General features: G+C 51.0%; 2 protein-coding genes across 2 annotated transcripts; both read left to right on the forward strand.

Moving 5' to 3' along the window:
- Positions 1 to 7787: 7787 nt before the first annotated feature.
- Positions 7788 to 14873, forward strand: DYNLRB1 (dynein light chain roadblock-type 1). Its single transcript, XM_074843289.1, has 4 exons — positions 7788 to 7844; positions 10704 to 10779; positions 13079 to 13246; positions 14371 to 14873. Exons 1-4 carry the CDS (start codon positions 7842 to 7844, stop codon positions 14412 to 14414), a joined length of 291 nt encoding a protein of 96 aa, XP_074699390.1. The 5' UTR covers positions 7788 to 7841; the 3' UTR covers positions 14415 to 14873.
- A 4818-nt stretch (positions 14874 to 19691) lies between these two features.
- MAP1LC3A (microtubule associated protein 1 light chain 3 alpha) lies at positions 19692 to 39120 on the forward strand. The gene is made up of 4 exons (XM_074842908.1): positions 19692 to 19837; positions 30166 to 30221; positions 37283 to 37389; positions 37877 to 39120. The coding sequence occupies exons 1-4, from the start codon at positions 19798 to 19800 to the stop codon at positions 38037 to 38039; spliced, it is 366 nt and encodes a 121-aa protein (XP_074699009.1). The 5' UTR covers positions 19692 to 19797; the 3' UTR covers positions 38040 to 39120.
- The last annotated feature ends 12689 nt before the right edge of the window (positions 39121 to 51809 follow it).

A 51809-nucleotide genomic window follows, 5' to 3' on the forward strand; every position in this document is an offset into this window, starting at 1 on the left:
CAGTAGTGCACAAATTACAGGGTTTGTTGGAGAAATCTTCTGTTTTCTCTGAGCAGAAACTAGTTCCTGCTGGATTCGAAGGACCAGTGAGGTTATCTGCTGTCGCAGTAGAGACGGACACGACAAACATCAGATTGTGCAAAATGGCTACTTTATTGTTCTAACAAGCCTTTTTATATCCTTCTTCAAAGTATGTGTTCGTACAGGATCGGTTTACTTAGTAACTAACAGTTCATGATTGGGTAATAGTTTCCCTGCTGAGTCGTCAGGACAGTTCCTCTTATCTTTGTCTTGCAGTTCCTTAATCTTGTTTCCATGGCTCTTCTCAGGACTTTCCGGCCCCTCATGGATACACTGGAATTTCGTCAAGGCTAAATTCTTCTTCAGTCAGGCTGGTGGCAGACCTGCTGCCTCCCCCGACAATTCCCCCCTTTTGTATTTGTGCTAAAATATTGCGAGAGCAGTCTTCTGCAGGGCCCTTTGCAGAAGACTGACAAGACAGGGCAACATTAAAAGCACGGTCACAGTTATCAAGATCACGACCCCCACAGTCTTGACCAGAGATATCAACCATCCAGAAAGTCCCCAACCTTTAAACATCCTTGTTAGCCAGTCTAATCCATCATCTTCTGTTAAACGCTTGACACCATCCTTTAGCTGCTGTATGCTTTTGAAAATAGATTCTGAGTGGTCAGACAAATTCATGCAACACATTCCATCAAAATCTTCACATCCATGTCCTTGCGCTAAAAGCAAAAAGTCAATAGCAGCTCTATTTTGTAGTGTAGCGTGTCTGACACTACCAACATCAGTTAAAAGACCACTAAGGGCTAATGAGGTAGCATTAGTTTGTTTGCTAAGCCAACACCCTAATTTTGTTAGTTTTTTCAATGCAGAGTTACCCAGACGTTCTGTTTGGGTTGTGGAACTACCCATCCTTCACCCTGATGCAGGTTCCAGCACAGGCCGAACACACCGAGCAGGAACCCAGCGAGGGCCGGCATCTGTGGAGGCACAAGCATAGCCCCTGCCCCAGGTTAATAGCTCACATGGTCCACTCCACTGGCCAGTAATTAGATCTCTAACGTGCACTTTGACGCCCTTTTGCAAATCCTGTTTTGAAAAAAGAGGAGAGAAATGCTGAAAAAGAGGAGGCAGAGAGGAATTATCCCCATAATGGAGAAAGTTGAGAACGGCTTTATCCAAACATGCCCGTGGTGGTTCCCCAATCATTCCCCCTTTTTGTTTTTGAAGCTGCCGCTTCAACGTGCCATGTGCATGCTCAACAATTGCTTGTCCTGTTGGGGAATGGGGAATCCCTGTAACATGAGCAACACCCCACAAATTAAAAAATGTTTGAACTTTCTGTGAGACATATGCGGGGCCATTGTCCGTTTTAATTTGGCGTGGCACCCCAAGCATAGAAAAAGCCTTTTGGAAATGTCAAATTACATCTTTTCCTGTTTCTCCATTATGTGCTGTTGCTACTCAGGTATGAGAATAAATATCAGTAGAAACATGAACATATTTCTGTTGGCCAAGTTCATTTATATCAGTTTGCCAACATATATCTCAGTTTGCCAAATCTGTAAAGCCTGCATACCTCTGGGATTAGCACCAAAATACACTGGTGTGTATTGGCAATCAGGGCAGGCAGCTACAATGGAACAAGCTTCAGTATGAGACAAGCTGAACTGCCGTCGTAAAGCTCGAAATCCTTGGTGAGAAAAATTGATGTGATAATACAGCTTGTTGCTTTATGTTAGGAACAGTACTCAGAGCCATAGCAGAAGCAAGAGCATCCGCTCTGGCATTACCTTCTGTATAAAATCCTGGTAAAGTCGTATGACTACGGATGTGCGTGATAAAATAAGGTTCTGTTCGTAGTTGAATACTTTTCCAGAGTTCTAAAAGTACATCAAATAATAATTGATTGTCTGACATGGTCAAAACCACTTTGTCTAGTCAAGAAACTAAGTTAGCTACATACGCTGAGTCAGTTACAATATTTACAGGAGTAGAAAAAATAGAAAAAAACACAGCCATTGCACACAGCTCTGCTACTTGTGGAGAACCATTTTGATATACTCCTTTGTTGTTCCAGTTGTTGTTTTCATCCCATACTACTGCTGCTTTACCTGTTTTTCCTGAGCCATCTGTAAAAACAGTAAGGCCGTTCACTGGTTCTGGTTGGCTTAAATATTTCTGACCAAATGGTACTTCTCGAGCAAATTTCAGCAGGGGGTGTGATGGCAGGTGATATGAAATCTGTCCCTGAAAGCCTGCCATGGCTGCTTGCAGCTCGTAATTCACCAGACACCATTCAAAATACCAATTTTGAACAGGTAAAACAATCGTAGCTGGGTCACGCCCTGTTAGTTCTGTACATCGTTTCCTGCCTTTTATGATTACATCAGCAATAAGCTCAAACAGTCCAGGAGGAGTTTTTTGTGGTCGGAATGACGGAAACATCCATTCCAAAATATGTAATGGGTCATCCCACTCAGGATTCCACTGCACTGAAGCACCAAGTGGCACAGTTCTGTCAGGTAGTACAAAGAGTTGTACCAACTGAGACAGATCTATTCGAGAAACAAATTTTTCGTGTATAGATCATTCCACCATGTGAATTAGACTTAATGCTTCCTTATTTAATATTCTGGGTTCTGCTGGATCATTGGAATTTCTTAATAATTCCAATAAAGGTTGCAATTGCGATTGGTCAGTCCGAGATAGGGCCTAATCCAATTCAGGGATCCCATTAATTTCTGTACATCATTAAGGGTTTTAATTTCAAGGTTAAGTTTCACAGGTTGAGACATTACCTGCTTACCTGTAACTGTCATTCCCAGATATTTCCAGGGTTCTACCTTTTGTACCTTTTCAGGGGCAACAACCAATCCGTATTGTTGTCATGAATCTCTGGCCAAATTCTCCATGTCGTTCAACTGCTCCTTGCTGTGTGATGCTAACAGGATGTCATCCATGTAATAGTAACAGTAGCTAGTAGGGAATTTTTCCCTTACAGGTGACAAAGCTTGTGCCACAAACCATTGACAAATTGTTGGCGAGTTTTTCATGCCCTGGGGCAGAACTCTCCATTGATATCTTTTTGTGGGTTCTGCATGATTGACAGAGGGCACAGAGAATGCAAATTTTTCTCTGTCTTGAGAGGCTAATGGTATTGTAAAAAAACAGTCCTTAACATCCATGACAGTGATTTCCCAGTCTTGAGGGATCATGGCAGGTGAAGGCATGCCTGGTTGCAGAGCCCCCATCGTGGCCATGACAGCATTGACCTGCCGCAGGTCATGCAAAAATCGCCATTTTCCTGATTTCGTTTTTATCACAAACACTGGAGTATTCCATGGGCTCTGAGAGGGTTCAGTGTGTCCAGCAGCTAGTTGTTCCGTCACCAATTCTTTCAGGGTCTTTAATTTTTCGATTGGCAGGGGCCACTGATCCACCCACACAGGGTTATTTGTTAACCAGGTTAATGCAAGTGTGGGTTGTTCAACACCCTGCAACACAGTGGCCCCCATCAAAAATCCGTAGTGATTTTTATGCCCCACTGGGATAAACAATCACGTCCCCACAAAGTTAAAGCTGTTACTGTAATGTAAGGTCGTACCGTGGCTCTCTGCCCCTCAGGATTCACGATCGTGACCGGAAGAGCAGAGAGCTCACAATGAGACATTCCTTCCAAACCCACAATCCCTGTGTCTGCCGCCACTGTGGGCCAGTTAAGTGGCCAGTTGGTGCAACAGACAGTAGTTACGTCTGCTCCAGTGTCCAGAAGTCCACGAACTTCAGCAGAGGGAGGATGACTGTCTCGGTTGTAGATGGTGCATTTCATGGACGGATGATGCATCTCTGCGGGCTGTGACCAAAAGGCCACCGGTGATCCAGTCGATCCGAAGTTGCCATCCCCACGGAGGCACCGCTCTGCTTTCGGGACACAACTCAGAAAGGGTATAAGTTGAGTAATGCGAGTGCCTTTTGGAATGGTTACTGGTGGGTAAGGAGTAGAAATCATAGCACAAATTTGTCCAGTAAAATCGGCATCAATAATTCCCACATGCACAATTAATCCGTTCAAAGTGCTGCTAGATCTCCCCATTAATAAAGCACTCGACCCTTGCCCTATAGGTCCTTTCGCATCAAGCGGCACTTTAACAATGTCTTTTGTTAAAAGTGTTACTGTGTCGGCGGTGGATACATCCATCCCTGCGGAGCCGGCGGTTTCGGCTGTGAGCTGCTCACAGAGGGGTGGTGAGGAGCCCCTGACGGGCGGGAGGGATTTTGTATCTCTTGGGCTCTTTTTCCCGTTTCCCTGGTGTCCACTGGCATGAAATTTAGACCGACACCGTGGAGCGAAATGACCGCGTTTCCCACAACGGTTGCAGGTTATTCCTGCAGAGCTGTTTGCTCTGCTTTTTGAGGACTTATTAACAGGGCAGCTGGCTTTAATGTGGCCTGTCTGGTTACATCTAAAACATCTTTGTGGCTTATCTTTTAGCGCTGTAGCAAGGGCAGTAACCATATGTTCCACTGTCCCAACCTTAGAACACGCGGCCACCATGTCGGGAATAGAAGGATCTCCTGGTAAAGCCTGTATTATTTTTTGACAGTCCTCATTAGCATTATCTTTTGCTAACTGTTTGCACATCATTTGTCTTAACACCTCATCTTCTACCTGTTTTTCCAATGAGGCAGATATTTTTTCTACAAACTGTAAAAAGGGCTCTCTGGGGCCTTGGCGGATAGCAATGTATTTTTGCTTCGGAGCTGCCATTTCCATGGTTCGCTTTAATGCCGTAATTCCTATATGTTGTGCCTGCTCGAGAACAATCGGAGGCCATGTAGCTTGCAGTTGAGGGTTACTAAACGGCCCCTCACCAAGCAAAGCATCCTCTCCAAGGCCTAGCCTCGGGTCATCCTGTGGCAGTCGTAAATTATTCTGTGCAGCTGCGCGTGCCATCTGCCTCCAAGTAGATTGAAACACTTGTAACTGCACGGGCTGAAACAGCACTTGTGCGAGATGTGTAATGTCATATGGACAGAGCAGATCTGTGCTGATTATTCGAATAAGTTGCATCACCTCAGGAGAATTGATTCCAAATTTCTGTGCTTTATTCTGCAAATCCTGCACCACTTTCCAGCCGATTGGGTTGTGCTCATCGTGCTGGTTTGTGCCTGCAGCAGCTTTGTAAACAGGGAATGCACCAGGAGCCTCTGCTGCTCTATCTACAGGCTTTGGACATGCCGGGGTTGGAGAGTACGGGCTGAGGCGTTCAACCAGATCCCAGTTGCCAGCTTCGGCAGCATACTTCCTAACTCCCTCCCAAAACCGATCAGGGGATCTCGGCACTACAGTTATTGTGGATGGAGGGAGAGTCCATGGCTGGGCTTTTTTCACTATGGGTTTATCTGCAAGATGCAGAGTTCGCATAGCGGCAGTTAAAGCTTCTTCTCCCTCACTTTCATTTTCACTCTCACTTTCCGGCTCTGTGTTATTCGCCGGATTCGCTGTATTTTCCTCCTCGGGGGGGGGGGGCCGATGGAGTCACCCCTTCTGCTGCTGCACTGCTAGGTGGGGGGGGACCCTCATTGCCCCGTAAAATATTTAATGGCGGAGGAGGAGGAGGTGGGCGAGGGCGTGATCTCCTTTTGCCCGTGAGGGGTTTCCTGCCTGCTACTGCCGACGCTGCGGCATCGGCTTCATTTGCCCCTTGGCCACAATCTTTCCCCTTCCTTACATTTTCTGGCTTCTCATCTTTCTTTTGCTCATCATTCGCCTCACATTCTGCTTTCCATTCCTTCAGGGTCTCGCTTAATAGACGCCATGTGGTCGCCAACTCACATGCCTCTTTCTGTCCTTTAGAGACCTCATCCCATAGTTTCCATCCTACTGCTTGCCATGCGCTCACACTGAATGCAGTAACTGTGGTGGCTTCAAAGCCTTGCATCTTACTCCATAGCAAAATCTTTTCCAGGCTTTGCTCTGTGGTTTTAACCCCTTTTCTTTTCAATAGGGCTTTCCAGGTAGACAAAATCGTCTCCTCTTCCTTTGTTAATTGCTGCCCCATAATTACAGTCCCGTTCAGGGTGGCTCACCTTTTTAGGTGTTGAAGTTCAGGTCCGGACCAAGCAGATTCCCTCTGCTCTCAGCTTCACCGGGCTCTGTCTCCGCAGCTCTGCCCACCGCCGCTATACTTCTCCGCAGCTCTCCCCGCCGCAGAGTGTGTCGCCTTTAAATGATCGCTTCACCCGATCACGTCGGGGTCACCGTTTGTCACAGTAGAGACAGACACAACAAACATCAGATTGTGCAAAATGGCTACTTTATTGTTCTAACAAGCCTTTTTATATCCTTCTTCAAAGTATGTGTTCGTACAGGATCGGTTTACTTAGTAACTAACAGTTCATGATTGGGTAATAGTTTCCCTGCTGAGTCGTCAGGACAGTTCCTCTTATCTTTGTCTTGCAGTTCCTTAATCTTGTTTCCATGGCTCTTCTCGGGACTTTCCAGCCCCTCATGGATACACTGGAACTTGGTCAAGGCTAAATTCTTCTTCAGTCAGGCTGGTGGCAGACCTGCTGCCTCCCCCGACAATCTGCTATGTCAAATCCTGGTTTTCAGAGTATCTTAGAAAAAAAAAAAAAAAAAAGAAAAATACTTCATGAGGTCATGTTTCTCCTTCTTATCCAACAAATACCTGCTTTCCATAGCTGTTGGGAGGTATTAGCTTAATGTCAGTTTTCTGCTTGCAGGGTCGTAATGCTGAAAGAAGCAGGGAATGGATTCCAGATGAAGGGGGGGAAAGTACCAAATACTATCATTGTGTATGTATGATACCAGCTGGGGTTACGTTTGATGCAGTTCTCGAGCCTGTTAGTTTTGCCTTCAGAGTGTCGGACGCCCCGATCCTTTCCAATGGCGAGCTGAGCGTTTACCCTTTTCATCCTGACAGGGGCAGAAGCCACCGATCCCCGCAGCAGCTACGTTCCGAGGGTTTTTGCTGTCCCCTCTCTTTTACAGAATCACAGAATCATCTGGGTTGGAAAGGACCTTGAAGATCACCTAGTCCAACCGTTAACGTAGCACTGACAGATCCCAACTCCACCAGATCCCTCAGCGCTGGGTCAACCCGACTCTTCAACCCCTCCAGGGATGGGGACTCCCCCCCTGCCCTGGGCAGCCCATTCCAACGCCCAACAACCCCTTCTGCAAAGAAATCCTTCCTAAGAGCCAGTCTGACCCTGCCCTGGCGCAGCTTGAGGCCGTTCCCTCTTGTCCTGGCGCTTGTTCCTTGGGTCAAGAGACTCATCCCCCCTCTCTGCACCCTCCTTTCAGGGAGTTGTAGAGGGCCATGAGGTCTCTCTCCCCTCAGCCTCCTCTTCTCCAGACTAAGCCATTTAGGGGTGCACGAAGCCTGCAAGGTGTCAGTGGGGCCTGGACTGACCTTCCCGCTCTGCCCCGCGCCTCCCCTTGTCTTGGGGGGCTTCAGCGGCCGCTGAGGAGGTGGCGGGATGTCACTGCTCCCCGCCCCGTTCACTTTATTTGAGGGATAAAGTTGTGAGGGTTTGCACTGAAGGTGTTTACACGAGATGAACGACCCGACGGGGCCCAAGGGCCGGGTCTCCACGCCGCCGCCGGGCCCTGAGGCCATGGCGGTGGGGGGGGGGGGGCGGTGTGTTACCACGGAAACGCCGCTGCCGCCGCCGGCCAAGTGCTTCCGGGGCGGGGCGGGGCAGGTCCCGCCCCCTCCCCGCCGATTGGCGGAGCGGGCGGCGCACGCGCGCGGTGCCGTGACGCGGCGCAGAGGCAGCGGCTCGAAATGGTGGGTGAGGCGGCGGCGGGCGTGGGGCCCTGCCCGGCCGGCGGCACCGGGGCCTTGTCTGCACCGGGGCGGGGGCGGCGCGTCCCCTCCGGCGCTGCCCCGCGGCTAGGCGGGTCCGGGCAGGCGGGCGGGCGGACGAGCCCTGTGCCGCGGGGGGGAAGCGCCGCCGCTCTTGCCCGGCCCTCGGGGGCGCCCCGGCGGGGGGAACCGCCCGGCCCGCAGCAGGCGCAGGACGAGGCGGAGGGGCCCGGCCCTGGGACCTCCTCGGTCATAGGGGCCGCCCCGCCCGCGCCCCGGTGCCATGCACCGAGTAAAAGCGAGACCCAGTTGTGGGCGGCTGTTCCATCTCTCTCCGGTTTCTCTTCATCCCCCCGGTTTGGCCTGGGTTCGGTTTCTGCGCTGGGGACGCGCGGGTGGGGCCCTGGTTTGGTTAAGCGGGTGTTTTGGCCGGAGGTTTCCGGTACCGCGTGGCTGGCCGGTGCTTCACACGCCGGCGCCCGAGTCGGGCCGCTGAGGAGGCCCCTGCGTTGTCACGGAGGGGTTTCACCGTGATGGCGGAGCCCGGCCTGCCTGGTGGCGCGGGCCGCGGCCCCAAAATCCTTGCAGTGGAAAGCACATCGTTCCTATAAACCTTCAGTTAATTCTGTCAAGCACTGAGATACACCGTGTGATGGCAGGCTGAAGATACGTTCAGAGGAATATCTTTGCATTTCTTATGGCTACCAGGTTACAATTCCTAAAACTGAAAGCAATCGGGGAAAAAAAGCCTGTTTTAAGACAACTGTTTAACATTCTGAGGAACCTGGAACGTATTTATTTTATTGTAATTGTATTGGAGGTTGCTTCTTGTTCAGATGTGTTGTTGGCTAGCACATATTCATGAAATTGGGGCTCAAAATATGTGGAAAAGTTTCTAAAGAAACAGTGATATAAGTTGTAGATGGGCAATTGAAATGTTCTAATAAGACATTTTTAGGCAAACCTAGGAGTTAAAGCTTTGTAGATGAAAAAAGGAATATAAAGGTTACGGTTGTATATACAGCAAAGGTTATATAAGAGCAAATTGGTGATGGGGCAGTATTTACTCTGCTTTTCCAGAGTGCATCCTTCCTTCCCCATGTATTACCTCTTGTAGTTACTCAGCCTTTTTTTGTTTGTTTCACAAGCTAAATATATAATTTTTTTCTCAGTAATATTTTTGCTGGTCTGGCAAGTTGAACAGACTTGCGGAGGTGTTGGACAAGCACCAGAGCTAGTGTGTGTGAAGTGGTACATGTGTGCCGGGGAGTAAGAATGGGAGGAGCAAGACATGTCAACAGCAGTGAACTGTTAGAGCAGATCATCCCACCTTGTGAGTTCCATTATCTGTTGGTTGTTAGAAGAAATTAAAAATCGGTATCATCCTGCATGGATGATGCTTTGCATACAAATTTGTTACAGTCCAATAAAGAAAAGTATTTGATGAATCCGGACTTAAATACAGCTAGTAAATAGTCAGGAAATTTTCAGACTTAACAGTTTTCCACTGTGTTTCTCTCGGCATTTGTGCACCCTGTAGCTTGTTCTTTGTTTCACTTCCCTTGACTCCCATGTGAAAATAGTCCCAGCATTCAGAAATAATCAAGAGCTTTGTTGAAAAGACTGGTCTTTTCTGTGCTGGAAAACTTTTCTGTGCTGGAAAAACTCTGCTTCATGAAGACCAATTCAGGTGGTACCATCTCTTACCAGTTCATGTTACTCCAAGCTACCTATACCTACAGCGCTCTGCAGAAAGCTTGCTAGAAGTTCTGAGGTTGAGGCCATGTTGTTTTGTTAGGACAAGTCCTCTTCCCAGCGAACAAGGCTTATAACATGACTGGGCTCGTTTGCTGTGGGTGGGAACGGAGAGAGGGTTATTCACAGTGCCCAAGAAACACAACTGTCTCGGCCAGACGCCCCATACAGCTCTCACCTTTCCCAAGTTCAGGTGATTCTTGTTTTCCCTCCTAGACCATTTCTGTGGGACTCTTGCAGGATCTGAAAGATGCTGCATGTCTCTGTTTCCTTTAACCGGAATAAAAATATGCCAAATACTCACCCAGCTGTGGAAAGCAGCTCAGGTGCTGAGGTTTTATGACCCTGTTAGACAACCTACAGTTAAATTTTGATTGGTGTCTTGTAGCAGTGGAAGTTGTGCAGTAGGGTCTGAAAGCTCTTCTGAAGTTGAAGGTGATTTTTACAGAGAAGGCAAAGGGACTATTGCCTTGGCCTTCAGTTTTCATTTTTCCTTTTTTTAAGTTGATTTTGCAGAGTTGTAGATTATTGTTAGTAGTTATAATCTTGTAGCTATCTCAACATGAATCATAAATAAATAACATTCATTGTTTTCCCCCTCACTTTTCTTATTTATAATTGTTCTTAGCATTCATTTGATAAGAGAACATAGTCTTGCACACAGAATGTATCTCTTTCTACTTTTTTCATAAATTCCATGTATATTTTCATACATGATTTTCGCTTGCCACCTAAATTGTAGCAGTCTGATTAATCAGTCTTCCAGTTGCAAACCTAGAGTAAGGAACTGATGTGTGATGTTGCAGGAGGACTGAGGAGGAGGAGAAGAGGGGGAAGGATTAGAGGGGAGTTCTGAGTTTCCACAAGATTATAATCACAAATGAGAAAAGACTGATGGAAAACTACTGAGAAGGTCATGCAGAAAAGGTCATACCACAGTACGAACACTTTGCTGTATAGAACAGTGTGCGTAGTATCTGAATCACCTTCGTGCAGCTTTATTTTCAGACACATTATTACAAAGCTGTGGTGGAAAGCAAATAGCAGCTGTAATCTTCTATTGATTTGTGCTTTCTCCATTTGCAGGCTGAGGTGGAAGAAACACTGAAGCGAATTCAGAGCCAGAAAGGAGTGCAAGGAATCATTGTTGTTAATTCTGAAGGTACTGTGTCCGTCTCGGTTTTCTGAGATATAACTTATTCTAAACACGCACTTTAAGGGCCGCTGAGTGTACTCCTTGCCGTTCAGTTACACTCTGCCTTGAGCAAAGGTTTCCCTGTAGCCAAAGCAGATAGACAACAGTTAGGCTACAAGAGAAAATTGAATTCCCATTTCTGCTTTTCTGCAATCTCACTTCATTATTTTAGGAACTAAATGAAATAAATTGCAAAAGCTTAGAAATATTTGAGTTATGCCAGTGTTTGAGACTGTTCTGTCAAAATCAAACCTTTATCAGTAGCGCTAAAAGCTCTCATGGCATCTGAAATCTTGCAGACTCAGGTGGCTTAGCAGCTGCCTCGTGCTCGTGGCCTCGGGAGACCCATAAGCTCGTTGTGTCTTTTTGGAGTCATTGAAGGGTCTGACAGAGGAGACTTGCTCAGAGCACTCTAAATACACTGTGCACAGCCCAACTTCTTAAAATGGTGTGATTATCAATTTAAATGGAATATTTCCTGGAAATAATCCTTAGAAAAGATGATGGATAGCAGCTATATATAAACACTTTGAAGATCAGATCACTGTGGACTTGCATGGAGCTTGTGTTCCTGCTCGCTGCTTTTTCATGATACGGAATAACGGGTTGTGCTCTCCAGGCTGAAGCTGCACTTATTTGAACATACACCTGCAGCAGTTTTTCTGCCACGCCAGTATTGGGTAGTTGGCTGCTGCATTGTTCTGACACATGAGCTGAATTTTGACTGGCTTTTTGTGGGAAAACATACTTAATGGTGGCAGAAGTATAAGGGAGGGAAAGCCCTGGCCAAACAGTGTCAGTGTGTCTGCCCTCTTGGCTGGTGCACAGGAATTGAACCAGGGACCTTACAGGACTGCATCAGCTCATACGGCTGAATGCTGGCGCCTCAGCTTTGTAACTGTGTGATGCAGCAGCTGATGTCCCCTATAATCAGCGCCGATCCCAGCCTAGCTTACTTGAATATCATTTAACTCTGATGTTCAGGAGCCTTTCTGAAAGGAAAAGCTGTCCCTAGTCAGGAGAACAAAACTGAAACATTGGTATTTCCTTTCTCCCCCCACCCTGATCTATGTTATTATTTATTTCTATTTATAAATCTCATAAATAAATAAATGAAAAAGCAAAAGTATGTTTTGCAGATTAAGGATACCAACTAAACTCAGACACCACAGTGAAAAAGAGTAGGTGTGTTTTACTGAAATTAACTAAATAATGTAACAATAATACAGAAAACATACAGTAAGAAAAGGCAGAATAGTGCACTTAAACAGGAAAACACAGGGTAATGCATCACATCATTACTACCTGAGAGAGAGAACAGTGATTAAGGAAGATCCATCCCCACTCGCACCTGTTCCCACCATGCAGACCCGCAGGCGCTGGGCAGCCCCGGGTGCAGCGAGGATTTGTTGAGCCTGTCCCAGCGAGTGGGAAATCCTGCGCAGGGCGTCCACCTGTAGGTGAGGCATCCAGAGTCGCTGTAAGTGGGTCCAGCCTTATAGACCAAAAATCAGCAAGTCAGAATAGCTGGCACCTTTGTTTTCAGCGGAACATCTGGTTTCAATCTCACATTAGATTCCCCCCCCAGTGCCTGGCCAGGGCTCAAGGGAGAAGCTAAGGGAGTTTCCCTGCTTATCTAATTTATTTATGTTCTTTTTAGAACAAGGCCACACGTCCAGTCCCAAGGCCGGACAGCTGGCTTCATAGCTTTGTTAACTTGCCTCTACGCAAAGAAGAAGAAAGATACATTCAGGATAGACATGTTTTCATTACATTCATCATCAGTAATGAGCATGTGATATCTAAGCTACATCTTTCATTAATGAGCATACATATTTTGCTAATCACTACATACTAAGTTAGCAGCTTCAGCTTGGGGCCTGTTGTTCAGGCTTCAGTATTTCAATGCTTTAGCACTTTTTACATCAGCAGAAGTGGGTTGTTATAACTTAGTACAATACCTACTAGCACAGTGGTTATCAGTTATAAAATATACAGGATTCATCTATAGGTCAACTCTGGCTTGGGCCTATTGTCCCAGCCTTAGCACTTCAAAGTAAAGCACTGATGCTACTAGAGGTAAACAGTTATGTTCATGTTGTTCTTTTAAACCTTTAAAAAGAACACTCCTAATCCCTGGTGTAGTGACAACGTCTGCTTAGATTAAATAGCCACCCCAGTTGGACCTGATGATGCCAAGGCGGTTAGTTCTGGAGTTTTGCCCTGACCGTGTCACTGACGCTTGCTGTCCCCTGTTTCTTTGCAGGTATTCCTATCAAAAGTACTATGGACAACTCCACGACGATTCAGTATGCGAGCCTCATGCACGGCTTCATCATGAAGGCAAGGAGCACTGTGCGAGACATTGATCCCCAGAACGACCTCACGTTCCTGCGGATCCGCTCCAAGAAAAACGAAATCATGGTTGCACCAGGTAAAAGTGAGTGGGGTGAAAGCAGGCATTGGGGGATCCAGCAGAATTCTTTTCTTGTGAGATTGACACTGTCAGCCTGAGAGAAAAGTTCTGCCTGCTGTTTTTATTCATATTGTATAATCTCTTCCAAGAAGCTGTTTTGCTTTCTTCAGAGTGGAAAGCTTTTATCAGTGATCTAAGTTTGCTTTTCATGTTTGATTGTGGGAAATCACTTTCCTCATTTCATGTTCATCAAAGTAGAAGGTGTTAAATAGTGTATGAGAGCGTGTTGCAGCCTCTCATGCTTTGTGTTTTTCAGTATAAAACCACAAGAGTCAGAAAGGAATATGTTTTGAGAGCATTTTCAGTTCAGTGCTGTAGACTAAATGATAAGGCAAAACAGTCTTAATAGATTTTCCCATTCAGAGAAAAGGAATAGAGCATATTGTAGCTGCAGTCATGAACTGTAGACTTGCAGCAGCAACCTCCTTTTCAGGAAACGTCCTCAGTATTTCATCAAATTAGGAAACGGGAAGCAATGAGATGAGTACAGTTCACTAATGTGACAGGAACTCAGCTTTGTTCCTTCAGAAGGCATCGGCTCCGTGGTGGGATTGTGCTGATGGAGAGGCAGAGGAGGAGGGGATTGCAGTTGCAGTAGACTGCTCTGCAGGGACTGGTCAAGGCAGATCTTAGGACAAGGCTTTGGGGTTTATGCTGAGGCAGCCTCTGGTTTCCATATGAAGGATGAAAAGAAAGGAATAAGTGTTGTTCCAGCAAAAAATGTAGCTACAGCCACTGTAGCCCAGCAGTGTGGCTGTGAGATAAAGGAAATCGCTGTCTTGCACCACCTGTTTTGATTCCATCATTGCGTGTGCCAGTTGCTGTTATCTCCTAGGCACAAACTGAGTTAAATTCAATTGGCCTTGGGAGCATGAAATTTCTAAAGCTGAGATTTTTTTCTCAGTCAGACTCATAAAAATAAGCGATCTGACATGCCAAGCCTGTTTTGCTTATTGAAAAGGAATGTCAGGACTATATAGTTCCCATGTTGTATCAGTGAGATAGGAGAAAATCTTGAAATTTACTGTTGCTTTGAATAAATATTAGCAATGAAAGCGTAATTATGTTTTTTTTCTCTCCAGATAAAGACTACTTCCTGATTGTCATCCAGAATCCAACTGAATGATTACACTGACTTGGTCTGTTTTTTCCCCTTTATCCAACTGTTTTTTTTTTTTAATTTAATGGTGAAGAATAGAGCATTAGTGTTAACTCTGCTGTGCCACTTCAACAATATCTAGAAAAACAAAAGGTTTTGTTGTTTACAAACAGAAAAAGTGGCTTTTTTTTTTTTTGTATCACAAGTCATTTCGAGGAGGAGTTGGTGAATTAGGCAGTAAAAAATGGAACAGATTCTTTTACTGGTTAAGAAGATAATATAAAATTCTAATAATATTCTAAAATATTATTCTTTGTATGTTTCCATGCTTCTGTCACCACTGTTTGAGATACGCTTTTACACTATTACTTTTGAATGACTGTAAATATGAAACTTGCCTGTCCTCTAGTTCTGTCTTATTCTGTTGGTTTTACAAGTTACTTTGAAAAACTCTGACCATATCAAATTAAAAACTGTCATCAGTGATTGTTTGTCTTATGTGTTTTCCTTCTGAGGATTTTAATTATTCTTACGATTGATTGAGCTTTTCTTCAAAAAATAGAACCTTCCTAGGACTATTTTTACTCATCTGTTGCTTTCTCTAAACTGGGATTTAGTCTAAGCACATGTGCAATGTACTCACAGTTGCCTCGTATGTTGGAGCATTTCCCACCCCCCTTCCTTTTTGTTTCAGACAGAAGTGTTATGGCTAACTAAGACCACCAAGACGACCTGTTGGAGCTCTCATACTATCACAATTCACTAGCCAATTTGATCTGGTATCTTCCTTTAGTAATTTTTTTATTGATGGCCATTTGGGACAAAAAAAAAAAGTCATCTGGTTCCTCCAGAATAATAAAGGGGTTATTTTTGTGGCCTTGGAAGAGCCTTGTAATTGCATGCAGAGCTCAAGAATTTGAGCAAAATGTGTGCATTGAAGGTGTTTGTCATGTGTTTGACAATGGACACAACTCTGGCTTGTGCTGAAGAGTCTTAGTGATGTGCAGAACGTCACAGCCCAGGTTCAGAAATGATCCATTTTGTCTTGTGCTGCGTTTTCGTTGCGTACTGGGGTAGGTCAGTGCCCCGTGATTGAGTAACTGCAGTTCTGTTAGAGGATGCTGTTTCTTGTGCTGGGAAGGGCTCACTCCTGGCTCATGTATCTGTTAGAAGTGTATAGCCTGTGTTTAGACCTGCTCTTTCAAATTTGCAAGCAGTGGTAGGAACATGCGATACTGTCCAGTTCTACACTGAGGAACAGACTAAGAATTTATGGGTGATCTCAGCAGGTTAGGAAGTATTCCAGGCAGTTGGCTGCAGTGCATTTTTGGGAGTCTTTAGTAAAAATGTTGGTGTCGACGTGGACACTTTTCTGGATTTCAGAGCAGGAAGTGATGGGGTGAATAATGTGGTGACTTAAACACTTAACCTGTGTGTTCAGCATTTGTTTTCTGTGCATTTTCAGACTTGGGCATTAATTTATAGACTGTGTCTAATTTTTTTAGGTAGTGTTTATGACCATGAAGGTCAGAAATGCTTTTTGAGATCTGTCAAGGCATCTGGGTGAGGGTGCTTTGTGGTATTTTGGGTATCTCAGCTGTCACTGTGACTCAGTGTTGAATTGTTTCTGCCATCAGCGTATGACTAAATTGGTGTAGCCCTGGGATCGCATTTTGTGCAAAGAAGTGACTGACATAAGCATCCATCTCCTAGTCATAGAAAACTGACAGGTAACTCACACAGCACATACTCGGTGGCCCTTTTATTGTTGGCCCTTGGTTTAAGCCATGCCATCGAACCAATAACTAGGGTCTGAAACCATGCTCTGCGTTTGGAGTAGTTCCTGATACACAGCAGCTTACATAATGTGATCTGTCATCATTTAATTGAATGCTGTCTCCAAAAAAAATCATCTCCAGCAAGCTGAAGTGTCTGAATAGTGAGGCAAGGCAGAAGAAAAACGTGACTTCAGTTATCTCCCTTATCTTTTGTTGTTCGTAGCCAGAGAAATGTTTCCTTGGAGGTGGTGACCTGCTTATGCATTTTGACTTTCCCTAGCAGGTGGCAGTGTTACTCTTCAGAACAGCGAAGAATTTCTTTGGTGTCCTGCATTCTTTTGGAAGCTTCCTTAAGGATAGCTGTCCTGCGGTGGTTTTGTGTCATATCTGAGTTTAGGACAGAGTGTGTTGAGGTGCTTTTTTTTTTTTTTTAAACAAGCTGTAATAAATAACCCTATTGCAAAACAAAGTTCATGCCCATTTTCTGCATTGTGTTGAGACCATAAACTTGCGGTGAAATTACTGAGTTCCTTGCTATATGCTGATTGTTTGGGGTTTTAGAAGGGGTTTGCAGGTTGGTTGGGGGGGATGGGGATGAGTTTGGTTTTGTGGAGTTTTGGTTGGTTGGGTTTTTTTCAAGGACTATTAGCAGTCTGACTTGAAATAGAGTCAGGAATTTGAATAAAGGTGTCTTGAAGCTGGTTTTGGAATCTGGAGGAGCTTTTTTTTAAAAATGGGGAAGGGGTGGATGAAGCTGAAGAACAACAACTTCCATTTAGATACTTACTATGGAGAAGAAGTGTCTTGGATAAGGAGCATCAGAGTCAGAGATCTGGCTGGAAGCAATTCCTCTGTATGCAAGTTAGGGGAGGATTTCACTGTTCCCATGTTCTCTTAAAGAGGGTCAAGAAAGAGATGGGATGAAGCTCTGCTGAGTCGGGGCCTAGTCATTCATATGGTAAAATTATTGTCAAATTGAGGAAGAACAGAAAAATAAGCATGGTTGTCATCCTTTTTTGTAGCCAGAAAGCATGATAAGGCAGTTCAGAGGAGGGCTTGAATAACCTTTGTGATGTGTGCCTTAGAGCTGCTTTGTGTTGTGGTTGGAGACTGGCCTAATTTGCTGTCTTGGAGAAGTCAGTTTTGACAGATCCCTCTCTGAAAGCAGAGGAAGCATCTGCTGCTGAGATGTGGATACAAACCCTAATGCATTAAGAAGCTAATGAAAGGAGGTTTGAGGTGTGGCTCTGGGCTGTGAAGAGCAGCACTTGAGGCCCAAGGACGTGCTCTCTTGTGCTGACTTTGCTCTGAGATAAGGCTCTGGCAGAGGAATGGAGGTGATGACATATTAATACTGCAAAAGCTAGGCTTGTCGAAACTCATCTTCTGTGGATCTTAGAGCAGCTCTTTTAAGCTGCTCCAGCTTCTGTTTGCTCCAGAGCCCTCCCAAGTGACTTTGTCTGCCTGAGATGGCTGAGCTCTGATTGTGCAGTGCTGCTCTTCACGTGCAGGATGTTCTTGTCTTAATGCTTTTGCTGTGTGTAGCTACGTCTATAGGGGATGACAGTCTGGCATAGATAGTTACACCAATATAGGCTGGCCTTATGTTGGTAGAGCTAGAGCAGCTCCTTGAACCAGTAGAGTCTGTAGGAGAAGCTGTGGCAGCTGGGGTGTGCAGGGGCAGCGAGCTCTGACACACACCGCCGTGTCAGCAGAAGCCTGAGCATCAACACCATTTCTGTTGACAAAAATACACTTCCTTTAGCAGCGTGACAGCATTCCTTTGGGGAGATTTCCCTCCACTAGCATGGTTTCACAAGCATCCAGGGGTGCTTATTACCAGTGGTGTTTACTCTGTAGGAATGCTGGCACGTGTAAAGCTTGGTGTTGCTCCTAGGTGATGTTAGGGCTGTGCTGGGTTGATACGGCTGGTTCTTTCCATCATCTTTAAACCTTTGATTGATCCAGGGGTTTTTGGATCTGAAGTGCACCTCCTTAAACAAGGAGATCTGCCAATGACGTCAGTAAGAACAGACGAGAGGTATTCATGTATGCAAGATTTTTTATGAAAGCTGAGGGCTGAAGGAAGAAGTGTATAAATCATACTCTGTTATATTAGAAGTAAAGCTTCCTCGATCCATGCCCCGTTTTTGTAAGTACATTAACATGCTGAGAAGCACCAGAGCTTCCATGAACCGCTGTCTTTTCTCCCAGTCCGGGTGTATGGATGATCTCCTGTGGAGTTATGGCCCCAGTGCTGCAGTGAGGTCTGCATGGATAAAATCAGGGCTCTGATCGCTAAATTAGAGTTCCTCATGCCTCTCATCAAAAAGGGGTTAGTGCTTTATAACAATAGTAATAGAAAATCCCTTACCTGAGGGTTCAGTCTGTAAAGTTGACCGGCTTGCCACGTTTAATTCAACGTTAGTGCTTTCCCTTAGGTATTTTCTGATTGAAAGGACCTATATCAGAAATGAATGTCTCTACCTGCATCTTAATTATAAAAGTGAATCTGAAGAGTTTACACCTCCTTTACCAGTATCTCTGTGTTTAACTACTGCTACTGCTCGGTCAGGGAAAATCCATGATGTTAGTCATGAAAGTAATTATTTCCTTTCTTGGGTAAACTCTACAAGGAGAAAAGCATTTGTTCAACTGCAGTTAAATATACTTTTCTTTTAATTGGTGACACTTTTAATAATTGGAGCAGTTTTTTAATCGATGCATCTTTCGTGTCTTTTTTTTTACCAAGGCTGTACTTAATCGTTTAATATTTTGTGTTCACTTGTGTTCACGCCAGTTCGCTGTACACGATGCTTCAGCAGTTGCCGCTTTTGGTGCGGCCTAGGTTGGGGAGGAATGGAAAACGTGGTGCTTTGTGAAACGGTGACACTGTGTTTGCAGCCGGTTTTGGATTCATTTACTGTAGCTCCAGAAGCAGCCTGTGCTCTCTGAGACCCTCAGCGGAGCGGTGGCTCTGGAGGCAGTGGGGACACCAGCCCCGTCGGTGGAGCAGTGACAGCGGCAGCCGGGGCACCCGCGGACACCTGCCGCTCCCGGGGGGGCTGGATGCGTCCGGGTCTGGCGGCGGCAGCAGCTCCGACACACGCACGGTCTGGGCTGTCCCGCCCGGGATCCCCGGGCTTTGCTGGCGGGAGCAAAGCGCCCGAGCCGAGACCTCCCGAAGCGGCGGCGGAGCCGTGGCCGCCTCGGTCCTTCGAGCCCCCGGGACCGTCCCCGCCGGCGGCTGCTCCTGCTCGGCCGCCTCACTCCCTGTGCGCTCCGTGTGCTCCTCCGCCGCCTGCCTTAGTGCCTTCCCCGCACCGTCCCGCTCGGGTGTCAGCACCGCCGGGGCTGCTCGTGGCCGCCCGGCCGGGACAGGAGGCGCCGAGACCCCGGGTCCCTCCTCGGTCGCTTTCCGCTCCCGGTTCCGCCGGCGGGGCGGGGGGGGGGGGCGGAGCTCGGGGGGGGGGGTGTGCCGGGCCGCCTAGCCCCGCCCCCTCGGGCGTGCCGCGGTGACGTCACCGGCCCGCTCCGCCGCAGCCCCAGCGCAGGCCGCGCCGCCAGACGGAGCCGCCCGCCGGCACCCGCGCCCCGGCCCGGCCCGGCCCGCCGCCCCCCGCCCGGCCGCCATGCCCTCGGACCGGCCCTTCAAGCAGCGCCGCACCTTCGGTGAGCCGGGCGGGGGTCAGCCGGGGCGGGGCGGGGGGGTCCCGCAGCCTCCCCGCCGTGCTGACCTTCGGGGCGACGCCCCCCACCCTCCGCGGGGCGCCCCGGAGGCTCGGCCGCCGTCGGGCTCCGCCGTGCGAAGCCGCGGGAAGGGAGGCGGGAGGCGGGGGCCGGGGGGCGGCGGTGCCGCAGCCGCCGCGCGGTGATGTCATCCCGGCCGGCAGCGCGGCGGGGCGCCCACCCCGCACCGGGGCCCGCCCCGGGGTCTCTGGCCGTGCGGCGGGGGCAGCAGCCTCGGGGCTGCGCCGGAGGCGGCGGGAGCTGGAGCCGGAGGACGGGTCGCGCCCAAGCGGCCGGGAGGCGTTCGGAGCCCCCCCCGCGTGTGTGCGGGAGTCCTGCGCCTCCGGAGCTGAATAGCGTCACTCGTGGCCAGAGTATTTATATATGTGCTTTACGTATGTCAGCTTTACATTATATCTGCTCTTTATGTCAGCTTCGGGCGTTATCCCTCCATGGGGAGACGCGTGCTCCGTAAGCCTCCATTTTCTATAAAGCATGGAATAACGAACCTGCCCGAGCGAGCACAGCTGGAAGGGCAGTAGTTGAGCACAAGAAACCCGCGGGCAGCGTGTGCCGAGCCATCGCCCTCCTGGGTCCGTCTTGCGTGTCCATCCGAGCAACTGGGGTGACTGGGGTGGGGTGACGGCTGCCAGGGGCTCTGAAATCTACAGGGCGAGCGTAGTAGTCAAGAGGTAAATATTCTTTCATTCTTCGAATCTTTTGACTGTCAGAGCACAATGACCTCTTCAAAAATTACCTTCCATGCTCCCCATCTCATTAGCATTCGAGTAGTTGCTGTTCCAAGAATCTGATACACCCTCTCTAATTGGTCCTGAGACCCAGAAGAGTTAATGCTCCCATCGTACCCGTCCCTTTGTTAAATGTACATGGTGGGAAAACTCAGATGACAAGGAGGTTACCATAGAAGGTACCAGATTTGATTGCCAGACCTGATAGTGAAATCAGATGAAACATCAACTGCTGTTTCCCTTGACCTTTGCCAGCTGGCACTGGGAGAGGTGCATGTTTCTGGTGGGTTACATCCCGAGGGTGGAATTGGTTGAGCTTTACTGCCTGAATAATGCTGTAATCAGTGTGTTCATGCCAAACAAGGCCTCATTTTGTGTCAGATACTGTCCAAGTGCAGGTGAGGGTGTGTTTCTTACACGAGTTTTAAAATTGGAGCTTTTTCCTGCTGAACTGCTGATCCAACCCCTCGCTGCTCTCTTGGAAGCTGTTTGGTAATTTATTGGCACGACCCTTCCAGCCTTGAATGCTCACCCAGCCTTGTCCTGCCGCAGCGACCGAGCCAAGTGAACATGCACAAATGAGAATAAAATGAAGTCTGGGTGCCCTGGGATACTTCCCTGGGACCCTGCTGTGTTCTCCTAAGCTACGCCTTAAAAGCAGTAAAGTCCTAAATCAAATCCTTAGTAACTACCTACTGTTAAAACTGGTGAGAATCAGCTTATTATGGTCAGAAGGAGTCTGGTTTGCCTTTGCAGATTGCTCAGACTTTGTATGAGCCAGAAGGAAAACAAAATCCGAGGCTCAGAGTAGTTGAAAGAAAGCAGGATTAAAATAGCCCAGGATGGAAGGAGGGGGGTGAGGGATTTTGGTGCCGGCAACTGCAAGTGCTCCTTGTTTCTGTGTACTTTCCTCTGCCCTTTTGCTCTCTCAGCTGACTGGTCTGCAGAGCTCAGCCAGGAGGAGGGGAGGGAGGAGGAGGCCTGGCAGCCCACACAGTTGCGTTGGGTCAGGGCTGGAATTGCTCGGTTGGAGAAAGTAAATACAGCTTGTTTTTGTATTCGAATCATTACACAACAGGAGCAGGAAGTGATTGTTTACAATGCAGTTGGAGAGGGCTGATGGAAAACATTGCCAGTGACACTGTACCCCCAGAATGGCTTATTTTTTAAGGCTTCAAAACTTTATAGAAGTGGAACGGTTCCAAAAAAACAGAGAAAAGGCAGAGTCAGGAATATGACTGTTTACGAAAGGCACCCAGGCTCCAGTTTCACAGCAAGTGACTTGCTTAGGTCTTGGTCTGCCACCCCTTGCTGAAGATTCTGCTTTCCTCAATGCATGTTTTTTCCCTTCTTGTATTTTTGAGATTGTTTTTTCATGAATTTCTTTTGCTTGTTCATTTGCTTTGTCTTGGGTCTATCCTGAATAAAATTCCTGGATTTCTATTTATCATTGTTGAGGAACTGAAAAAGGGACTGGGTGGGAGATGCCAGGGGTTTGAGCCACGGTGTGTCGAGGGCACCGAGCGCTAACTTCTCCCATGATCTGGTGTGTTATTAGTGGTGAGAGGGTGATGCTCTGTGACCTGGTCCAGTCCTTGGCACGTCTGCAGCAGAGCATCGTTGGTCTGTGTGCATGGGGGTAAAATCTGACAGTAACCCTCTGCTTTCATGTGCTGAACCCAGCTGTAGACACCGAGGCGGCTGTCTTCTGTGTAGTCAGATCCATCGTAGGAGTCCAAAACAATTCCCAGAACAAAGCTGTGGTCTGTGTCAAAGGAACAGGGTGTCCTGGCTGTAGCGAGAGCGTGCGGCAGCCTGACGACACCCTTGCACTTCCCATAAAGAGCACGAGTCCTTCAGAGCATTGGGTAGTGCTCACACCTCCCACTGTTCTTGAAGTGGTTGTTTTGAATTGGCTGCTCTGCTCTTGCATAGCTGCCAGCAGGCTTCGAGCTTTGTTTTCAATGCAGTGCATAACCAGTGTGGTTATGGACATGGACCTTAAACCTAGACCAGTCGGGCAACTGAAAGTAAGCTGGCCTTGTGCCCCAGCATCCTGCCGGAACGGAGGCACTTCACAGTAAGAGACATACTCATGTGTCCTGTTGGTCAGCTGGAGCCCCTGGTTAGGTGACAAACACAGAGGTTTGACCTCAGCCCCTCAGGACTGAGTATTCCCATCCCAGGTTCAGTCCTCTGGGAGATCTGCTTGTAGTGCTGGGAAGCCACTTCTCTTTAGAGGAGAGGCAGCAGTAGATAAAGGCAGCGTGTCGAGCTGAATTCCCTCTCCTTTTGGCTCTGGGGAAAACTGAACTTTGCCTTCTCTGGGGACTCATCTAGTGTAAGCCAGCCGTGCTTGTACAAGTCTCATGCACCATCCTGTGCTTGTCATAACGGTTTTGCTTGGTGGTGGCTTGGAAAAGTGTCTTGATCTTGATCTGAGGTTGGTTAGTGAGTCAGCTTGTCCTCATACTCTGTGCTTGGGGTAATTGTGCTCTAGCAGTTGTGCTTTAAGAGCTGGGATTCCTTGAAATGAGGCTGCTGGTGCAAGTTGATGCTTAGCTGCCTGTGTCTAGTTGTATTAATTACTGAGGGCATTCTGTGACGTGATTTGATGAGGGGTTAATTATCAGCATTGAAGAAAATATTGGTACAAGAAGAACTGAACAAACATCCAGAGCAAATGCCAGCCAGACATGTAGACAACAAATATTGATTTTTTTTTATTATTATTCTTTTATATAACTAAAGGTCCTGACTGGCAGCCAGGAATAATAAAACCTGTATGTCCTTTGTTCATTGCTTAATACTCTATTCACTACAAAAACTTCAGATATCCCCTTGAGCCAGAAGGGTGGAGACTGATGAATGTGGGAGCTGTAAGACTGGTAGACTCTTGCTGCTTCTGTCATCGAGTAGCCACGGGCCACAGACAAGTCATCTCCCTTGGCTTCTGTGTTCTTTCCTTGGTCAGTCCCAGTGGGGATCACGGCCAGGAAGGTCACTCAGGAGGTCTGTGCTTGTGTGATGTTCTGCGGTCTACCTGCAGCGTGTAAACGCCTCTGGCTCTGCTGTCATGCAGTTGTTTGCTGCCTTTTGTCTTCAGAAGGCAGTTTGGAAATAGGCTGCAAGAGAAAATGAAGGAATAAATTCAGGATTTTTGTGTCTGGCACATCTCCCCAAATAGGCCCTGCAAACCCGTGCATGTCCAGGCATGTTTGTGCACAAATAGCAATGACCCGGGCTGTGCAAAGTCTCTTTGTGCATACACATGTGTGGGGTTCTGTATTAAAATACAGTTCTGGCAGGAGGGCCAGTTCTTTGAGCAGTTTGAAGTGTCCTGAGAAGTTCTGAGAAATTTGAGTGCATTCCTGCTGTCTTGGAGGTTTATAATTTTTAAGGTTGACAAGACGGCAGAAAAGGTCAAACAGAAGCTAGAGGGAAGCCCTGGCAGAGGACGGCCTCCTCCTGGCTCATGCGGAGGGAACTTGCTGTTCTTTTGACAAGGCTAGTGAAACTGTGATGAAACACTGAGTGAAAGACCCAGTTTGTTACCTGGAACTCTGATGTAAATACAGCAGACACCATCCAGACACGGCACAGAAGGTATTGCCTGTTTGCCCCCGGTGCTCAGGAGGTGTAGTGAGTTAGAAGCCCTGTTTTAAGCTCATCCTGCATGGCTCGTGGCAGGGGTGACACGGTACTGTGCAACCAGAGAACAAGTGTTCTGACATGAGTTCAGACTTCACAGTTGTTGTGTGGCTCTGCTTGGTCACGAGCTGAGCCCTTATCGTGGATTTGCCAGATAGAAATACTCATTCCTGGAGCCAGGATCAAAATCATACCCAAGTTAAATTTTGAAACTGCTAAAAAAAATGGAGGTGGTTCCTGTTTGTCTTTTAAAATCCATTTTCAAGCTCTGCTCTGGAACCAGGAAGGTTGGGAATTTATGCAGATGAACAAGACTGCTGAGATCCTTCTGCAATCACAGGCATTCAGAAATCCTCGCAGACATTACACATCTTGTAATGAAGCTGTGCCAAGGAAATGGATAGTCATGCAGACAGATCATCAGTTGCTCCGCATCCTTGTTGGTAACACCTTCCTGTGACAGTGGAACATCAGCCTCTACCTATGCTGTGTTGCAGAGATGCACTTTCTATCAGACATTAAGTTCAGAACAGTGTAGTTGTGGTCCTGAGTCGTTCGTTCTGTCTGGAGCACCCCAGCTTTGCAGACAGAAGTAGTAAAATACAACCAGTGCATAACCTGGGACAAGCACCCTTTCTTAGTAGTGGGGACAGCTTTCCCAGGGCAGGGCTGGCTTTGCAAGCTCTGCCCTCCTTTCCTGGATGTGGGAGTCTCCTCTTGCTCCTCCTGTGGTGCCACTGGCCTGAGAACAAGCTCCCCAGCATTGGGCAAGGCCAGGTCAGGTCACTGTTGTGTGAGCCATGACACATACACGGGGATGAATTTCCTGGTGGTTAGAGGTGTCTGGCCTTAGGGTGGTGTGATATTACAAAAATATTTATTGATGTTCATCTGGAATGACCTGCATAACTTGCCTGTGTCTTCAGCAGTTGCCAGCTCATTCCAGACATACCCTGATTTCAAACCATCCAATTCTTCCTCTCCTTGAAGAAAATCTCTTGGAGAAAGGACCGTGTTTTAGCAACCCTCTGCCCTGGGACTGCCCACAGCATTTTCTTGAAGAAACATGTTCCTTTTTGTGTCTGCTTCAGGTTCAGGGCAGATTGACCCCCAGACCAGCTGGCAGAGTGTCTTGTGGATGGCAGTGAGAAAGCCACAGGGCTGGCAGCCTGCTGCGAGTGGCAGGGATGTCTGCACGCTCCCTTTGTGCCGTGGGCATCTGCCCCCGGAGCCCTGGGACCACAGGGAGAGGCAGTAGCTCATGGATGAATTTCTACTCTCTACTTTGCTTTCCACACGTAGCTCTTGCTCAGCTCAGGAGCTGTTGACCTGGTAGCATGTTGATGATATTTCCAGGTGGTGTTTTTTCTTAATGGTGTTTTCTTAACAGCATTCCTGTTGGTCACAAGCAGCAGGGCTGGTTGTAGAGTCCATCTGCTGCCCTAGGGCAGCACCAGTGCCTGACCAGTGTTTGTCTAGTGTCTCCTGAAAAATGCTGTCCCTTACGCAACTGCACTGTTGGAGAACTTGCCATATGTTTTCCTTCTGTTCCATCATCTGTATCTTTTGTCTGATTAAGCTTTTTTGCATCCAGGGCTGTCCTTGCATCCAGTATCTGCATGGTGCCCAGCACAGGAGAGATCTGTCTCCCATAGCCAGGGTTCCTGGGCACTGCTGATAAAAAAGATTAATGCTCAGAAAATCTGGCTTAAAATTTTCTGCTGTTCTTCTTAACTGTCATAACGATCTCATCCTGCATTGCTATGGGATACATTGTGTGCCCAGATCTTTGGGAGAACAGCTTGGGAAGGACCTCAGTCAAGAAAACAGCTGAGATTCTAGTGTTTTGGGCAATTTGCGAGCTCTGCTGTTGGTACTTAACAGTTGAAACAGCAGTTTGAGGAGAAATAGGCAATTTTCCTGGCATATGCAATGCTACAAAAATACTCCTGTCTTTCATAAGGCCCTAACAGTGAAATTTTCCTAGGAATAACCAGTAAAAAGTGTGGTTTTTATCTTGCTGCCATCTTGAGCTCTCACACCCTGGCACTGGGGAGAAGCCCCGCTTCCCTCATGGCAGATGTGTGGTGCCCACACCAGGGAGTAGAGATGATGCTCTTCCCTCTGTGTGCAGTTCATTAATCTTAGCTCAGCTCCTTCAGGACAGCAGCTGACTGTAATTCATGTCCTCTTGCTTGAAGTCCCTGAGCTGCTGAAATCAGGTGTGGTGTTTTGCTTCTCCTTGCAGCGAGGAGGGGCCAGAGAAAAAAACGTAGATAGGGACTGGGTTGTGTAAACAGTTCTGGTTTGCTTTACATATAGGCTAAGGATTAACTATAGCCAGGTGCTAGAGAAAAGGGGAAAGTCTTAACCTCAATTAGCACAGCTATAATTTGGGAGAGCTGCAGGAGAAGAACAAGGCTTGTAAAATCAGACCTGTCAGGTGTGAAGTGTGAGTGTGCAAGCGCTGCCAGTGAAAGGGTGGAGGGAGCGTACCTGTCTGCAGCGCTGTACCTGCCGTGAGCTTGGGGCTGGGCTGGCATCTCCACTGGTGTCTCTCCAAAGTGCCCTTTAATGGTGTTCTCTTTATTCCTGTGATTTAGATTAGACTACATAGATATTCAGTTAAAGGTGGTATTCATAGCCATTCCTTACTGTGTGATGTTGAAGATGCTTTCATGAGACACAGGGTCAACCTCTAGCTCCCACTGCAGGTTAAGGAGGGTGTGGGTGACCATCACCTGTTTCTGACGGGAGATCTCTAGTGCCTGAACTATTGTGTGCACAGCAATTACCCTTTTGCAGGGTTTGATGCAGGATAGCTTCTCCCGATTCCCCAGCCTACTTGATTGGTTCCCCAAGGCTAGGATGGGACTGAGTGTGCTCCTTTGCAGAACTTCAGATGTCCTGGAAACTTCTGCCTGTATCTTCGAGCACCCGAACAGCTTAGGTGGGCCTGTTTCCAGCTGCCTTCCTGAATGAAGTTGCTGAAATGGGCATCTCCTGGGCAGAGAAGAAGTGCAGTGCGTGTAGTTGCAGTCACACGTACCTGCTGAAGGGATCCGGCAGCCCCTGGAGCAGAGCAGCACCTACTGTCATTGCATTGTGGTAACCTGCAAATCAGCCACCTCCCACAGGGTCCTCTGAGATCAGAAAGGCTGCAAAAGCCCTGGGCCCATCTGACCAGAGGGACCCAGGTCCTGGGCACGCAGCAGGTCTTGGAGTGAGGCAGGAGAGCTGCTGCTGCAGGACATCAGATTTGAGGCTAGTTGAGAACTTTATCGCTGGTGGCTCGTGCCCTTAATTGCTGCTGAGTGTGGAGTCAGCAAGACATGGAAGAAACATGCTGCAGCAGCAGCCTGGCCTCCCTCTGTCAGAGGCACCTGCAAGTCTGTACCCCTTGGGGGACAAAGGACTCAGAGGTGGGATCCTGAGACACTGATGTGAGGCTGGATAGATGATGCACCATTTTATTCTCTGTGTGGCTTCTATTTCAGTGTGATGGGCAGGGGGGCACCTTTAGCTCCTCGGAGGAAGCGGAGGTGTGATGGCTGCCAGCCTTGTGCTGGATTTGATGATGCTTCCAGGCAGCAAGAAGGGGTATCAGGCATGTTGCTGCCCTTTGGCACATGCAGCCTAGACTAGTTGGATGCTCTGAGATTATCTCCATTACAAGCTGTGATAACGTGCAAAGGCTTGGCAAATTGCTTCTCAAACCCTTCTCATAATTACATGCACTGTTGGGGCTTCCTGTGCAAACAGTGCTGTGACCTTACAGGGAAATGCATAACAGCTGGGAAGTTCATCCACATGGCCCTCTGATAGTATGGAGAGAGGTGCAGGGTAAGGTGGATACTGAAGCTGGAAAAACTATCCAGCCATGGGGACACAGCTTTGTGCAGGCTCTGTTAATACCCAGCAAGGCTGAGTTGACTGCAGTCAAGCTGCCTAAAGTACTTATGCTGGTAAGTGTTGTCCATTCATGCTCTGGATCTCCAGCCTTTCGGATGCTCTGTCCTGCTGAAGCTGGTACACGATGAACACGCGGGAGCGGAGCTCTGCAGGAGGGGGACACGCGCTTCTGGCTGGCTGCTCAGGTTGGGTGCTGTGTGTTGGCTGCTTGCGTCCTGGGTCCTTCTTGTCACTGTGTCCTTCAGCATTCCTGAAGAGGCGTTGCTGTGCCAGTGTCACATGCAGTGCTGATTTCTGCGTAATTCCTTGCTGATTTGGACCTCAGGGGAAAATTGTCTGTATCACAAGGATAACTCTGAATGCCCTGGGGCATTGGATAGGGTGAAAAGGAAGCATAAGGAACTATATCTTTAGTCATAAAACCCCAAATACATGCCCAAATTTTCCATTAAATCCAAATAATCTTGCTCTGTCTTGCTAGTCCATGGTGTCCTACAGAAAAAGGTCTAGCAGTTCCCAGCAGAGGGATAATTTCCTCTTGGAGGAGACAGAAATAGTGCTGAAAAGCTCCCGTGATCTGATGATTTTGTAGTCTTGCAGCCTCTAAAGAAACTCCAGTCTCTTCCCACAGTAGTGTCTAGCCAAATTCAATTTATAAGCAATAAGGTTTTATTGAGTGGTTAGATGAAAAATGCTCAGCATTTGTGGAGAGAAAACACACTCCAACACATCACTTATCCTGCCCTGCATGATCCTGCCGGGTCGTGCCAAACTGGGGCTGTGTGAAGCAGCAGGGGAGGGGACTCGGGCTTGGAGGGGGTGCTGCACTGGTGACTGTGTGTGTGTCAGGATGATCCCATGACAGATCCTGCGATACCCAGATCTTGTGTTTCTAGGCAATCCTTAGTCGTTGGCCTTTACCCACTGGCTTACCTACATGGAACTGCTTCCCCTGGGCGCTTCGGATGGGCCGTTGTAGGCTGTGAAGCACTTCCCAGGGTAATGGTAATGCAGGGAGGAGCGTAGGTCTGTAGTGTCCCAGGAAGAGCACGCACAGAGCCATACCAGGCCCTCGTATGGCTTCTTCCCCTCTTTCTGCTGTTTTGAAGTGTGGAAAGTGGAGGACCCTCTGGTAAAGCAGTGAGAGGACATTGAAATTCTCCTGTAAGCTCGAAGACCGTAGAGGCTTTTATGTGCTGCCTGTTGTGTGTGTCAGTAAACGTGAACTGTAGAGGAAAATGGTTTAGAAAGTGTGAGAAGAATCACAGAAAAAAATCTTTTAGTACCTGGGTCATCTCCTTGCTTAAGTTTTTCTTCCTGTTTCCACAACAGGTGTAGAAATACTTTCTGTCAGGCCGGTAGCTGTTGTAGCTCCTGTGTAGATCTAAGATAGTGAAGGAGTCCTCCTTGGCAAGGCGTGTCTCTCTCTTGGACTGAGGCACCGTGCCAGGTAGGGCTTGGAAGTGTGCAACAGTCAGAAGGAAATGGCTAAAACCCAGCCCCAGTTGGAGAATCTTCTCTTCTGGGGAAGCAGCCAGGAGACACAAAGAGCCTGAACTTCCAGAACGGAGACCTTTAAGCTGTGCTGCTGCCTGGCACTGATGGTCATGAGCTGCATTTGCTTAAGGTAGATTTAGAAGTACAGTTTTATAAGCCTTACCATCTCATTCAAGTAATTTGGTTTCCATGTCTGTTGCCCAGTTTTACTGGGCAGGGTAGCATGTCCCCGCTTTGTGGGATGATTGGGGTGGTAGGAAGCCATGACATCACTGAAGCTGACATCTGGCTGACCATCTCACTGCTGCAAAATGTTCAGAAAAGGCCTGATGAACAGAATTGCATTTCTTTTGCAATGTCCCTCTTTGTCAGTTTGTGGCCTGCAGGGCGGTTACCTCGTTTTTGCCTGGACCAGCACAGCCAGATGTTCCTAACTTTGTTTCTTTACTTCCTTCTTTCCAGCGGATCGTTGTAAAGAAGTACAGCAGATCCGAGAGCAGCATCCAAACAAAATCCCGGTAAGTTATCATTCTTGCTGTTCTGCATTAGACTTTGTTCTCATGACCCCTCTGTGCTGCTGGATAGCCTCCACCAGCCAGCCACAGAGGTTACAAAACTTTGCTCCCCAGAATCAACACAGGACACTCTCCGTACGCCACCAGTGCCTTGTGCGTGCCAGCTGCTCAGTAGTAGACTACATTCTCAGCAGTGCAAAATACAGTCTTAAGCTTCATACCTGCCCTAGAGTCAAGGAACTGATTTGATCTCAAATCTGCTAATCTAGTTCCAAGCAAGTACAGCAGGAGAAAACTGAAATGGCCTTTTTTTTTTTTCTTTTCGGTTGATTGCAGTAGCTACCTGACTTTTCCTGGATAATCTGGTAGGGATTTCTCTGCATCTGCCCAGAGGAAGATGTGTGAGATGATCTTCACTGTATTGAAAGCAAAGAGACTCTGTTAGGATAATTCCTACCACAGCCAAACAGTCACACCCGTTCTGTGCTTTCCCAGCGCTTGTTGTTGACACGCGTAGGTGAGACTCCATGAATTGCCTCCAGTCCTTCCTGCCCATGTCAGACCTAAAATGCTGTCTTGATCTTTGGCTGTGAGTGTGCTTTTGATATCCTAGCTGAGTATTTGCTTCTCTTCCTGAGAAGATGGAGAACTTAGAGAAATAGCATACTTGGGGCTTGCTCGAGGTAGTATTTGCAATGCCATAGCACGTTTGACCAAAAAATGGGACGTGTTCCTAGTTCAGCTCACTGTCAGTGTTGGATGGACATCAGCCTTGTCTTAAAATTGCATACAGTCTTGGTATTTAGCCTTCAAGGTTTAATGTCTCAAACTGCTCTTGGCACATACTAGTCCATTGCTGCCTCGCTTTCTTTTGATTTTAGCACAGCATCTTCTACCAAAAAGAATTCTTTCTCTTCCTTCTCTTCCACCACCACTGTGGTGTCCACGTGTTGTCAGCTCAGCAGAGCAGGGCTTGCCCCTTACAGCACACTGAATACCAGTATGCCACGTCATCTACACATTTATTGATCACTGCTCTTAACATGGTTTTCATGGCTCTGCATTTCTCCAGAGTTGTTGCAGAACTAATTACAATTCTTTAAGGCTCTATCAGTAAGGACAGGCTAGAAATAAGTTGTACATAAGATGTACACACATGCATATATGAAGTGCCTGTACACAAATGCATGTTGCCTGGGAAATGAACAGAAGGAGCCAGAGCTTGGCATCCACATGCAGGATTTTACCAGCATTACTGAAACGTGGTGGGAGAGCTTCCACGGCTGGAGTGTTCTTTGTGTTAGGGTCAGACACCACATGCCCTGTGCCATCAGGACCTGGCCACTGGGGTGCTTGTCCAGGGAGTTGTGTGTGTGTGGTGGTTTAGCCATGGCAGAGACCCGAGCCCTCCCACACCTGCTCCAGTGACCTCTTTGTTCAGTGCCTTATTGTCCTTGATAGTGTCCTGAGTGCCAGCACTGTGAGAGGGTGAGGGACTCAGCTGAACGCTCAGCACTTTTGCTTTCCTGGGCTGACTGGCATGACAGGGGAGGATAAGTTTAGCTGCAAGTTCTGCTGGAGCAGTAAAAAGAATCATGGGGAGAGAAGGGTGTTGAAGGCCTTGTGGGGGGTCCAGCTGTGTTTGTGTCAGTGATACCTCTAAAGGCCTGGTCCTGATGAGGCTCTGACACCAAGTTTGATGCTGTCTCTTCTCTTTTACATAGCAAAGTTCCTGCAAGTCACTGTACGTAGCTGTCAGTGCTAGGGCTGGGAGCAAAGCCTTGTACTGCGACATGGAGCGTGGTGTGGGGGGTGGCTGTGGGTCTGAGCAGTGCAGTGCAGGCAAACTGGCTGTAGGAAGGTCTTGGACTTCTGTGAAAGGCAGGAGCTGTGTTTGCCAAGTGACTGGCTTCCTTGGAGAGGGACTTGGAATTAGCAAAGGGGTTTGAGCCCCCAGCTCAGGGAATCAAGCAGAAGATGGCCCTTACTGCTGGCAGAAATCACAGCAAGCTGTGCTGCAGCTGCTGCCCTTTTCTTGCATCTCCAGTTTCCACTCAGAGCCCTTGGGCAAGTCCCCTTTTGCTTTGACAGAGGACCAGGAGGATTTGCAGAGTGCATGGTCTGGCTTTGTGCCCAGGGAACGGCATTCCTCTCCTGTTTCCATGAGGGTACTTCCAGAGGAGGCTGAGACAGGGGATGTGCCACACACACATGGGTAGACTGTGGGAGAGTGGGGTGGTGTGTCTGTCTGAGCCCACCAGTAGGTAACCTGGACTCTGCCTGAGGTGTGGCGTTCTCTGCACGTGTTTGAAAGGAAATCACATCCCAGAACACCTCACTGCCACATGTAATAAGGAGATAGGCAGGAACTAGGGGCTCCTCGTGTTTCCCTATCCATCTCGTGCCAGGAGCTCCTTTGCTGTCTGCATTCCCCAAAGCTGGCTGCACTTTCATGGTAAAAAGTGCTGACCACAGGAACACACAGCTTTTCCTGAGTGTTGGCACTGCTCACGCTTGGCACTGCTGGGAAGGAGCCTCCAGCTGCCCCTTGCAGGCAGGGTGGCTCCTCCTAGGACAGTCAGAGCAAGCAGAGAGCTTCCTGCCTTCTCGCTGGGACCTCCATCCACATCCTCAGCAGATGCTTCAGAAGTCATCTTCTGTCCTGTTAGAGGACAGACTGAGCTTATGCCTGCTGTCACCCTAGTGCTCTCTTTCTGGAGCCCATTGAACTGGGGCCTGTTGAGGAGCCACTGCGAGCTTTAAGCCAGCTGCAGTGAGCCTTGAAGAGTCTAAAATCACTGGGGAACAGCTTGTGCTGGGCAGCAACAGGAGCAAACCACTGCCCAAAGCACTGTAATGCTAAATTCAGCAAGGCCTAGTGAGTCACGGGCTGCGCTGCTGCAGAGGGTGGGTTAGGGGAGAGCCACCTCTCATGCTGATAGGGAAGGCTGAGGATGTGTTTGGGCCTTGCAGAGGTCTCTGTTAGGTTATGTGATAAAAAGCTTATCTGCACACCCACAGAGGAGCATGTAAAGGCAATGGCAGGTGGACCCAAATAATTCCGTGCCCTGGCACAACAGTGGATAGAAACCCAGATTATGAACTTGGAGGAAGGGACAACCTTCTCTGCGAGGGCTGTTCTGGGGAGCTGCAGACCCAGTGTCCAGGGCTGACATGACTCAAGATGGATCAACACCAGAGCACCTTTGGACTGAGGGGGTTTACTGTATGTATTCCCACTAAAGGACCTCCACCCTGCTCAGCTGGAGAGGGACAGGGTGAGGCTGTTGGTGCTGTCTGTGTGTGAGTGCTCTGCGTGTCTGTGTTGATCTCTGTGGCTGGCCATCTATACAGGTATGGATGTGTTAAATATACACATCTGTGTGTCCGTGCCTACTGGGAATACATTCTCAGCCTTTCTGCTTGTTGGACCAGGGGGACATAGAGCAGTGGCAGCCTTGCCTCTTTCAGGCTGCCAGATCTGGCCCCATTCCCTACCAAAATCCCTTTCTACCTCTTCATACTGGCCCCAGAACAAGGGTTGAGTTTATAAATGTGTGCTGGGTTTGTGTGATGGGGTTTTTGGTAGCAGGGGAGGGGGCTACAGCAGTGGCCTCCTGTGAGAAGCTTCTCGAAAGCTCCCCTGGCTGCAAGTCAGACCCGCCTCTGGCCAAGGCCGAGCCAATTAGTGATGGTGGCTATGCCTCTGCAATAATGTATTTAAGAAGGAGAATGTGAGAGGGGATTGAGACTTTGAGGATGAGTTACAAGAAGGACACCTATTCAAACACTGAGGTCAGCGGAGGGAAGGCGGAGGAAGAGGGCGAGGTTGTGCCAGAGCAGAGCAGTCAGCCTGTGGTGAGAGAGCAGGGCCACCCCCCTGCCACCCATGGGGGTCACCAGAGGAGCAGAGATTCACCTGTGGAAGACCCCCAGGACTGTGGGAAGAAGCAGCCCCCGCTGTTGTAGTTTGACGCTGGGAGGGCTGCAGCACGTGGACGTGACCCACGCTGGAGCATCTTGAGAAGACTGTATCCTGTGGGGAGGAGTCATGATGGAGAAGGTTTGGGGAGGACTGTCTCCTGTGGGAGGGACACCTCGTGGAGCAGGGGGAAGAATGCAGCAGAGTGCTTCCCCCGCCCTTGCAGGAAGAAGCAGCAGACTGACCACACCCCCCATCCCCTGCCGCTGAGGGGAGGAGGTAGAGATATTGGGAAGAAGGGAGGGGTGAGGGGAGGTGTTTTTAAGATACGGTAATGCTTCTCACTGTCCCATTCTGTCTGTTAAGTGTTGTTGTTAGTGCTTTGAATTAAAGTGCTGTTCTTGTTTTTTCTTCCCCTAACGAGCCTGTCTTTTGCCTGGGACCATAATGGGTGAGCTCCCCCTCGCTGTCGTTATCTCCAGTTTTGAGCCTTTTGATTCATTTTCTCCTTCCCAGCGCTGTGGGGAAAGCTGTGTGGTGCTCAGTTGCCCTCTGGGCTCAAACCATGATAAAATGCTGCCCAAGCCCGCTCTGCAGTGGGACCGGCACCCCAGGCTCTGCCCTGAGCCTTTCCACCTGTGCCCAGCTCGTGTTATTTCTGCAGTGAGATCTGTGGTAGGTTCCCCCTGAAAGAGCAGATGTCCCACACTAAAGAACCCCCTGGCCTGAGGCAGCAGCTTGGAAGAGGATATGGGAGGGGAGGTGGCTTTGTACACAAGCCCTGTAGCCACAGGGATGTCATATTAGCATTTGATCACGCATTTCCCTCCAGAACTAGTCAAGAATGTTTTGTCCATTGGCCACCTGTTCCCATAGCTGGCTTACCCAAATAGCAGCTCATGTTCTGGAAACAGAAACTCTTGGAGCAGTTCTACATGACAGACTCTCTGTCTGCTCAGGGCACGAGACAGCTGCTGCTTAAACAGCCAGGACATCCTTCTCAGCCCATTCTTGGACTAATTGAGAGGCTTTTCTTTGTGGGGTGGAAGTGGCTGGTAATTAGAGACGTGTGCCTCTGTTCCTGCTAGATGTGAGTGCGAAATGAGGCGTAGCCCAGGTGTACAGGGCCCTCTGCATGTAAAGGTATATGCACAAACAGTTGCTGCGTAGCTGCCCCATTGTGAAAACCACTTAAAAATTTGAGGTCCTGCTGTTGCATGTGTGTTTCCCTGTGGCCAGAGCAGCATCCCTGTATGTGGCTGTTGTGAGTGTCCAGCCCCTTAAGACTGTTAACTCCCTATAGCCAAAATACTCATCAGTTGAAGTCAGACCCTAATTAAATACAGTAGGGTTGTTCTGCTGGTCTTTGTCCTTCCTCTGCCCTCCTCCTGGAGGGAGGAAGGGACCTCAGCAGGTTGGTAAGGGACATCCTGATGCATGATTTAGTCTGTTGCAGAGAATTGTTCTTTCATCAGGACCCATCCTGCAAAAGGAGCCATACCTGGCTTTCCCTAGTTGTTTTCTCTGCCACTCTTGCTCAGTATCAAGAGGAGACCTGGTCAATGTGATAATACATTGGTGGACTCATGGGGGCCTTCATATGCTGCTTGGCCCTGGGGCTCCTGGGTTCCCCTTGCACAAGGTTTGTCCAGGATGGGCTCTTCAGAGGGCATTTACGTGCAGAGCTCTCACCAAGGCACCTTGCACTCCTTCCTTATCCGGGAACTGTCCGCAACGTAGCTTGGCACATCCTGGTAGACCTTGGGATAAGCCCTGCACTCTGGGGAACTCCGCAGACATTCCCAGCTCACTGGTGATACCGCACAATCCCAACCGCAGTGTCTGATTTGGGTTTGGTGTAGACAGGCCGCAGGAGTTACGCTGCTGCTGATAGAGGCTGGTGTGTCAACAAGTGATGAAGGGAAAGGCAGATCAGTGTGGAGGTTCGCCTGTTCCTTTTGGCTCGACAGAGCCATCTTCTGGGGGTCCTGATCTCTGCATGCTGCTCCATCTCTCCTCTGTCCAAAGGCATTTGCAGTCTCACGTATATTTTTGGAAAAGACCTGGGAAAATGATTTGTGGGACCTCCTTGTCTTATAATCAAACATGACGTTCAGTCTCAACTCGGAGAAGACGATGAACTGATTAGTATACAAGTGTTTCTGTTGAGGAAACAGCTACGTACTGGAGAGATGTGAGAGAGTGTCACTGTAATGGGAACATATTGAGCTTTATAAGTAATATCATTACTTATTTTAACTGCCTACCACCTTGAATACAAATAGTACATTTCCAAGCTGGTTTAGAATAGCAACTGTAGCTGTCAGTAGACACTCCTTAACAGAAGAAATTAATTAATTATAATATCAGGAAAACTGAACAGAAATCATTATTTAGCTGTTTCAGAATGTAGGTGTAGTAAGAGCTTTCCCAAGGAAGACCTTTTGCAGGGGACAGGTTGGGCTGTCCCCGTGGTGGCACTGTGCTGAAGCGCCCTGGAAGCTCACACAGAAGTGCCCATGGGTTTCTGATCCTTTCTGGAGTCAGTGTGTCTGAGTGTTAACATCAGGAGTGGGACTGGCGAAATCCAAACTCCCCCTTTCTGAAGAAATGCCTTGGGTGCCTTCCCAGTGATTTCTAAAAACTGCTTGTTTGGGTATATCCACAGCTCTTTCTGAGCAAGCAGGTGATGCTGAGTGGTAGCAGTCCAGAGTTGTGGCACAGAAGGGAAGGAAAATGTCTCTTGCTGTGCACCATGAGTTCAGTCCTTAGCTCAAGCCATCAAAACCTGTGGTTTTGGTCAGTCTGAAAATGATGTTAAAATACTCTTTCACATCTCTTGCATGGTGGGGGAGGTAGCTAAATCAACCCACTAACACCTGCTGTTTCTCAGCAAGCCAGAGCAATTGGTGCTTTAGTTCACTTGTCTTGGATGATCTCTACTGTCTGGCTCAGGCAAACTCTGCTCAAGAGCTGTCTGCAGCCAACCTGATGGTCACTACTCATGACCTTTGTTTTGTTCTCCTGTGAGGGTCTTACCTCAACTTTTCCACTTGTACTAATTTGATCGGTGTTTGACCTTGAGGCCAGTGCTTGGGGCACCGTAAACTGTGGTAAACCCTACCATTGACTTCCTCCCCAGGTCATCATTGAACGCTATAAAGGGGAGAAACAGCTGCCAGTGCTGGACAAGACCAAGTTCCTTGTCCCAGACCATGTCAACATGAGTGAATTGGTCAAAATAATCCGGTGAGTGGGGTGGCCCCAACTGGCGTGCTGGGAACTTGTCCTCACCCACAGGCCCTGAACACAGCGTGGTGGGGTGAGGATGAGGCAGAGGCAGCTGCTGAGGGTGGGGATGAAGACATGACAACCACAGCAGCCTTGAGCTGTTGGGGGTGGTCAAGGCGGGGGGAGGTTCTTAGCATCTGGTGAAGGACTGTGACCCCTCCCTCATAGGGACACTCCATGAGCTGATGAGGGGGACTCCAATCCCCTTCAGCTCAGATGGAAGAGGTCCCTCTGCTTTGCCCTTGCCAGCAGCACGTGGAGAAAGGGGCTTTGCAGAGTCCTGACTCAGGAGGCCTCGGAACCATGTCCTGAGCATGTGGGAGGAGGTCCTGGCTGTGCAGGCCTGGCCCCACATGAATAGCATTGCTGGGGGGAGGTAGAAGTTGCTGTCACCGTGCCCGCCCCAGGTGGGTTGACCCAGGTGCTCCTGCCCTTGCCTCCACAGGCGCCGCTTGCAGCTGAATCCCACCCAGGCTTTCTTCCTGCTGGTGAACCAGCACAGCATGGTGAGTGTGTCTACCCCCATCTCGGAGATCTACGAGCAGGAGAAGGACGAGGATGGCTTCCTCTACATGGTCTATGCTTCCCAGGAGACCTTTGGCTACTGAGGCCTGCTGAGAGGTGACATGTGGAGACAGATGAACTGTGGCGCACAGGCCCCCAGCCTTGGAAGACAGCAGAACCAGAGGCTCACGAGGGGGACTGTGATGACTCCCTTTGTCTCCCTCCCTCCCCTTCCCATCACCCTGTCACCAAAGAGGCTCGCAGCGTGTGTTGGACTCACACACCCTTCAACTCTGTGTAATTAGTCCCACTCCCTCCACACACACGCACCCACGTGCGCCCATACGTACAGACACCCACGCGCACACGCGGGGCCTCGGCTCCCATCCCCTCCCCTTCGTGTAACCCTCAGCTGCTCTCACTGTGCTGTGTATGTGTGTGTGTGCGTGTTTGTAGCCTGCTGCCAAAACAGTTCGGCTGGTGGTGGAGAGAGGACAGGACGCTGTCGCCTTCACTTTCAGCACAGGGAGAGCCGCCTCTCCTCCAAGACACTAATAAAGGGCAGGAGGTCTGCGAAAGCAGCAAACAGATGCTACTATTGCTCCCGAGTTTTAATTGATTTTAATTACACCCATATCAGATTCTTGGTGCTACTGAGTAGATGTAGGCTTCTCTATAGGACTGTGGATAATGTATATTCTTTAGATTTATTTTATTGGGGTTTTTTTTTGTTTGTTTTTTTGTTTTTTTAGGGATAGATTGGAATGGGGAGAGGGGGTAATCTTTCCTGTATTCTGTAGGTAAATAAATCAGGCTTCACTGCACTTTAAAGCATAGTAGATGTCAGAGTGGAATTTACTTTTAATTTATACAGGTTTGCCATATATAGTGCTGCTCCTCTGTTGACAGTTGTACCTAGATTGTCTTTGTTTCTTTTTTTTATAAATAAAATCAATTTCCCTTCTCTCTGTCTCCCCATTGCATGCAATTTTTCAGTCTCAGTGTGGCAAAGAGTTCATTCAAGGAATGTACTGATTTATATTTGCTATGTTCCTGTTCCTGTTTCTCATGTATTATACCAAAAAAATGTATATGATAAAATCCCACCCAGTTTAATCTATACAAAGGTATATATATATAAATATATATATATAAAATAAACATAAATTCAAGTCGTGTCTTGTAGGAATGTTCTGTTCCTATCTCATTTGTCTGTGTTAACGTCCCTCGTGTCAAGTAAGAGTGGTGCGTGTTCCCCGTGTTCACTGGTGCACTGTACGCCTGCCCAGGCTTTGGAGCTGGTGAGTCCAAGCTGTGGCAAAAGCAGCTGGCTGGGGTTGAGGGGCCAAGGCAAAGGTGGAAGCTTGGTTTAGAGGACAGAGCACTGGATAGTGATGTGGGAAACATGGTTCTCCTTGCCATACCGCTAAGTCTCTTGTTCTGTGACCAAGTTTCCTCATCTGGGGAAAAAAAAACCCTGAGGTGGAGGGCATTTGCAAAGTCACTGCTTTTAATGGAAACTTTGAGCAGTGCAGGAAATGTCCCTGAGCATTCAGTCAGAACAGTTTTCCAACCAAAGGTAGGGGCTGATGGCCATTTAACATTTCAGTGTGATTCCCTGCCCCTCGGCTCGCTCTACTTCGTTTGCACTGCCCAGCAGAGAGGGGTTTAGATACCGTTCGCTTGAGTTGCAGCTGACTGTCTTGTTTATGTCCTGTGCCTGCAGGGAATCTTCTCGCCATGGAAGGAGCTGGTGTAAGGGACAGATGCAGCAGAGTGCACACAGGTGGGTAGGTGCTGAAGAAAGATGGTGGGAAGCCAGCTAGAAACACAGCACCCAGCATGAGTCCTGGCAGCTGGAGCAGCAGTGGGGGTTGCCCCTTGTTAAGCACCAACCTCACAGTATTTAAACTCTAGTCCCTGAGCTAAGGTCCTCTTCCATCCACCTCCCTGTGGGATGGGCTCCTGCAGGTGATGGGGCTGTGCCTTGCGTCGGCGGCCCCTCAGCAGCGTCAGCCCAGCTGAGGCCTCTCCCTGTGGGAATTGGTAAAGGAGTAGCAGAGGTGCTTAAAAACAGTGAGCTGGAGCCCTGGGTGGGGGGGACCATGAATGCAGTCACCTGGCGATGTGCTTCACCACTAGGGCTCTCTGCTACATGGGCCCTCAGCCAGCAGAAGGATGCTTTCCAAAGGCAGAGCGATGGGAGAGGCAGAACTGGGGTTGTTACTCTGCACAAAAGGAGGCTGAGGGGAGACTATCACTCTACAACTATCAGAAAGGACGTTGTAGTAAGGAGGGGGTGGGTCTCTTCTCCCAAGTAACAAGTGACAGGACAAGAGAAAACGGCCTCAAGTTGCTCTGCAAAATGCTCCTGTCAAGGCACCTTGTCCCCAGGCTAAGCAAGCCATGCTCCCACAGCCCCATCCTACAGCCTGTGCACTCCAGACCACTCACCACTAGGGGGTCCACAGGACTCACTTCAGTTTAGCACCATATTTCTTCTCAGGACTAGGCTCCAATTGCACACACTATTGCAAAACTGGTGGGCAAGGCCTGAGTAAAGGGAACCAGTGAATATCCTGCATCCACTAGCCATGTTACCACCAGTGTCAGTGCCAGAGTACCTTGCTCCTCTGACCCTAAGAAAGGCCTCTGCGATGGCTGCAGCTGTCTGTTAGGCAGATTTTTCCCTGGGAAGCTCCAGAATTTTGGAATACTTGCAGCTAGACTCCCGTTCAAGCTGAGAAGCTACAAAGGATTCCAAGGTGCAGCAAGCACTGTCAGCAACTTCTCTGGTACCAACTCATTGCCCCCCAGTGCCACTGCCTGCCGGCCATCCGGAGGAGAAACCTCCGAGCACGGGCCTCTCTCTGGGGCTTCTCCTGCGGCCTCCCAGGTGCCATCCCCTCCTGGCTGCCCCCCACCTGACGCGCCTCCTCCTGCTTGTTTGCAGGCACAGCTTTGACCACGCTGTCTGCAGCGACGTCTGGCTTCCTCTCGGATTCAGCGTCGCTGCTGACCGTCTGGGGCAGCGGGGCACCTTCCTGTCCCAGCTCAGGTTGGGAGCAGGTTGGGCCTTTGTCCAAAGCTGCTTTCAATCTCCTGCATCGCCTTGATTTCAGGGAGATCCTCGTGCTCTTGGGTGCAGGTGGGCAGGATGGTTTCTGAGGCTGCAGCAGCCGCTGTGCTAAGCGAGAAGTGTCGATGGCTGCCGGCGCTTTGGGGGCATCCTTGAATTTGGCCAGGTGCTGCCGAAGCCTCTCCTGAAAGGTGACACCACGTTGTGGCTCGCTGTTGCCTGGACAAGCGCTCATGCCCTGCCGTGCTGAGGCTTCATGTGGCCCTAGGCCAGCAGTCACCCCCAAAGGGCCATGGGGGCCCGAGGGGAATGGGAAGGCCGACAGAGGGGCCTCGAGGAGGCCACAGTATGGCCTGGCTTGGACGAAGGCAGGCACAAGCAAGCACTCGGCCGTAAACTCTTTTATTGCACCCACAATCGAGTAAGGCCTGTGTTTGCTGCCTGCTGGAGCTGCCCGGGGGCCACACAACTCCTCAGGGCATCGTCCACGAGCCTCCCAGCTAACGCCCTCGTCTCTGACAGGGGCTGCTGGGGCCGGCCGTGGACAAGCTGTACGCGCGGCACTGGGCGCCGTGCTCCTCTCTGGGCTGGGGCCTTCGGACCCGCCGGAGGGACGGGCTGTCTGCAAAACTGCAGGCCCGTGGAGGGAAGGGTGCCCGCAGCGGGACAGCTCTCCCTTCCGTCCTGTGGGGCGGGCAGTTTTGCGACACCCCTTCGGGCGTCAGCGCAGGCCCACGTTGACACGTCCGCGTCAACGATCGCTCTTGCCGTGGTCCTTCTAGCCAACGTTTTGGCTGAGGCTCTTGGATTTGGCTGAATTTCTCTCTGTAACTTCTTCCCCGCGCCATTCCAAGAGCCTCGGGGACCACGGTTCCGGCATTGCCAGCCCGTTCTGCCTGGCGCTGCTGAACTCTGGAGACGCCATTTTGGATGCTCTCCCTGGCGATCGTGGGACTCAGTCGCCAGAGCTGAGCAGCGGCTCTATCTGGCAGCAGCGGTGGTGACACCGGCCACTTTGCGCCCTCGCTTGCTTCCAGGCTCTGCTGTTGCCATGCTCTGGGGAATCCTTGTCCTTCTCCCAGGCCCTGCCTTGAGAAAGGCATCTGGGATGGCTGCGGCTGCGTCTTGGGGAGATTTCTCTTGGGAAGCTCCAGGGTTTTGGAATATTTGCGCTAGAGTCTTGCTCAAGCTGAGAAGCTCCAAGCTCTTTGCCCCCCAGTGCCACTGCCTGCCGGCCATCCAGAGGAGAAGCCTCCGAACACTGTCCCCTTCCACGGGCCTCCCCGTGGGGCTTCTCCTGTGGCCCCCCCCGGCGCCGTCCCCTCGCGGCTGGCCCCCGCCCCACGCGCCTCCTCCCGCCCCCTGCCCCAGCAGCTCCACGCAGCCCGCAGCAACAGCGCCGCGCGCTCCTCTGATTGGTCGCAGCTCCGCTGCCGCGGGCTCCTCCCATTGGTCACAGCTCTGGCGCGCACGGCGGGGATTGGCCCGGGCGACCCCCACAGGCGGGCCCGCCCAGGCCCGGAGCCAGAGCCAGAGCCAGGCCCGGGCCGGAACCCGCCGGTCGTGCCGCGTCCGTCCCGCCGCTTTCTGCTGTGGAGGACAGGCTGGGAGCTGGGCCTCCGGCTGCGGCTGCGGCTGCTGCTCTCGCTTCTACCGCGTCTTCCGTTTTTAGGGGCTCTCTACCCCTTCTCCTTTCTGCTCCCTCTTGCCCGAGCTGTTTCCTGCGGAAGGCAGGTAGGAGCCTGGCTGCCGGCTCCTGCTGTGCTCACCTTCTCCCTCGGCCTCCTTACATAGGAAGAACCTACACAAAGCTCCTCCTAAGAGGCCTGTTCTGGGTACGGAACAGAAAGGAATGGCCAGTGGCCCCGTGACTCAGAAAGCAGACCAAGGCCTGGGAGCTGTGGCATATTACTCAGCGCAGCTGTCACCGAAATTGGGAATAAACCTCTTAACACCAATGTAGCATCAAGAAGCAGGCGTTCTCTGTAATGCAGCGCTGGGGGCAGGGGGCATCGCTCCACGTGACGTGCCGAACGAAAGACGAAGGCACGCTCACTCTAGACGATAAAAACAAAAAGAAAAGCGTGTCATTTCTGAGGAGTAGCCGCCTCTTTTCAGGGAACCTAGTGCATATGTTAATAGATTGCACAGGCGTACTAAAAGTTGGGGCAGGGTCTCTGAGGGGCTTCCGTGGGGGTTTCGGTGCTCTGTGGTGGTCACTAGTGGCTGTTGAAGAGGTGTCTAACCTTAGTGTCCTTTCCACGAACGCTGAGTCTTTCTTCATAGAAGGTTTTGTCTTGGCTCATCGCTCTGTCTGGAAAGCTTCTCAGGTTCATTATCTTTGGTTTCCACGGGGGTCTGCAGGTTTAGCTGCCCTGCCGGGGATGTACCCATCACAGTTGCAAGAATGATGGCCTTGGGTGCATGCTTGCCTGAGGCCCCTTACATGCTTGCCTGAGGCCCTTTACAGCAAAACTAGAGCCCGTAGTTTTAAAAAGAAAGCGGACTAACCACTATACCCTTGAAGAGAAACCAAAAGAGAGCTTCTCTACCCGGTTTTGACGTCCTTGACCTTCTCCCTCGGCTTTGCCCGGCTGAAAAGAGGCCTGGAGCCGGGCAGCAGAGGGATCCTGACCCCGAGGGGGACATCCAGCAGCTCGGGGTCCAGCAGCCCCGTAGCTCCTTCTCCCAGGTGCCGTCTTCTGTGCCCAGCCTAGCAAAACAGAGACACTCAGGCGCCAGCTCCGTTAGCCTCCTGCACGGCAGTTGCAAGGAAGGGCACGTCCCGAGGTCCCCAGAGCACCCGCCACGTCCCAGGCTCCCCGGGGAGGCCCGCAAAGAGAGATGGCGGGATTTGGGGGCACCGAAAAGCAAACGTACAAGCTCGGTTGCCCCCAAAGGCCCATGGGGGCCCGAGGGGAATGGGAAGGCCGACAGAGGGGCCTCGAGGAGGCCACGGTACGGCCTGGCTTGGACGAAGGCAGGCACAAGCAAGCACTCGGCCGTAAACTCTTTTATTGCACCCACAATCGAGTAAGGCCTGTGTTTGCTGCCTGCTGGAGCTGCCCGGGGGCCACACAACTCCTCAGGGCATCGTCCACGAGCCTCCCAGCTAACGCCCTCGTCTCTGACAGGGGCTGCTGGGGCCGGCCGTGGACAAGCTGTACGCGCGGCACTGGGCGCCGTGCTCCTCTCTGGGCTGGGGCCTTCGGACCCGCCGGAGGGACGGGCTGTCTGCAAAACTGCAGGCCCGTGGAGGGAAGGGTGCCCGCAGCGGGACAGCTCTCCCTTCCGTCCTGTGGGGCGGGCAGTTTTGCGACACCCCTTCGGGCGTCAGCGCAGGCCCACGTTGACACGTCCGCGTCAACGATCGCTCTTGCCGTGGTCCTTCTAGCCAACGTTTTGGCTGAGGCTCTTGGATTTGGCTGAATTTCTCTCTGTAACTTCTTCCCCGCGCCATTCCAAGAGCCTCGGGGACCACGGTTCCGGCATTGCCAGCCCGTTCTGCCTGGCGCTGCTGAACTCTGGAGACGCCATTTTGGATGCTCTCCCTGGCGATCGTGGGACTCAGTCGCCAGAGCTGAGCAGCGGCTCTATCTGGCAGCAGCGGTGGTGACACCGGCCACTTTGCGCCCTCGCTTGCTTCCAGGCTCTGCTGTTGCCATGCTCTGGGGAATCCTTGTCCTTCTCCCAGGCCCTGCCTTGAGAAAGGCATCTGGGATGGCTGCGGCTGCGTCTTGGGGAGATTTCTCTTGGGAAGCTCCAGGGTTTTGGAATATTTGCGCTAGAGTCTTGCTCAAGCTGAGAAGCTCCAAGCTCTTTGCCCCCCAGTGCCACTGCCTGCCGGCCATCCAGAGGAGAAGCCTCCGAACACTGTCCCCTTCCACGGGCCTCCCCGTGGGGCTTCTCCTGTGGCCCCCCCCGGCGCCGTCCCCTCGCGGCTGGCCCCCGCCCCACGCGCCTCCTCCCGCCCCCTGCCCCAGCAGCTCCACGCAGCCCGCAGCAACAGCGCCGCGCGCTCCTCTGATTGGTCGCAGCTCCGCTGCCGCGGGCTCCTCCCATTGGTCACAGCTCTGGCGCGCACGGCGGGGATTGGCCCGGGCGACCCCCACAGGCGGGCCCGCCCAGGCCCGGAGCCAGAGCCAGAGCCAGGCCCGGGCCGGAACCCGCCGGTCGTGCCGCGTCCGTCCCGCCGCTTTCTGCTGTGGAGGACAGGCTGGGAGCTGGGCCTCCGGCTGCGGCTGCGGCTGCTGCTCTCGCTTCTACCGCGTCTTCCGTTTTTAGGGGCTCTCTACCCCTTCTCCTTTCTGCTCCCTCTTGCCCGAGCTGTTTCCTGCGGAAGGCAGGTAGGAGCCTGGCTGCCGGCTCCTGCTGTGCTCACCTTCTCCCTCGGCCTCCTTACATAGGAAGAACCTACACAAAGCTCCTCCTAAGAGGCCTGTTCTGGGTACGGAACAGAAAGGAATGGCCAGTGGCCCCGTGACTCAGAAAGCAGACCAAGGCCTGGGAGCTGTGGCATATTACTCAGCGCAGCTGTCACCGAAATTGGGAATAAACCTCTTAACACCAATGTAGCATCAAGAAGCAGGCGTTCTCTGTAATGCAGCGCTGGGGGCAGGGGGCATCGCTCCACGTGACGTGCCGAACGAAAGACGAAGGCACGCTCACTCTAGACGATAAAAACAAAAAGAAAAGCGTGTCATTTCTGAGGAGTAGCCGCCTCTTTTCAGGGAACCTAGTGCATATGTTAATAGATTGCACAGGCGTACTAAAAGTTGGGGCAGGGTCTCTGAGGGGCTTCCGTGGGGGTTTCGGTGCTCTGTGGTGGTCACTAGTGGCTGTTGAAGAGGTGTCTAACCTTAGTGTCCTTTCCACGAACGCTGAGTCTTTCTTCATAGAAGGTTTTGTCTTGGCTCATCGCTCTGTCTGGAAAGCTTCTCAGGTTCATTATCTTTGGTTTCCACGGGGGTCTGCAGGTTTAGCTGCCCTGCCGGGGATGTACCCATCACAGTTGCAAGAATGATGGCCTTGGGTGCATGCTTGCCTGAGGCCCCTTACATGCTTGCCTGAGGCCCTTTACAGCAAAACTAGAGCCCGTAGTTTTAAAAAGAAAGCGGACTAACCACTATACCCTTGAAGAGAAACCAAAAGAGAGCTTCTCTACCCGGTTTTGACGTCCTTGACCTTCTCCCTCGGCTTTGCCCGGCTGAAAAGAGGCCTGGAGCCGGGCAGCAGAGGGATCCTGACCCCGAGGGGGACATCCAGCAGCTCGGGGTCCAGCAGCCCCGTAGCTCCTTCTCCCAGGTGCCGTCTTCTGTGCCCAGCCTAGCAAAACAGAGACACTCAGGCGCCAGCTCCGTTAGCCTCCTGCACGGCAGTTGCAAGGAAGGGCACGTCCCGAGGTCCCCAGAGCACCCGCCACGTCCCAGGCTCCCCGGGGAGGCCCGCAAAGAGAGATGGCGGGATTTGGGGGCACCGAAAAGCAAACGTACAAGCTCGGTTGCCCCCAAAGGCCCATGGGGGCCCGAGGGGAATGGGAAGGCCGACAGAGGGGCCTCGAGGAGGCCACGGTACGGCCTGGCTTGGACGAAGGCAGGCACAAGCAAGCACTCGGCCGTAAACTCTTTTATTGCACCCACAATCGAGTAAGGCCTGTGTTTGCTGCCTGCTGGAGCTGCCCGGGGGCCACACAACTCCTCAGGGCATCGTCCACGAGCCTCCCAGCTAACGCCCTCGTCTCTGACAGGGGCTGCTGGGGCCGGCCGTGGACAAGCTGTACGCGCGGCACTGGGCGCCGTGCTCCTCTCTGGGCTGGGGCCTTCGGACCCGCCGGAGGGACGGGCTGTCTGCAAAACTGCAGGCCCGTGGAGGGAAGGGTGCCCGCAGCGGGACAGCTCTCCCTTCCGTCCTGTGGGGCGGGCAGTTTTGCGACACCCCTTCGGGCGTCAGCGCAGGCCCACGTTGACACGTCCGCGTCAACGATCGCTCTTGCCGTGGTCCTTCTAGCCAACGTTTTGGCTGAGGCTCTTGGATTTGGCTGAATTTCTCTCTGTAACTTCTTCCCCGCGCCATTCCAAGAGCCTCGGGGACCACGGTTCCGGCATTGCCAGCCCGTTCTGCCTGGCGCTGCTGAACTCTGGAGACGCCATTTTGGATGCTCTCCCTGGCGATCGTGGGACTCAGTCGCCAGAGCTGAGCAGCGGCTCTATCTGGCAGCAGCGGTGGTGACACCGGCCACTTTGCGCCCTCGCTTGCTTCCAGGCTCTGCTGTTGCCATGCTCTGGGGAATCCTTGTCCTTCTCCCAGGCCCTGCCTTGAGAAAGGCATCTGGGATGGCTGCGGCTGCGTCTTGGGGAGATTTCTCTTGGGAAGCTCCAGGGTTTTGGAATATTTGCGCTAGAGTCTTGCTCAAGCTGAGAAGCTCCAAGCTCTTTGCCCCCCAGTGCCACTGCCTGCCCCCCATCCGGAGGAGAAGCTTCCAAAGGCTCTGCTCTTGCGGCGCTGCCACACAAGCTTCCTCTGCTCCCCAGGGCAGCCCTCCTCTCCTTAAAACACAGAGAGAGGGATCCCGAGGAGCCTTCACCCTCTCCAAGCCTTCCTGCGCCACAGTCTCAGCCCCCTCCTCTTCAGGCTCCCGGGCTTCTGCTGCAGTTTGTTTTCAGGCGCAGCTTTGACCACGCTGTCTGCAGCGACGTCTGGCTTCCTCTCCGAGCCGGCGTTGCTGCTGACCGTCTGGGGCAGCGGGGCACCTTCCTGTCCCAGCTCAGGTTGGGAGCAGGTTGGGCCTTTGTCCAAAGCTCCCTTCACTCTCCTGCATCGCCCTGATTTCCTGCTCCTGGGTGCAGGTGGGCAAGATTATTTTCGAGGCTGCAGCAGCCGCTGTGCCAGGCGACAAGTGTCGATGGCTGCCGGCGGTTTGGGGGCATCCTTGAATTTGGCCAGGTGCTGCCGGAGCCTCTCCTGAAAGGTGACACCAGGTTGTGGCTCGCTGTTGCCTGGACAAGCGCTCACGCCCTGCCGTGCTGAGGCTTCATGCGGCCCCAGGCCAGCGGTTGCCCCAAAAGGCCCATGGGGGCCCGAGGGGAAATGGGAAGGCTGACAGAGAGGCCTCGAGGAGGCCACAGTACGGCCTGGCTTGAACGAAGGTAGGCACAAGTCCAAACCTACTTGGCCATCGCTGGTGACGTAACCCCCCCGCTTCAGCCTCCTGAAGTTGCCTCTGCGTTTGTGGTACGCCTCTAGATGCGGGTCGTGCAGGCTGTTGTACCCTGTGCTCAGGAGGCCACAGCAGGGATCTCCCAGATGCCAATGGCCTGAGAGCAGGTGAAGCTCTAAGAGAGATGTTCCAGAGTATGAACCCCGGGGCAGGAGAGAACCGCAGGGACAGACGCGCTTTTCCCAGCTCCTCCCGCACGCAGCGCGCCATTTCCAAACCCCCGAGGTATAGCCTAATTCCTGGATGACTTCCCACCCAGAGGAAAGATCTCTCGACTTCAGAGACTCTCCCACGGAAGGTCCGACTGTCAGACTGAAGGGCTGCAGGTCCCGCTGGAGAGCGGGTGGCCGCAAGGACTTCTCTGAATGGCGGGGACCCCGTCAAAGAGGAGAGCTTCTCTACCCCGTTGCGACTTCCTTGACCTTCTCCCTCGGCTTTGCCCGGCTGAAAAGAGGCCTGGAGCCGGGCAGCAGAGGGATCCTGACCCCGAGGGGGACGTCCAGCAGCTCGGGGTCCAGCAGCCCCGTAGCTCCTTCTCCCAGGTGCCGTCTTCTGTGCCCGGCCTAGCAAAACAGAGACACTCAGGCGCCAGCTCCGTTAGCCTCCTGCACGGCAGTTGCAAGGAAGGGCACGTCCCGAGGTCCCCAGAGCACCCGCCACGTCCCAGGCTCCCCGGGGAGGCCCGCAAAGAGAGATGGCGGGATTTGGGGGCACCGAAAAGCAAACGTACAAGCTCGGTTGCCCCCAAAGGCCCATGGGGGCCCGAGGGGAATGGGAAGGCCGACAGAGGGGCCTCGAGGAGGCCACGGTACGGCCTGGCTTGGACGAAGGCAGGCACAAGCAAGCACTCGGCCGTAAACTCTTTTATTGCACCCACAATCGAGTAAGGCCTGTGTTTGCTGCCTGCTGGAGCTGCCCGGGGGCCACACAACTCCTCAGGGCATCGTCCACGAGCCTCCCAGCTAACGCCCTCGTCTCTGACAGGGGCTGCTGGGGCCGGCCGTGGACAAGCTGTACGCGCGGCACTGGGCGCCGTGCTCCTCTCTGGGCTGGGGCCTTCGGACCCGCCGGAGGGACGGGCTGTCTGCAAAACTGCAGGCCCGTGGAGGGAAGGGTGCCCGCAGCGGGACAGCTCTCCCTTCCGTCCTGTGGGGCGGGCAGTTTTGCGACACCCCTTCGGGCGTCAGCGCAGGCCCACGTTGACACGTCCGCGTCAACGATCGCTCTTGCCGTGGTCCTTCTAGCCAACGTTTTGGCTGAGGCTCTTGGATTTGGCTGAATTTCTCTCTGTAACTTCTTCCCCGCGCCATTCCAAGAGCCTCGGGGACCACGGTTCCGGCATTGCCAGCCCGTTCTGCCTGGCGCTGCTGAACTCTGGAGACGCCATTTTGGATGCTCTCCCTGGCGATCGTGGGACTCAGTCGCCAGAGCTGAGCAGCGGCTCTATCTGGCAGCAGCGGTGGTGACACCGGCCACTTTGCGCCCTCGCTTGCTTCCAGGCTCTGCTGTTGCCATGCTCTGGGGAATCCTTGTCCTTCTCCCAGGCCCTGCCTTGAGAAAGGCATCTGGGATGGCTGCGGCTGCGTCTTGGGGAGATTTCTCTTGGGAAGCTCCAGGGTTTTGGAATATTTGCACTAGCTGCTTACAATATTTTTTATCACTCTTATTTCAGAGAGATCCTCCTGCTCTTGGGTGGAGAATCATTCAGGTTTGAAAAGACCTTTTTTTATCATCGAGTCCAACCCTCAGCCCGACTCTACAAAGTTCTCCCCTACCCCACATCCCCCAGCATCTCATTGAAACGACCCTTAAACACACCCAGGGATGGTGACTCCACCCCCTCCCTGGGCAGCCTATTCCACTCTCTGACCACTCTTGCTGTGAAACATTTTTTCCTCATGTCCAGCTGAACCTCCCCTGTTGCAGTTTAAAGCCGTTCCCTCTTGTTCTGTCACTAATCACCTGTGAGAAGAGACCAGCACCAACCTCTCTACAACGTCCTTTCAGGGAGCTGTAGAGAGTGATGAGGTCTCCCCTCACCTTCTCCTCCTCACACTGAACAGTCCCAGCTCCTTCAATCTCTCCTCACAGGATTTATTCTCCAGGCCCTTCCCCAGCCTCGTTGCCCTCCTCTGCCCTCGCTCCAGCCCCTCGAGATCTCTCTCGTACTGAGGTGCCCAAAACTGGACACAACCCTCCAGGTGTGGCCTCACCAGTGCAGAGCACAGTGGGACTGTCACCTTCCTGCTTCTGCTGGTCACACTATTTCTAATCCAAGCCAGGGTCCTCAGTAGAAATGGCAGCCTGAGCTCTCCTTGGGCAAAGAACAAGAGGCCTGGCATCAGCAGCATTGAGGAGGGTGGGGGGACCTTTGCTGGCTTGTCTTGTGTCTTGACAAAGGGTTCCCCTCCAGCTTTTGCAGGCGGGGCAAAGAGGCTGTCCTGAGCACAGCCTCAGCAGCATGGAAGCCGAGCTGCTGTCAGCTTGAGTCAGCAGCGAAAAGGCCAGCACCGGCTGTTCACGCAGCAGAGCACGTTCACAAAGCTGCTTTGCCAAAAATGAAATCCCTGTCCCACATTTCTATAACCCAATGTCCTCACAGTTTCTCTGGGGGAGCAGCAGCACCTTCTGGCCTGGGATTGCCAGGCACGGTGACTCCTCCAGCTCCAAGCACGTCACGGGTGCACTGATGCCTGTTGCACTGCTCAGATTTGCCAGTCAAACCGCCCCGTGTGCCAGGCTGGCTGTGGGCACGGCGCTCCAAGATCCCCTTTTCAGCAAATATGAATTCAAACTTCTGGTGTCAGTATGGTTAAGCCAATGACAGAACAAGTGATTCATGTGGTGGCACAGCATCTCCCCCCACCCAAAATCCCTGATAAAAATAATCTAGAAAGTCCATGTGAAAGTACGGGCTACCAACTGCTCTTTCAGACCCTCTGAACAAAATGAGGCTGGGCCAGGGGGGGCTGTCACCCACAGCCACCTCCTCCTCCTTCAACCTGTCACCACGAGGCATCATTGCTGGTCCCAAGTGAGACAAAGGAGAGAAATGGAGTGTGACAAAGCCCTTGGGTCTCTCTGGTGACGCAGTGAAAACTCAATAACCGGAGTTATTAAGCAGGTATTCCTTTATTACGGCGCCGGGTGTGTGTGTGATCTCTCATAACACACACACACAAGTTAAAAGCCCCTGGGCTATATAGGCAGTATATACATACACACACATGAGTTTTACGAGAATAGGCTGGAGTATTCAGATGGTTTCCGGGTGGTCAGAACCAGTCTCCATATAATCCCATTGTCTTCCAGGCAGGTTTATCTTCAAAGACCTGCTGTTTTTATCAGTTCTCTGCAGCTAGGTGGGCAAAAGGCTCAGAGTCTTAAAGGTACAGATTAGTTATTAACTTTTTCCCTTCATCACTGTGGTAGTAGAGAAACCCACACCTCCACCTGGGTGCACAGCTCACAGAATCATCTCGGTTGGAAAAGCCCTTGAAGCTCCTCCAGTCCAACCATTCACCTCACCCTGACCGTTCCCAACCCCACCAGATCCCTCAGCGCTGGGTCAACCCGACT

The sequence above is a fragment of the Strix aluco genome, chromosome 17 (genome assembly GCF_031877795.1).
Source record: "Strix aluco isolate bStrAlu1 chromosome 17, bStrAlu1.hap1, whole genome shotgun sequence".
NCBI classification, from domain to species: Eukaryota; Metazoa; Chordata; class Aves; order Strigiformes; family Strigidae; genus Strix; species Strix aluco.

Bases quoted from the DNA above. Each gene is read 5' to 3' on its own strand.
- DYNLRB1 (XM_074843289.1), top strand. The intron at 10,780-13,078 runs GTACTGTGTCCG...GTTTCTTTGCAG, and splicing joins CATTGTTGTTAATTCTGAAG to GTATTCCTATCAAAAGTACT. The intron at 13,247-14,370 runs GTAAAAGTGAGT...TTTTCTCTCCAG, and splicing joins CGAAATCATGGTTGCACCAG to ATAAAGACTACTTCCTGATT.
- MAP1LC3A (XM_074842908.1), top strand. From the start codon at position 19,798: ATGCCCTCGGACCGGCCCTTCAAGCAGCGCCGCACCTTCG. The intron at 30,222-37,282 runs GTAAGTTATCAT...CTTCCTCCCCAG, and splicing joins AGCATCCAAACAAAATCCCG to GTCATCATTGAACGCTATAA. The intron at 37,390-37,876 runs GTGAGTGGGGTG...TTGCCTCCACAG, and splicing joins GAATTGGTCAAAATAATCCG to GCGCCGCTTGCAGCTGAATC.